This window comes from Glycine soja, chromosome 6 (assembly GCF_004193775.1).
Source record: "Glycine soja cultivar W05 chromosome 6, ASM419377v2, whole genome shotgun sequence".
In the NCBI taxonomy this organism is placed as follows: domain Eukaryota; kingdom Viridiplantae; phylum Streptophyta; class Magnoliopsida; order Fabales; family Fabaceae; genus Glycine; species Glycine soja.
The window spans coordinates 18484987-18557075 of NC_041007.1; the positions used below are offsets into that span (position 1 = coordinate 18484987).

The 72089-nt window shown below is 33.9% G+C and overlaps 3 protein-coding genes and 1 pseudogene across 5 annotated transcripts; 2 read left to right on the forward strand and 2 right to left on the reverse strand.

Annotated features, from left to right (window-relative positions):
* Window positions 1-16219: 16219 nt before the first annotated feature.
* Window positions 16220-50517, forward strand: LOC114416606 (pre-mRNA-splicing factor ATP-dependent RNA helicase DEAH1-like). 3 transcript variants are annotated; one of them, XR_003667509.1, is made up of 28 exons: window positions 16220-16397; window positions 17221-17325; window positions 17438-17565; window positions 17697-17894; window positions 18010-18081; window positions 18572-18658; window positions 19803-19836; window positions 19948-20002; window positions 22619-22678; window positions 23078-23149; window positions 23545-23608; window positions 23959-24038; window positions 24257-24324; window positions 24436-24493; window positions 26160-26217; window positions 26293-26361; window positions 37803-37871; window positions 38098-38187; window positions 38578-38664; window positions 38888-39003; window positions 39087-39153; window positions 39862-40902; window positions 41192-41254; window positions 42021-42080; window positions 42220-42320; window positions 49052-49114; window positions 49202-49274; window positions 49992-50517. XR_003667509.1 is itself a non-coding variant. In XM_028381532.1 (28 exons), the coding sequence occupies exons 2-28, from the start codon at window positions 17226-17228 to the stop codon at window positions 50033-50035; spliced, it is 3141 nt and encodes a 1046-aa protein (XP_028237333.1). In that variant the 5' UTR covers window positions 16221-16397; window positions 17221-17225; the 3' UTR covers window positions 50036-50517. The 3 variants fall into 3 exon arrangements, 2 of the variants coding, with proteins under 2 accessions (XP_028237333.1, XP_028237334.1); XM_028381532.1 differs by having other exon boundaries at window positions 16221-16397; window positions 42021-42144; XM_028381533.1 differs by lacking the exons at window positions 16220-16397; window positions 17221-17325; window positions 17438-17565 and having other exon boundaries at window positions 17738-17943; window positions 42021-42144.
* A 4742-nt stretch (window positions 50518-55259) lies between these two features.
* On the reverse strand, window positions 55260-55815 carry LOC114415931 (annotated as a pseudogene).
* Window positions 55816-55949: 134 nt separating this feature from the next.
* On the forward strand, window positions 55950-56671 carry LOC114415932 (protein MAIN-LIKE 2-like). Its single transcript, XM_028380792.1, has 2 exons — window positions 55950-56180; window positions 56309-56671. The coding sequence occupies exons 1-2, from the start codon at window positions 55950-55952 to the stop codon at window positions 56669-56671; spliced, it is 594 nt and encodes a 197-aa protein (XP_028236593.1).
* A 6986-nt stretch (window positions 56672-63657) lies between these two features.
* Window positions 63658-67916, reverse strand: LOC114416607 (protein Asterix). The gene is made up of 3 exons (XM_028381534.1): window positions 67705-67916; window positions 67517-67617; window positions 63658-64028 (listed from the first exon to the last, which is right to left on the reverse strand). The coding sequence occupies exons 1-3, from the start codon at window positions 67843-67845 to the stop codon at window positions 63965-63967; spliced, it is 306 nt and encodes a 101-aa protein (XP_028237335.1). The 5' UTR covers window positions 67846-67916; the 3' UTR covers window positions 63658-63964.
* Window positions 67917-72089: the final 4173 nt, after the last annotated feature.

Genomic DNA, 72089 nt, shown 5'->3' on the forward strand with positions numbered 1-72089 from the left:
CATTAAATATTTCTTTTTGTATAATACTATATTTAAGTTATCATTTTTATTTTTTTCTAACCAGTAGTTACTTCTTTTGGTCTCAATTATAAGCAAAAAAAGTCTTTTATATTTTGGTCTCAAATATAAGTAAATTTCAGTCACCTATGTTTTATTTAATGAGACTCTCTAAAATACCTTTCATTTAATAAGGCTAAGAACTTTTTTATGTTTGATATTAAGTTCCAATGAAAAATAGTTTAACAAAAATGTTTGTTTTTTAATTAAAAATGACACAATTTAATGAAAGTATTTTTTTTCTTATAATCGAGACTAGAGGGATTATCATTTATGCCACGGTCATATCATTTTAATTGCAAATTTACATTGTATACTAAATTATTATCATTAGATTTTCTCGTACCATTTTTTCTTTCTTTAAAAATAAAATTTCACTTCTTTTGTCACTCATTTTGTGAATAGCATGATATGCAACTATAAATGTTCTAATTGAGCATGTGGTCAATAATGATTCATTATCTCTTTGTTCTTATCTTTTCCTTTTCTTTATTTTAGAGAGAATTATTTCATGTCATTTCTTATCCTTCATATTTCAATCGTTTTTATTCACCTTTCTTTTAATTTATTCTCCTATCATTATCATGTGCAATTGTTCTTCAATCTTCCTCCTCCAAAAGGTGCCATGATTATGTACACTAGGAGAAGACAATTGAAGTTGTTTATAGGCTGAGATTGAATTTTCTTGCACTAATAATCTCTTACCTACCCATTCCCTTCAATTGCTTGGGTTACATCCAGATGAGGTTGGTAAACAAAACTTAGTGTAATGTGTAGTATCAACAGTAATGCAGAGCTTATAAGTTACAAAATGATCTTTTATAAGCTTCTAAAGTTAGTCACATCATAATACCATTTGCTTTGTTGAACGTTATTGTAGGAACCAAATCAACCAATGGTGTTCAAGCAAAAGAAAATGTTAGTTGAGCAGATTATATGCAGCAGGCACATCGCCTCATTTTACCGCCTACTGAAGACAATAAAAGTGTTACAAGGAGGAATGAAAGATGGAAGAAGCCATTACCAAAGCCAAATTAAAAGCAAACTTTGGCATTGGAACCATTATTAGGACCATTAGGGTGAATTTTTGACAGCAGCAACAAAGTTTATGCCAAATCTTATAGTATCAGAGTGGAAGAATCTCTGGCCTTAAGATGGTGTATTGAAGTCATGTAAGAAGGGACCAACACTGCATTACACATATTTTGATGGCATTATCAAAGATTGCATTCTATTGGTGCACTCTTTTTCATCACCTGGTGTTCAATGGGTAAGAAGAAACTGCAACATTATTGTTAATAAGTTGGCTTCTCTAGCTTTCATGCTTCAGGAAAGATACTGAATAGAAGAGGTTTCACCTTAGATTGTTAGCTATCTGCAACATGATGTATGAACCTCTTTTCCTCAATTTGAATAAAGAGCATTATTTTTCTTCTTCTTTAAAAAGTATTGACTACTTATTGAATGACCAAAAAATAAACCTGAAGTTTCTTTGTTTTTCAATTATTTTTCTTATATATCTCTGCAAAGTTAATTTTCTCTTATTCTCATGGATTAGTTCTTATCACAAGATAACAAATTCATTTAGGATTAAGACATTATTTATCTATATTAAGCTCTAAGGAATTATTTGAAGTATGAAATCATGGATGCTCAAATCCTCTAACAATTGCTTTATTGATAGGTTGTGCTTCCGGAGCTTGAAAATTTGTATTAAAAATGCATTTTGGACTAATTCAAGTATATCCTCTTTCACACTTTGTTATTGTCTTGCTTATGAAGTTGAAGTCATGTCTCATGTACCTAATATGACGTTTTAACTGGTTGAAGAAAAACAATGCAGAATGTGCATTTTTCTTTGGTGTGTATTCCTTTGGGGAACAAGGTAAATAACTAAAATATTGCTTTCTTTAATGTTTAAAACATTGTTGGTTTCATTATTTCCCGAATTGAGTTAGGTCAAATTGTTCAATTTATTGGCTGAAAAACACACTGGCCAAGTTAATTTTAGGCTAAGATCAAGCCAGCCCAACTACCTTAGATGTTACTGAAATAATTGATTAGGACATAATTTACTTGTTTAGGCCATTTTTATTTCACTGCTAAGTTCTAATCTGGATAAAGGACATGCATGATTTAGTGGCAAATGCTATTGATCTAGCAGCCAACGAATTAATAGCAATTGCATCATGGGGACATTGTTTAATCTGTATTGCTTTTTATATCTTCCTTTCATGGTAAATTTTTTTATCATTTTTTCTCTTCCTATGATTGTTTGTTTGTGGCTTTCTTTTCTCCTATGAAAATATGGACTTGGAATGATATATTTTTTTATCGTACACCATCAGTGTAATTTCACAAATGCTTTTCATTTTAAAAGTTGTTTAGATCTTTTCTTTAGCATGGTTGTGGTGAAGATTAAGGTAATTATTTTATTTTAAAAGAAGGAAAGTTTTTCTTTTGATTCATCATTTCTGTACAAATCAAAGAGCAATTATGCTATTTCTTGAGCTTTGATACAACTTAGACCTCTGTTTTACTAAAAGATATAAACTTATTGATTGACTGTCTTAGAGTGATAATTTAGAAATCATCTTGGTTTAGATAATAACTTACCATTTTTTCTCTTCTTATGATATAGTTAAACTCCTCTTGATTTGTATAATTTTTTAGTAAGCTTCTTTAAAGGATAATTTGGAAGTTTGTCTATAAGTTGATTATTAAAAAAAAACACTCTCATGGACTTTATATTACAATGAATACCATAAAGGGAAATACATGTGAAGGTTTGGTTTAAATGACAGTATTTGGTTTTATTGTAGGTCGAAGTCAACAGTAGTCCATAACAAGAGGGAGCTCACGGCTATTTGGAATGTTAGACTTGTATTGGGAACTAAGGAGCCCTATTGTAGATTCGTATTTTTTTGTTATTATTTACTTTTATCATATAGATAGTAGATGTCACAAAAACCTCTTAATTTAAAGAGTTTAATCTTTTATGGACTGACATTTTATAATGTTATTCAATTATAACTCATCGTTTAAATTATTTTAAAATAATTATTTTTTTTTAATTTGAAATGTATGAAATGAGTTATTTTATTGAAAAAAAATTATTGTCTTTATTGTCACTTACGTGCTAACTCAAAATTAATGGATATGCTTTATTGCTTGCTTCTAAATAAAGAATTAGGTTATCATTGGCCCTAAGGAGGTTGTGATATTTTACAATTAGATTAGGGTAATTATTTATTATTTTATTATATGGTTTTGGTTCAAATATCATAACCAAGATTTTTTTTTTTTGGTCTCATAACATAATTGATTGTTGCACAACACTTGCACTCTTTTCCTTTGGCTCTGATAATTGGTTGCTTATAGACAGAGTTGAGTTAAGTCAGAGAGGAGAGAAGATGAGTTTCATTTTTACATTACAACTTATGTCATCAAAGAAAAATAGTCAAAAAGATTCTTGACCCCACTTGCTGTCTTTTTAGTAATCTTTGTATTTTGTATATTAACATTTAAAAAAAAATGTTTCTTATGTGTTAAACAACTTGCCTTTTCCTGTCATGTCGTTAAAGGCACCCAACAAAGAGCAATCAAATTACACACTTGCACCCCTAATAATAAAACTCCAGTTAACATCCCAATTTCCATACCCTACTTATTAAGTACGAGATTTTATAATTTATACCCTGGCATAATGTGTCTACCCTCCTCTCTATACAAACTCATGCCCACCATACATTATAAATTTATAATGTAAAAATGAGAATATATATAGATAAAAAGAAGAATAAAATATAAAAAATAAATAAGCAATAGATGTAGTGAGTGTTGTGATGAGAAATTAACACATATGATTGATTTAAAGAAAAAAAAATGGACAATACACATTATTTCTCTTTTATTTTCTTGCTATTTTAAAGAAAGCTAAACATTTGAATTTCATTTGCTTTTTGGTCATTTTTCTCTTCGTATTAAGTAACCAGACCAAGGTTTTCTTCTATTCCTTCCTCCCATTTTTTATTGTACAAAAACATAGAGCAAGAGAGATATAAGAAAAAACAATGGAAATGAAATAAAAGTGATAACTATAATAATGATTATTCAATAGTGGAAAATGATTGTACACTATTTTTTGTGTGTGTATGTATGGAAATGGTGGAAAGAAAAGAGAAATAAAAATATAATGAAAGGAAAACTAAAATGTATATATTTAGTTATGAATGATTATAATAACTCTATTATACATGCTTTAGAAAGAGAAGCTATTTCATTAAGTTATTCTTTAATCTCTCGGTAGTAGTAAGCTCTTGCAAATGGGAACAAATGTGCTGCAAGTTCTCTAGATTTTGAATTGGGGAAATATGTAATTATATTTATATCGAAATATATATGGAAATATGTAAAAAAATATAATATAGCTGGATATATACTCTGCATGTTTGAAACTTATGATGCTATTTTCTTTTAGAGGAATGATGCTATTACTTGATTACATTAAAGTATATGTATTTATTTCAGCCTATGGTGTCAAGTTTCAAATAGTATGATACATTGAGATATGATTTAATTATTTTTCTTTGCTTGACATGTCTCTCTCTATTTTTATATTTCTGTATAACTTAAACAATTAATTATGTTTGTTTCAATGTAATAAAATTTAATTTTATACGGAGGTCTATTTTGTACATGCGTAAAATGTGAAATGACCCGTGCGTATCTTACTAGTATCGATCTTTAATGTAAATTTTTTTCACATTAATGAAGAGAAATTTTAATTCTAATTGGACTTAGCTAATTTTCTAAGAAATTTTGTTTTTAACAGCTTATGTATAAATGGTCTTTCTCATTAATATATCATCAAATAACTTTTACATTTTTTTTGGAATAAACTTTTACGATTTATTCTAACCATTATACTTTTAAGCTTTTAATATATAATAATAAATGATTTTGATTTGTATAAGTTATAATTTCACATTCTATTTTTTTACGTTATATATTAAAATAACATATGTAATACAATCTATATTAAATTTAATACATTAAATCATTATCTTTATTTTGGATAGGTAAATGGTAAATTTTAACAACAAATTTTTATTATTTTATAAATTTTACTACTTAAGTTTTATTTTCATAAATTTTATCACTCAAATTTTTTTCACAAATTTTATCTTCTAACTTTTAATATTTCATAAATTTTATCATCTAAATTTTTTATTTTTGTACATTTCACCATCATATTGATAACAAAATTATGTACAAATTCATTTTTTTTTACATCTTATAATTATAACTAATATGAAAAGTCAAAATATCAATCTTTTGTCAATGGTAGTCAAATGCGTAAAAATTAAAAATTTGAATGATAAAATTTGTAAAATAATAAAAATTGAATGATAAAATTTACTATTAAACCTTTTGACTCTCTTGAAAATGTCCCAAAAATAACCAATGTGATATTCAATCCTTTAAATTACATAAAATTTAATTTTCGTAACTTCTATATCAACTAAAGCCATACTCAATTATTATGTTATCTTCATATGACCTTTATCTTTCAACTCAATTTGGACTTCAAATGAAGGGAAGAGTGCGATATATTACACGGCAAAAAACAACTAATATTTTAAACGAGCAACGAAGATAAATTTACTAATTGGTGCATATTTAATTGTCAAATAATGTTAAGAGTTTTATTAGCATCATCATGTTTGTATGTTGTGTGTTGGTGTATCACCCAAATAAGAGCATCAATATACATTGGTCGTTATCTGAATGAATCATATATATGACATGTGTTTTATATCTCAAAACAATTATGTGAATTTTATTATGAAGAGAAAGTCCATTATAAAGTTTGGGAAAGATCTAACAAACTCAACCTAATGTTAATGAGAATGGTTGTTGCAGACAATATTAAGACAACTCTCCCGAAGACCGATAATGCTAAAAAGTTTATGGGATTAGTGGGAAATTACTCTCAAACAGCTGATAAGTCTCTTGCTGGGACATTAATGAGTACACTGACCACCATGAAGTTTGATGGTTCATGTATTATGTATGAACATGTCATTGAGATGATAAACATTGCAGCAAGACTTAAGACCTTGGGAATGATTGTGAATGTGAATTTTCTTGTTCAGTTATTTTGAACTCGTTACCATCTAAGTATGACCCATTTCAAATGAGCTATAATACCATGAAAGATAAATGGAATATGCATGAATTGCACAGTATGTTAGTTCAGGAAGAAACGAGGCTTAAGAATCAAGGAAGTCACTCAATCTATTATGTAAACCACCAAGAGAATCAAGGAGCTAGAAAGAAATTTGTGAAGAAACATGATAAAGGTAAAACACCGTTAAAGATCAATGAAGACTCTTTGCAAATCCAGAAGAAGGTATCAAAGAGCAATAATTTCCATTTTGTGGGAAATCTAGACACTTCTAGAAGGATTGCCCAAAGTGTAAGTCTTGGTTCCAAAAGAAAAGTGAACTTAATGCTCTTGTATATTTTGAATCAAACTTAACTGAAGCTCCCCATAATACATGGTGGATTGATTTTGGATGTGCAACTCATGTTTCTAATACTATGCAGGGATTCCTTACAATCCAAACCATAAACTCAAATGAGAAGTTTGTCTTCATGGGGAATAGAGTGAAAGCTCCAGTGGAAGCAGTCAGGACTTATTGTTTAAAACTCAACATTATATATCATTTAGATTTATTGGAAACTCTTTATGTACCTAGTTTATCAAGGGATTTAGTTTCATTATCTAAACTTGATGTTACTAGATACTATTTTAGTTTTGTTAATGGATGTTTTGGTTTATTTAAGCATAATCATCTCATTGGTACTGGTGTTCTTTGTGATGATTTATATAAATTGAAATTATATGATTTGTATGCTGAGGTCATTTGAACTTTGCATGATAATGTTGCCACTAAACATAGTTTAGTGAATAAACGATCTTTTTTCTTGTGGCATAAACGTTTAGGTCACATTTCTAGAGAAAGGATGAAAAGATTAATAAAGAATAAAATTCTTCCTGATCTAGATTTTATGGATCTAAACATTTGTGTGGATTGTATTAAGAGAAAACAAATAAAACATACAAAGAAATGAGCTACAAGAAGCACTCAGCTTCTTGAAATTATGCATATTGATATTTGTGAACCTTTTGATGTTAATTCTTTTGGAAAGAAACAATATTTTATCACCTTTATTGATGATTATTCACGTTAGGTTATGTCTACTTACTGCATGACAAATCTCAAGCAGCGGATGCCTTATAAATTTACTTGAATGAAGTAGAAAGACAATTAGACAGAAAGGTGAAAGTTGTTAAGTCTGATAGAGGAGGTGAGTATTACGAAATATACAATGAAACTGGGCAACACCCAGGTCCATTTGTTATACTCCTTCATAAATGTGGCATTTGTGCACAATACACAATGTCTGGTACACCACAACAAAATGGTGTATTGGAAAGATGTAATAGAACTTTAATGGATATGGTTAGGAGTATGTTAAGCAATTCAAAATTACCTGTGTCTTTGTGGATGTATGCCTTGAAAACTGTCATGTATTTGCTGAATAGGATTTCTAGTAAAGCATTTCCAAAAACACATTTTGAACTATGGATGAATAGGCAAAAATAAGGGTTTATGATTCACAAGAAAGAAAAATGAACGCAAGAACAATTAGTGGATATTTCATTGGTTATCCAGAAAAGTCAAAGGGTATATGTTTTATTGCCTTAATCATAGTATGAGAATTATCGAAACTAGAAATGTAAGGTTCATTGAAAATAGTAAAATCAGTGATAGTACAATTCCATGAGATGTGAAAATTAAAGAAGTTAGAGTGTAAGTCCCTTTAGCTTCTGTCTCTAGTAGTAAGGTGATTGCTCCTTTAATTGTTGTTCAAAACAATAATGAAGAAGAGCAACACAATTATGAGTCCATGATACATAATGAACCTACTGTGGAAGAACCACAAAAAATAGCATTAAGGAGGTCTCAAAGAGAAAGGAGATTAGTTATTTCAAATGACTATGTGGTATACTTATATGAAACAGAAACAAACTTAAGCATTAATAATAATGATCCAGTTTCATTTTCACAAGTTGTAAATTGTGATAATTAAGAGAAGTGGTTAAATACCATGAAAGAAGAGATAAATTCCATGAAACATAATTTTGTTTGAGACCTTGTAGAATTGCCAAAGGGTTGTAAATGGGTCTTCAAGACTAAACATGACTCTCATGGCAACCTTGAACGTTACGAGGCTAGACTTATTATTAAGGGATTTACTCAAAAAGATGACATTGATTATAAAGAGACGTTTTCATCGATCTAACGAAAGGATTCTTTCAGGATTATCATGACATTAGTAGTCCATTATGATTTGGAGCTACATCAGATAGGTGTGAAAATTGTTATTGATGATGTTGGGGCGTATATCTAGAAACATGCACTGGATGTACACTAGGTTCAACACATGATTGATGTTGGTGATAACCAGGATAATAATGTGAATTAAGATTTACAAAGTTAGAAATAATAATGAATAATAATATCAACAATTTATTAAAATTCTAAATTAAACTTACAACCTCAATAGATAGTGTCCTCTCACGGGATATATATCATCTAGTTCGACATATATATCATTGCATGTATTCTGAATTTTCATGCAAAAGACCTTGGTCCATTTCACCATGAACAATATAATCATTCCAATGATTCCATTTAGCAATCTAGTGACGATGATGATGAGGCAAAAATATATTTATTCTCCCTCTCATATCTATGTCATGGAGTTGATCTAGGTTTGGTGGGTTATTTAGAATAATTTGTCGCAGTCCAAATTGTCTCATGACCTTGTCTGTTGGATGTCATTCCACAATTGCAAAACATATGAGAGAGACTTTTGCCCAAACAATCATTGATACCTCAACATTATTAATTAATGGCCTTATTTCTGGTGTGTCATAAGGAATCCATAAGAACTGCAAGACATACATTATTATTGTCACATATTTAAGTTCAAATAGGAAACATAAAAAAATACTTAACATGAAAATTAAGAAATAAACCTCATTCATTTGTAGCTTATCAAATATGACGCGTATCAATCTTACTGAATTGGTGGGAATGTTTGTTTCGGTTGTTGAACGAGACCACCTTTGTGCAAGAGAAAATCCAAGTCCTTTTTGTACTTCTTCCACAGATAGGTGATCTATCTTCGGGGCAATACATTTAATGTGGTATCACGCCCATGACTGTGGCAGCAACAAACATCCACCGATTTTCGTTTGTTTAGGCTTCACAACCCGATCTAGAGCTCGAAAAAGGGATGATAATACTGCTGCATCCCAACTGTAATGACTTGGCTCAGTCAAATTTGATAATAAAAGGAGATACATAAATGAACTCTTGCACGTGATGTATTTGACATCAAACAATCGCCTATCAACATCATAATATGAGCTCTGACATGTTGTGCTATGACAACATCATCAACATCAACTGGAAGTTGCTGAAAATTTTGCCGCAACCAGCTTAGATAAATCATTTTACCCTTTATATACTTATCAAGTGGAGTGTCCCCTAATAATGCATGACAAGCTACACCTACATCACCGGTGATAATACCAATTACCGACAATCCATCAATCTTCAGGCCCAACTGTAGGGTCACATATTGTAAAGTTATGGTTGCCTCTCCATGTAGAAAATGAAATGTGTGTGTTTCGCTTCTCCACCGTTCAACCAGCACACTAGCCAAATGCTGGTTAATATCAATTTTTTTTACATTTATAACATGATCAAAACCAGCTAAAGATATTAGGTTTTTGACAAAATTATCTATCTGATCCAAGTGTATAAAAGCCTAAACAGAATTATACCTCTGACGAATCATTCACTCTTGGCCTTCCTACACTTGATTTGAAATATAGTTGTCTTGTAAGCACAACAACGATCCATCAATAGGTTCAAGTTGTGCATGTGTCATTGGTTCGCAACGAAGGAAACAAGAAATGGATAGAAGGATGAAAAAAGTGGGACGTAGACAAACAAAACAAGCTTCGTGAGGAAACTTAGTTTGGATGAAAATAAGACTGGAGAAGAATGAAAATGCAAGTGAATAAAGGCACAATATATTTATATAAGTTGGCTTCATGTGGAATGCATCACACACTTAATGAGTATTGCTTTTTTTTACCAAAGTGTAAGCTTCAAATAACTTAACTTGTATAAAGCCTATATGCATCACGTGGAATGCAGTAAACACAACACGATACTATTCATGGGTTTGATGTTTCAAGAGGCATGCAATATTTGTCTTTAGCCAACTTAATTGGACCTCATACACTTAATGGTTTCAGTTTGCATGATAATGTTGATCGATTGACAAATGCACCAATTTGTACAAGTAGTGAAGTTAAAACAAAAGTCTGAGTGTCGAGTCCACAAGAACTTTGTTTTTACTTAGATAGATGAATATAAAATTCTCAATTAATAATTAAATTGGTTTAAAAGGTTGTGAAAAGAACAGTAAAAAAAATTGACATAAAATTAAATTAAAATAAACAAGAGAGAAAAACAAACATAAAATTAAATTAGTTAATTACGACAGACAAGATGAGAGAAGCCAATATTAGAAATAAAAGTTAATTTAGAAGATGAGAATGTTGGGGGATTAGCTTACCAAAGCTACTTTTGATGTAATGTTAATTATTTTTCTCTATTTAAGATTATTTTAATTATCACTTGCATCTACTCATATACTCTAACCATGATCCCTCAAGTGAAAAAGCTTAATTTGTCGATTTTCTCTCCCAAATCCCTTTAAGAGGAAAAATAGTTAAATTACATTAAGAATAGAGATGTATAACAGGCTAAATAAAATCATTCTATCCCTAGAGATGAATTATTTACATACCCTCTTCCAGTTCTATTAGAGAATAACATTTTCCAATGTTATCCCTAAAACTTACCATGATATAGGTGATCAAACCATAAACAATGAAATTAAGCACATAAAAGGATAATGAAAAAATAATAATATTAAATAGATAAGAAGAGTAATTACATCTATAATAGTTGGTTGCTAAGCTCCCAACAAAAGGGATTTTAGTCTCTCATTGTCATGATAGGCTTTACAATTGCAAGAGGGTAATGAGTAGTGAAGGGGGTAAGTAAGAAAGGGAATGGAGGAAGGAATGACTTCCAACGGATTGATTCTCCTGCTTCTAGCCTTTGCCTTCTATAAGGAATTGTATTCTCTTGAATATTCTCTGCGTAGCTGTGTGTCTTTTCTCATTCTCCTCTTCCTCTTTTTACAGGAGCAGTTTAGTTTGGATTTCACGCAACCTTCGTGCTAAGCGCGGTTGCCGCGCTTAGCGAGTATGACGGTAATCTCGCATTGAGAGTGTGACTCGGGCTGAGCGCTCCTTCACGTATCAGACTTCTCCATACTTCTTGACGCTAAGCGTGTTCTGCACGCTGAGCGCTTGAGAGGCGCTAAGCAAACACCTTCAGATCTTCAATTTGTTTTTTCAAACTTTACTTTGTTTTCTTGCAACAATTATTATTATAAACTCACAAACTTGAACACTTTCTGTACAAAAACTTAAATGATGTTAAAATTCCAATTATTCACACAAAATAGAAAAAATATGAGAGAAAAATTAACAATTCCTATATGATTTAATCTCAAAATATACCTATATATAGTAGTTATCAGATAACAAACTGACATGCATTTGAGTTAATGTTGAACTTAGTACACCCATAAAAACTTTCAACTAGGTAAGATTTGGACTTTTTTCAACACATAGCTTTGGTGTCTTCGACTTATTATTCACCAACAGTAAAACATGCATCAAAACTTTCAACCAACTATTTTTCTGCCATGCTTCACGACTATGATACTCCTTTCATGTAAGCTACCCTTTGCAATATTCAGTAGCCTAATGTTTACTAGCATGATGCATTGAATGATCGTGCATCCATTAATGAGACAACTTTACTATTATACTATTCATGCATGTGCCATGCTTCACGAGACAATTAAGTTGTTTCATTTTTCTACACTTTGATTCAACAATTCACTACATGCAAAAGGTCAAAATGGTGCAATTTTTTTATACTTTGACTCACCTATTCACTGCATGCAAATGGCCAAAATATGCAATATTTTTTTTTGCATTTTTCCTGCACTTTGATTCACCAGCAATTGGCCAAAATGGTGCAATTTTTCTTTCATTTTTCATGCAGTTTGCTTCACGAATTCACAACGAAAATGGTGCAGCTTGGAAGTCAGTCACTTGGCCACAACTTCAAAGTCGTGAAGGATGGCACAACTTCACTATTTCAATGGACGACTTGGATTCGATTTCATGCAAAATGGATGATGGATGGTGGATGGAGGGCTTCAAAGTCGTGAAACATGTCACGACTTCACTATTTGCTTTTCAAATATTGTATTGTAATTTTAAAATATTATACGTTATTATATATGATAATATTATAGTATAATAAGATTTAAGTTATTATTATTTTAGGGTTTAGTCTCTTAATAAGTTCTAAGTTATTATTATTTTAGGGTTTTAGAAATTTAAATAAGTTATTAGATAATAATATTTTAGAGTTTTGGTCTTTTAATAAGTTATAAGTTTTAAGTTATTATTATTTTAGGGTTTAGTCTTTTAATAAATCATAAGTGTTAAGTTAATATTATTTTAGGGTCTTATAGATTTAAATAAGTTATTAGATAATAATATTTTAGAGTTGTTATTATTATTTATACAAAAATGTTATTAGTTAATTATATGCACACTATACATGAAATGAAAAGTCTTAGTGCAAAAATACTATTATTTTCATTGATACAAAAGTATGCTACACTGTTCATATTCATTATAAAAGGGAGGTCTAGTTCACACTGCATTTTAAAAAGTAAGAATGTTGCATATTTTTCATAATACAAAAGGGTCTTTCTTTTTCACATTTTTCTTACAGTCTTTCCGGTATATTGTTTATTTAACGTTATATACACTAAATTAGGGAGTTTTACCCAAAGTGTTTTTTTTTTCAATTTTCCCCAACATGGGGTTTTTTTTATTTAATGTTATATACACTAAATTATTTACATTTTCACTAATAAGTTACTTTTGTATTTTTTGACAGATGACTAGTGAAGAACCCATAATAAGAGATAATGTTAGCGACTTCAGTGACGACGAACAACAACACGACGTTCATGAACATAGAGAACCAAACAATCAAAGTGAGTCATTTTCATATTTTGAAACTATTAGTAGCCAACTTTCAAAAAATCAAGAGTACTCAAATTCTTATTAGAATAGAGGGAGTGCTAGTACAAATGACCTTTATGAAGGTTTGATATTTGAATCAATACAAGTAGCTATGGATGTCATTAAACAATTTCATTTTGTGCATTCATTTAATTTTGATGTGGTAGAGAACAAGAGTGACAAGTATGTTATCATGTGTAATCAATATGGTAACGGATGTTATTGGAGAGCGAGAGTATCATTTAGCAAAATACGCAAAAGGTGAGAGTTGAAGAAAATAAATGGTATTCACACTTGCACAACTTCTGTCATATCACAAGATCTTGTTAGGCTAGACTCATCTGTATTTGCTCCTAATATTTTTCATTTAGTGAAAACAAATCTTGGTATTGAAATCAAAACCTTGATTGCAGACATGCTACAACGGTTTAGTTATACTGTTTCATACAAAAAAGCATGGACAACTAAACAAAAAGCCCTTGAAATGACATTTGAAAGTTGGGAACAATCATACAGTTATCTGCCTGTATGGTTGACAGCTGCTCAACACTTTGTACTAGGTACAATAGTAAGATACAAAACTTCCTCTTTAATGGAGGATGGTGAGGATGAGTCTCCTAGGGTGATTCTTAATTGTGTATTTTGGGCTTTCAATATTGCAAGCCAATTGTGCAAGTAGATGAGACATTCTTAATTGAAATGTATCGTGGTACTTTCTTGATTGCCATTGGACAAGATGGTAGTAGGAACAATTTTCTACTTGTTTTTGCAATTGTTGAGAGCGAGACCAAAGAAGCTTGGATGTGGTTCTTGCATTAGTTAAGGAGATATGTTATACCTCAACCAAATTTATGTATTATATCAGATAGAGGGAACCAATTTGCTAGCAGCTTTGCAATCAAAACAAGTTGGGTGGACTGGACTGGATGTTTCGTTTGTGTATTGCATTCGTCAAATTGCATCAAATTTCAACAAACAATTTAAAAATATTGATTTAAAAAAATAAGTCATCAATATGGGTATGCTTCTAACCATTTCATGCATCAAATTCTTGTTTTATTACATCTTCACTATATTTACTACTCATTATTTTATCTTTTGCCATAAGATATGAGATGAGGAAACCACGATTTGAGGCAAAGTTGCTTGCAATGTTAGTAGTGTTTTTATAAGCAGCAGATTGGTTGGACCAAATTCCCAAGAGTAAATGGACTTAGGCCTACAATGAAGGAAAACAATATGATCATATAACTACCAACCTTGCCGAATGTATGAATTTTGTTTTGAAAGGAGCCCGAGCATTACCTATTACTGCCTTAGTCAATGAAACATTTAATAAAATAAATTAATCATTTGTTACTAATGGCATGAAAATCATGAATATGATAAAGGCAGGACATAGGTACTCTGACGACGTATATGTCATGATGCAAGAAAGTCAACACATTGCTACCTTGCATTATGTTTGCATGTATGTTCGATAAACAAGGGAGTTTGAGGTTCAAGAAATTGCAAATACGCGGCTTGATCGACGAGAAATGGCATGTACTGTCAATTGAATGAATGGTCGTGTGATTGTGGACAATTTCTAGCATTTTGAATTTCTTGCTCGCATGCGATTACAATGTGTGTTTTTTACAATTTAAATTATGATGACTTTGTTGACCCTTTATACAAGTTGAAAAATATTTTCAAAGTTTATCAGCATCACTTTCATTCCCTTGGAAGTGAAGACAGATGACCTCAATATTTAGGTCCATATTTTATGTCTGATCCTTTGAAACGATGACAAACATCGAGAAGGCCAACCACTACTCGTATACATAATAAGATTGACAAATCAATTCAAAATAGGCCTAATAAATGCTCCTTGTGCAGGAGTGAATGACATAATCGTAGTAACTGTCCATATAAACAAGTAGATGACTAATATAGTTTTTAGTTTTTACTTTCTATGTTTCTCTTTAATTTGTATTATTTATTTTATATTAATTTATTATGTTTTTAATTTAATAATTACTTTTATTACTAAATTATTAGATGTTGTTAATAATAAATTCCTTTACACAAAATAAATAATATTATTTCATAAATTATAAGTTAATATCAATAACAAAATATTTTAATATTTGACTTAAAATTTAAGTATTTGAAATAAAACAAATATTAAAAAAATATTAAATATCATTAAGTTATTTTTTTTATTTCATTTAAAAAATTAAAATTCAATAACATTATTAAAAGAATATCTTAATTTTAAATATACAAAATATATTAAATAAAATAATATTAAAAAAATGTAATATATTTTAAATAAAAAACATTAAAAAAATATATAACACATTAAATAAAATCATTTAAATATAAAACATATCAAATAAAAATAATAGTAAGTAAAATTAAAAATACTTATTTAATAATTAAATAAATAAAATTATTTACAATTTTTAAAAAATTGAAAACAATAGAAAATAAAATACAGTAAAATGCAGGAAAAAAAATTACGACTTCAAAACATAAAATCTAAAAAAAAGTTACTTTAAGACTTCAAAATCATAAAATAAAGAAAACTAATAAATTTAAAATCATAAATAAAAAAATTAAGCTATCATAAAATACCACTTCAGTTTCCTTTTCAAAAATAGTTTAAAAACTATCCATATCCAAAAATCTGGAAAAAAAACGGTGAAACTCCTCCATTTGTCCCTGCAAGCAGGTTAAATATTTATATGCCTCATATCAACCGTTAGATATAATCCACGGTCGTGATTACTGAAGCAGAGAACTATAGAGAATTATTTGTTGCTGACAATCCAAACGCTTTCTCTCTCGTTTTTGTTTGCCCTTCGTCTTTCCTGCCTCCGACCTCTCACGCGCGTTTCTCTCTCTAGGGCCCTCTCTCTCGCGTTTCTCTCTCTAGAGCCCTCTCTCTCTCGCGTTTCTCTCTCTAGAGCCCTCTCTCTCGCGCGTCTCCTTCTCTCTCTGTTGGCAATCTTAGGTAAATTTTCATCTCCTTTGATGGCTTCTTTGAGTTATTCTTTTTGATGCAGTCTCTACTTATCTTACCTTCTTTCCTGTCTATTCTATTGCTTCTAAGAGGCCAAACTCTTCTAATAGGGAATATTAGGTGATTTGAGTATTCACTTTTTTTTTTCCTCTTGACTTCAACATTCTCTTTCCGAAGAATTTCTACGTTACTGGGCCACCGGTGTATTTACTCATCTCATTTTATTGTAACCTCTCTTATTCAGTACTCTTTGCACTTGAAACAATGGTAAAACCAAAAAACTCATAAAAAGTGGCATAAACATGTGAAATGAATTTCCAAGGACTAGGAACAGAAGCTTGGGTTGTTGCATTAACATTTGATCCATTTTGTTCTACTAAGGTTAACCTAATTTCAAAAGGGAGTGAGGTGCCAGTGAAAAAAACACCACACCATATACATTTTAATTGCCAGAGCATTGTTCATTGACACACGAGAATCTTTATTTTTAGGATGATAAATAAACTCTCAGCTCATCTAAGTATCAATTCTCCAATATGTAGCATCTAAGCAAGGAAGATACATAATTTTTTTTTTCTCATTGAATTTGCAACTCCCACCAGAATAAGTGTTACATCTTCCAGTGACATTTGTTAACATTAGATGCGAAGATTATATATTACTTGTGTTTGCAACTATGGATCAAGTTCTATCTGGGCTTACAAGAATTTTAAATTTTTAGTTAGCATCATCTTCAGAGCCACTCTTGTCATGTTTCCTAACCATGTACTCTGAAATTAGGCTAATGTATTGTATTTTATATTACTTTATGCAGTGACAATGGGGAGTGACGACAATCTAAAGACATGGGTATCAGATAAGTTGATGTCTCTACTGGGATATTCTCAGCCCACAGTTGTCCAGTACATGATTGGACTATGTAATTCATTTAATATTGTTTTCTCGCTTTAAAAATTCTTCTATAGTCAATTTGGAAATCATGTGTGGGATTCATGTGCCGTATTTTGGTAATCTCTTTTTTGGTTTTGCAGCCAAGCAAGCTACTTCTCCAGCTGATTTGGTGGGCAAACTAGTGGAGTTTGGGATCTCGTCAATGGACACTCATGCATTTGCGGAAGAAATTTACTCAAGAGTTCCTCGTAGATCATCTGGTATAAATGTGAGTTTTTCTATTTTATCTAACGTGCAGTGTTAATATACTGCCATCTTTGTAGCTTTCGTCTAGCAAATCCTTTCCTGTAGAAATATCTAATATCTGCTGTCTATTGATACTCTTGCATTCTATATCAGCAATATCAGAAACAAGAGAGAGAAGCTGCAATGTTGGCGAGGAAGCAGAAGACTTACTCAATTTTGAAGGCTGATGACGATAGTGACGATGACTATGTAGATAAATCTTCAGTAACTACTGCATCATCTAGAAGCTCTGACAAGCATAAAAAACGTTTCAGGAAGAAAACTGAAGTTCAAGATGATCAAGATGATGAGGCAATGTGCTCATAACCTATTAGATTCATTTACATATTTCTTGCTCATGGTAAGCTTCTAGTCAATGGTTCTTCTAACAGCATGTGACTTGTTTTCACCAAATGCAATCCTGCAGGTAATTTTGAGAAAGGAAAAGGAGAGACAAGTTAAGAGAAGAACTTCCCCTGATGAAGATAGTGATTCTGAGGTATTTTTCCCCTTTAAATGTATAAATAAATGTGCTTATACATGACATAGTCTGTAACTGATAATGAAATTTCTGCCATATCCACTTGTTTGATTTATGTATGTTATTGCACTGCCAGCTAGATTGTTGTTTTTCCTAAGGTGTATTTCAGTAATCTTTAATAAACATATTCAACTCTATTAATCATTGAGTTTCTGGCTTTGTTTATTGGGTAATTAGGTCTCTTTCAGATATTTAGATTCATATGTGCCATGGTGGTAATGAGCTATTATTTGCCTGACTTAAATATGATTTATGTTTTCAAAAGAAAACTAGATTTTGTGCAGTCTATTTTTTGTTGATAATGTGAAAGCGGAATTTGTTAAGAAAACTTCCCTTTGTGTATATGATGTTTTATTACATCAGTTTTGTAAAAGCATTTATTATTATTATTATTATTATTATTATCCGTTTCTTGTCTTGATATGATTGCTTGCTTATTTGCAAACAGTCCGAAGAAGAAAGATTGAAAGATCAAAGAGAGAAGGAGGAATTAGAGCAGCATATGCGAGAAAGAGATGCAGCAGGGACACGGAAGGTACTTGTCAATGTTCAAATTAATTTGGTTAGGTGTACTTGGTCATTTTTCTTTAATGATTATTAGTACTATTATTGTTGTTGTTGGTTAATGCCACTGCTTAAGTTAGGGTGTTAAGTAGTATCTGCATGAATGCTTTCTTATGGATAAAAGAAGAAAGTTTATTGGAAAGAATGAGGGAAATTGTGAGGTAGATGGTTAACAATGCGTAATATTTTTATATAAAAATTAAGATTTTCATATTATTATTAACCTCTGGTGTATATTATTATTATTGTTTTATAATAGTATTACTTGTTTTTTATAAATGAAGAAGTTTTATTGGAGAGAAACTAGGAAAAATGCAATTAGGGGCTCCTTGATGACCAAAGGGCCCTCAAGAAACAAGGATATTCAAACTTTCAGTTTTAAACTAGCAACAAATTTGTCCATTCTATTCACATATAAGATTGTTTAGTCCCCCTTAACTGACCATAGCTGTAGCACCAAAGAAAGAGCCTAAACCTGCCCCATAGCATATGCAAGGGCATAGAAACACCTTTGAAGATGTCTGCATTCTACTCCAACCATATGCATGGTAGAACAAAAAAATTGTACTCTGCCACCAAGTTTCTGCTCTAGGCTAGAAGTATATAGACACACCCAGCATTCATCAAGAACTCCAAATTGATTATTCATTAAGAAAGTAGTCACTCTAATGCAAAATAAATAGACACTTAGTGGCTAGATAGGGTAAATCAAACTACTAACCTTGCTTGCCTATCTCATGTGGTTGTATTACCATAATTAGTGTTATGTTGCCCAACCCTGTGAAAAATTGTTAGTGGAATTTATGCCAGTTATCTTGGCTTGGGGATGACTTAGATACTAACTGTATCTTGGCACAGAAGATTTTCTGGACTTTGCTATTATCAGCCTTAAATGCATGTGGATCATACTTATTGCTCATAACATTATGAACTTGTTGTCCAGTTGTCCTTTTAAAGCTTGCTAGATTCTTTAATATCATTGAAGAATATAATGATGTTTATATTAGAAGCACATTTACCTAGTTCCATCCATACATTTGTAATATATATCTTTTTAATGTTTTATATTTTCTGTTGCTTCCTTCTAATTGTTTTAATTGTTTCTTGATTGTCAGTTGACTGAACAAAAATTAACACGAAAGGAGGAAGGTATGTCAGTGGTTTGTTAAACTTATATATATATATATATATAGATCCATGTAATTTCATGCATGTTTATATGCCTTATATTCCTATCTTGGTTAACCTGTCTTCCAACAGAAGAGGCAATTCGAAGATCTAAAGCTGCAGAGCAGGATGATATTCAATCTTTGAGGTTTGTTATTACATTTTTGTGTGTGCGGGGGGTGGGGGAATGTTCTTTTACATGAGAAGTACCTTCAAGATTTGCCATTTGTGGGGTAGTATAAGGTTCAGAATAAAGAGTTTTTTTTTGGGAATATTTAGGTGGTGGACAACTTATAAGCATGTTGACTGATGTTTTAAGAACCTGGTTAGTCACTGAGGCAAAGAAAGCAGTAAACTGAAAATCTAGCAGAAGTACTTTTAATAAAATAAATAATATTACGAAATGTATGAACAACTTAACACTTAACTGCTAAAGTTTAGATCATATATAATACGTCTAGCAATTTTTAATTATTTTAAATTTATTTTATTGATATGTACTATCAGATGATATCTATTATTATTTTAAACTTTATATGTTATTGTAAAAAATAGTTATATTTATGAGTTGTTTTTTTCTATTTAATTATTATATATTCTTGAATGTCATTTACAGTACATGTTTCCTTTTGATATGTGAAGGATGTAGAGTTTCCTCCAAACTTTATATCTTTACTTCAAATGCTTGTATATGTGTATATGTGGTTGTAGTGTATATTTGTTTGTTCAAGGTGATGGCCCCTTAAGTGGGAATCTTATGATATTATGTTTATAATTATTACTTTATTAGGCACATTCATGACTACACAAAAATGCTTTTTTATCACACTAGTCAAGGTTTTTTGAAAATAAAAAAATTAAGTTGTGGAAAATACACTGATGGACAGATGACCAATGTTAGTGATGGTAAACTATCGTAGTGTGAGTATTATTGCTTTTTTTTTTTTTGGTGGCCTCATGGGCAGGCTGCCATTTTGAAAATTTCATATACACCTTAGCTTTGTTGCTTGAACCAGAACCCCTTTCAAGCAGTGTGTAACTTCCTGATTTGATGAAATTGAACTGTTTTTGTGCCAACCTAGGAAGCCTGGAACATGGGACAATACGGGGTCGATATGATAGGGATATGGAGATACGGAAAACTTTTAAAATATCAAGATATTACACGGCCAAAGTATGTTAACAAAATAAACATTCACATTACTAATTATTCATTAACACAAACATATTAATAGTCAATAGATGATCACAATTTACAAAACAAATGCTTGTGATCATAATAAGTAAGCATAGTTACATATGTTTCCCTCACCCATATTAGAATATTTTTTTTCTACTATGAACGAGTCACAAAATATACAATTTCCCTGCCCAAGTAATAATATCACAAAAAAGTTCTTTTTAACAATAAATGTAACAATTAAAAATTACAGTAAATATGAAGCTGTATATCCTGAGCCATGTCTTAGCAGTATCTTAGCTGTGTTTGTTAAGTTTTTTTTTAAATAAAAAAATAATGGATACATGTTGGATACATATCGTGACATATCAGACTCATATCAGTGTTGGATATGCGTCAGACCAATAATTTTGCATTTTTGGAGTATTGGGCTTGATAGGTGCCAACATGTTATGAGGATAACTAATCGTTTGCTTGTTTGCTTGCTATGCTGTTCTGATGAGTTAAGATATTGAAAGTGAGTTCGTATAATTTGGCTGAGTAGTGGTAGTATACAATATGTTTTATTCTATTTTCTAATGGTAGGTGCAAAGTTTTGGACCTAATAAGGTCTTGTCTGTTGACATAAGGGGAAAAAATTCCTTACAAACACCTCTCATAGCACACATATAAGGGGGGAAATATAAAAATGTTATGTGGCCTATGAGCTTGTTTTTTTTTATCAGCCAAAATAATCTATATGAATTAATTGAGTACCAGAGGTACTAAAGGTACAAGTTTCAGATTACAATTCTGCTGTAGTTCAAATCAAGCAATTGGTTGATCATATCCAGAAAGTAAACCACATAATGAGACTAATACAAATATGTGGCCTAGACTCCTATCCCCAACTACAACGAAATCCTTCTCTAAGATTTGAAGACCACTGATTATAGTGAGATGCAAAACCCTTCTCTAAATGTCTCAGCCAAGTCCAAAGACTTGTCCTTAAACTAAACAGAGCTTTTGATTTCCAAAGGGGTTTATTAATTAGCTCTATCAATGAATGTTTAGGATTTGGAAGAATGGTTTGCTTGAAAACATCCCAGAAAAATCAAGAGACCAAATATTAAATTCAAATGTGTTGACTGGAGTAAATGAAGTGTTATAGCAAGTTGCCCTTATCTCTAAACTTTCTTTGTTTGAGATTGGTTTGATTTCTTGGTTGCTCTTTGGCGCTCAACACATGGTTTCTTTAAGGGCATTTTGTGTGGTAAATATGCATAAAGGATTGAAGAGCTATCTTGTATTATTGAATGGAAGATATTTTGAGTAAAATGGATTGGGGAAGACTGAATAAAGTTTCAGGAGAAACAATGGAAAATGACTTTAGTCTAAATTGGCTATTGAAATTTTGGTTTTTGATATTGCCAATGGTGTTGTTTGCCAAGTAGCCAATCACACTTAATGAGATAAGGCTTAGTTATCGTTGTTTGTCTTTTCCCTTGTCTTGTTTAAGGACAAATTGCTATTAATTGCTTTGGTAATGGCTTAAAGTTGAGCACAATATGCAGTGCCACTTACTGTCCTACCATGTCATTGCAGAAAGGTTTCAAGGCAAGAATACTTGAAGAAAAGGGAGGAAAAGAAATTAGAAGAACTGAGGTACAATTAGTTTGTTTTCTTAGGTTCTTTGTTAGATCTGATTTTCTGTCAGTGAAACAAATTATAGTTTGATCCTATTACTATGCTGTTTGGTATGCTATTATACATGCTAGTTCTTTATTTTAGGTTAAATTATTTAGTAGGTTCCTGTACTATTTGGAAATTTTTAAGTAGGTCCCTAAATTAAAAAGGTGGCTTTAATCTGCCAGATTACAATTTGTGGTGGTTTTAAAAATCCTAGGGACCCAATTACTAAAATTTTACAAGATCGAGGACCCAATTACAATTTTTTTTAAGAATGGAGACTTCATTAAAAATATCTAAATAGTTTAGGAACCTACTTATTATAAGACCTTTATTTTATTGTTGAATTTTAATAATTTAGCATGGTCACTGCAGAGATGATATAGAAGATGAGCAATATCTATTTGAAGGTGTGAAGCTTTCAGAAGCAGAATATCGCGAACTGAGGTAATCTATCTGTTTACTGCTTTCTTGAGTTCCCCTTCTTCAATTTGTCTTTTTTTACTATATGAGTCCTTTAATTTTTTTAACTTTAATTTATCTAATAAAGATAGTAGTGACTGAATCATGTGAAGGAAATGCTATGCCCAACTTTGGGCTTCCATCATAATCCTTCCTTTATAGTAATTTTGGCCTATTTTCAAACTGTTGATTTAGTTTTTTGTTTTTTTTATCATGTTCAATCTGTATGTTTTGGAAGTATATTTGTGTATTCTGTATTCGCACATGGGAACCAGAGCCCTTTTACCATTGTGCATTGTGTAGATTCCAATCACAAATATCAAAGATATAGCTTCTGTGTACCTAGGAAAAGTTTTATCTGTTTCGTTTATTGTCCCCAGGTACAAGAAAGAGATATATGAACTTGTGAAAAAGCGGTCAGAGGAGGCTGACAATGCGAATGAGGTATGGTAATCGATAAGTTTGTATTCCATGAGTGTGAGATCCCAGCTGGTTTATTTATTAACTGTTGATTATTGTTGAAATATAGTTTTTTATTCATTTAAATTAAGCTGCTTACCATTTATTTCTGCTTTACTTTCTATTGGTGATTACTAATTTATTGCCAAGACTTAAACTGTATGCTTCTATATTCTATAATACAACACAATCCTACTCATTTTTACTGGAAATTGGTGTAAAGATATTTTATCCAACAGTATTTAATCCTTTTGGGATCTGGGCATATGATAAGTAAAATTGACAAATCTATATGTTTCTTTGCCAAACGCTCATATGTTCTCCTGAAATTGCAGTATAGAATGCCAGAAGCTTATGATCAGGAAGGTGGTGTTAATCAGGAGAAGAGATTTTCTGTGGCTATGCAGCGTTACAGGTATTTCACTAACAACATGATCTCCATTCCAGTTGAAAAAATATAATAAAATGAAAAAAGAAAGTGGAATCACATACACTATTAGTCTATTCTTATAAAACTAGTTATCATGTGTTTCGTCAAGCTTTTATCTTGTGATTGTGCATGAATTTTCAAAAGAACTTTTTAGTTGCTTAATTAAACATCTTATGGCTTCTTTTTTATTTTTTTATTGATAGGGATCTAAATGCTGAGGATAAGATGAATCCATTTGCTGAACAAGAGGCTTGGGAAGAACACCAAATTGGTAAATATATCTGTATTATTATACTTGTATAAAATCTCTCATTTTTAAGAAAGAAGTGCTTATTCTTTAACTGTATTATTATACTTCTGGGTTCTGAATTATATCTTTCAGGAAAGGCAACACTGAAGTTTGGTTCAAAAAATAAAAAACAAGTCTCTGATGATTATCAGTGAGTTAGTTCATCTCGAAACAACTGTTGCTCAACATTATACTGTAATCTGATTTTGTATTACTTGCTTCTATGCGATGAAAGTCTAGCAATTGGATGGCATTGAAGTCTTAAGTTTGTATATTTTTATTAGGCTAAATTGCTCAGAAGGTCCCTCAACTATTCAGGAGTTTTTTTATTAGATCCCTCAACATTTTTTGTTTTCCAATTGGATTGTTGATCTTGTATTTGTTTTTTAATTGGTTTCCTGTGGTGTAGTTCCGTCTGACTACCATTTGTTTTGCTGTGGGATAATTAAGGTTAAATTAGTTTTTGTGTCCTCTAATTTATTTTTTAGATTCAGTTTGGTCCTTTAGTTTTTTTTTGGGTTCAATTTGTCCTCTAATTTTCTAAATCGATTCAATTTGGTCCTTCGATCTAAATTGTAAGAAATCACACTTGTGGCGGTTCAAAACCATCACTAAGTAGTTTTAAACCACCTCAAAATGCAAAATTTCCCAAAAAAAAATGAATCGGTTTTAAAACTTGGAGGATCAAATTGAACAAAAAAAAACTAGAAGACCTAATTAGATAAAAAAATTAGAGAACCAAATTGAACCTAAATTTTTTTTTTGGAAGGCAGAAAATATATATATATATATATATATATATATATATATATATATATATTATTAATGAGAAAGACAGCAGCACCAGAGGTGCTGCTGGTGACATATACATAAGTACAAGACACCTATTATACCACCCTCCAATGATGGACGATGCGCTCTTTCTACTCTGGTCCTGGCTCAAAGTTATGGAAAAAGACTTCGATACACATTTTAACCAGTGGTCTTCCAATTTATCAGATGTATTTGTATAATTAGAAAGGGAGGGTAAAGGTTGACACCTCTTCCAAGAGGTGCAGCATGCATGTGTTTAAGTATGGGGTATAGCTGGGACATAATTTTCTGTACCAGCTATGTTTTAAACTTATACCTGTACCTACAGTACCTCTGGTACTCTTTCATATATATAATTATACAAAATATTCCACAAGGTTGGAAGACCAACATTGACCCCACCACATAGTCTAGATATGTCTAACCCATATTAACCAAAATATTCCACAAGGTTGGAAGACCAGTGATTGAAAGAAGTACTAAACTTTTTATCTCTGGTCTTTAACCATGACCATGCTAGGAAAAATTGAACCTAAATAATAAATTAGAGGACCAAAAAACTAATTTAACCGATAATTAACCACATGGGCCCATTTAAAAATCAAATACAAGATCAAAGACCCAATTAAAAAAATTGTTTACTGACCTAATTAACAATTCCCAAATAGTTGAGGGTCCTATTGAACAATTTTAAATTTTTGAATTAGGTCCCTAAACAATTTTTTTCCTTCTAATTGGGTCTCTCTAGTTAATTATCTGTGAACAAAACAAACATTAGTTAGATAGAACTATATCACGAGGACCCAATTAGAAAACAAATACAAGATCAATAACCCAATTGTAAAAAAAATGTTTAGGGCCTAAATTAAAAATTCCTAAATAATTTAGGGTTCTATTGAGTAATTTAACCTTTTTATTGTTTAGATTTAGTATAGGATGTTATTTATCACCTATATTTCTTTGAGCATACAAATAATTTATTTTAAACTTGCTCACTATTTTAGGTATGTGTTTGAGGACCAGATTGATTTTATCAAGGCATCAGTAATGGAGGGAGATAAGGTATCTGGATTACACAGCTTGACTCATGGTATTCAATGGTGATATTCTTTTGTTTGAGTCAGTCTCTCTTTGCAGTTTGATTATGAAGAGATGGAAGATTCACATGAAAAATCCAAAGCGAAGTCAGCTTTCGAGGCACTTCAGGTAGCATTTCATTATTTTATTGATGGATTTATTAGGTGCTAGCAGATTGACAGGCACTAACTTCCCAATAAAAAAAATTTACATCTATATTTTACTTGTTTAAATATTTAATATTAAGTTATAATAAATGAAATTAAAATATTTAAAACATTTGCTTAATTTTAAGAGAAATGCTAACAGTACAATGTCTAACTCTTTTACATAACACTCTGTATTATAAGGTGAAATTCTTGTGGGATCCATTAATGATGTGGGTCATGCTCCCTATTTAATGAGTTTCTTTTGTCATTTAGTGGAACCTATAGGAATTTAATCAAACAGTGGTGTGTTGGATACTATGTGTTGTTAACATTCCTCATATTTAAAATTAAAAAGGACAATAAAGATGGAGAATAGATCGGTGTAGTAGTTTTCAATCAAATAAGAAGCAATTTTTAGTTACTCAAGTGGGAGAGTGGAACCATCTATAACTAGGATTATATTAGGAAGTAGTGCGGAGGATTTTATCACACAGGGAGGGAATGATTAATGTGACAGATTGCCAGAGAGGCACTGAAGGGGGATTGGGATATCAAGGAAGTGGTTAATTTAATAGATTGCCAGTGGGATAATTAAAGGCATTTGGGAGGAAAAGTTTGACATGTATGGATATAGAATGGAAAAGGGAGACAAAAGGGGGATAAGGAAAATATAGAGAAGAGTGAGGGAGGGTGGAAGGTATTTGTTACCCCGTGTTATGTAATTTCTATTTCAATTCACTGTAATCCATTCATTCCAGATTTCCAGTGTAAAATCCACCACAGGTACTGATATCACACTAATATCAGCATATCATGGTGGAGTCATCATTTTTTTTATGAGCAAAAATACTAATATATTAGATATAAACAGCAGTACAAGAGTTACTATACAAAATACACATTAGCTCCAAGATATGCAGAAATATGGTATCCTAATACAAGTTAATTAACAAGAATTAGGCTACCATACATCTGACTGTAAACTTGGTATATAACTACCCAATACCTATAGCCTACTTGTCGCCTCATTACAAAAACCATCCCTGATATTACTGGACCAGTAATGGAAAGGTAAGTCGAATCCTTTTTCCAGGTTTCTAAATCATGTTCTGCAAAGAAATATAGCATCCTCCATGAGTTTGTTGGCATTGAAATTGTCATTTGAGAAGACAATCCTATTCCTATGGGGCCAAATGCTCCTAGTTAGGGATATCCACCAACTCTGCCAATGCTGCATCCTGGTACCCGACAGCCTGCAAGAGGAATGTTGGAGGAAATGAAATGGTGCCTCGGAGTTTGCGGGAAAGCTCCCACCACATTTATCCAAGACACCGATTCCCATCATAGCGGCATGACCTTATCACATGAAAAGAATAAGTGTGCTGCATCCTCTTCAAAATTCCTGCAAAATGGACACATACTGTCATTTTTTTTTCCCAGCAAAGATAGATATATTATATATATGGGAGTACCAGAGGTACTGAAATACAAATTGTAAAACAGATAGACAATTGGTTCCAAATCAGACTTAAATAGTCTAGATAAGAACCAAAAGCTAATTACATATTAGCATGTAGGCTACTAAAACTATATCTACTGCTCTCTCCTCATTACAAAGCCTTCACTAAGGTTACTCGTTCATTGGTTAAAATGGATTACAAAATTTTTCTCCATACTTCTGAGCCATGTCCACAGTAAGAAAATTGCATCGTCCATCAATCTGTTTCCATTGAAAGTTTCATTGGAGAAAACTATCTTGTTCCTGTGCTGCCAAATAGTTCATGTGAGAGCCGTCCACTAACACTTCCATCTGCTACTTAGAATTCTAGCATCCTGCCCATGAACATGTTGAAGAAAGTGTTGCCTTGGGTTTTGCGGGAAAGCCCCTACAATGTTTACCCAGGACAAAGATTCCCACCATAGAGGGAGGATTTTACTGCATTGGAAAAATAGATGGGCTGCATTTTCGTCGTTGTTTCTGCAGAACGGACATAACATATCATTGATCTGTACATGTCTTCTTCGCAAATTTGTTTTTGTTGGTAGTCGATCTCTGATTAATCTCCAGCCAAAGAAGGATGTTTTGCTTGGGATCTTTAGTTTCCACACCTCCTCAAACACACCTCCTCAAACACTTGTCTTTGTGCTGAATATTGTCCAGTTGGGTTTGCTTTCCACACCCAATCGTCTCTTATATGTGGCTGAACTCGATTGCCATCAATGTCACTTAGGAAATTAGCAGCCATGTCAATCTCACTGTCAAACAATGGTTTCCTCCATAAGAGATTCCACTCCCAACCTGTGTCCGTGTGTGTTCCCATTTGCTGGATAAGCTAATTTTGCTGGTTGGAGATGAGATACAGCCTGTGGTATTTTGCTATTAATGGAATCTCATCAGCAATCCAACTGTCATCCCAAAATCTGATCCTATCTCCGCACCCTACCTTCCACGATATTCCCTTTTGGAAAGCATTTATTTGCTGCGATTGGTGAAAAGCCTGTTTTAGGTCCTGCCACCATGCCGATTCATTACAGCCTCTTGTTGCTGCCTCCATACTCCTCCAACCACCATATTTTGACTCCAATACCTTGGCCCATAATTCCCCTTGGTGCTAAAATAAGTTTCATCTCCATCTGCCAAGCAATGCCATGTTGAAAGTTCTACTGTCTTTGAGGCCTAATCCCCCTTTTTCCTTTGGGAGGCATACTGAATCCCACTTAATCCACGCAATTTTCTTTTGGTCAACTCCACCCCCCCATAAGAATTGGCGTTGAATACTGACCAGCTTGTCTATGACTCTGTTAGGGACCCTAAAAAAAGAAAAGAAATAGATAGGAATAGAAGTTAGGACTGACTGTATAAGGGTCACTCTCCCCCCAAAAGAGATGTGTCTTTGCTTCCATTTGGCTAGCTTTCTCTCACACTTGTGGATGATAGGATCCCACAACTCACAGCGCCTTGGGTTTGCCCCAATTGGTATACCCAAGTAGATGAATGGTATGTGCAACAGGCTACAATTCATGTAATTTACAGCATCCTTCTGTCGCTGATCCGACATTCCAATTGCCCCAAAGCAGCTTTTCGCGAAATTAATTGAGGCCTGATACAAGCTCAAAGGTCCTCAGAATGACTTTAATTGCCTTAACATTACTCATTGATGCCTCACCAAAAAATATTGTGTCATCAGCATTCTGTAAAATGCTGATCTTGACACTGTTTGTGCCCACTGGGAACCCTCTGAATAAATTCTTCTCCACTGCTTGTCTCACCAGTCTATTTAAAGCTTCAGCAACGATATTGAACAAGAGAGGCGCTAGTGGATCCCCCTGTCTGAGTCCTCTTTGTGGAATGAACTCATCTGAGGGGCTTCCATTGATCAATATTGAGATAGAGGCAGATCTTAGGCACCCATCAATCCATTGGATCCACTTGGAGCAGAAACCCATCCTCCTCAACATGTATATCAAGAAATTCCAAGAGACTGAATCATAAGCCTTTTCATAATCTACTTTGAACATGGCTTTTGACTCCTTTTAGCTTCGTCAACCACCTCATTGGCTATAAGCACACTATGCAGCATATGTCTACCTTGTATAAAAGCAGATTGCCTTTCATCTATTATGGATGACAGCACCTTCTTCAATCTGTTAGCTAGTAACTTAGCCACAATCTTATACATACACCCTATTAGCGAAATAGGTCAGAACTCATTGAGGTTTTGTGGATCAGCCACCTTCGGGATTAAGGCTATAAAAGATGCATTGCAGCCCTTAGGAAAAATTCCATTGATGGAGAATTCATCCAAAAACCGGATAACATCAGGTTTGATGACTTGCCGAAATTCCTTGATAAACTTAAAGTTCAATCCATCTGGGCCAGGACATTTGTCGTTCCCACAATCCCCTACAGCCTTTTGTATTTCATCCTCATTGAAATATCAAGCTGAACCGATGAGTGTGATCCTTCTTGTCTGTGAGTCGCAGTCTCTTGGGTCCACCTTTGTCCTGAGTTGCTGGTGTTTCTCGCCACCACCGACACGTACGAGGCTGGAATTGTTGCATACTGTGGTTGTCGTTGCCCACCTACACCATTGTCATGTCTTGCATTGAACCCCTTTGCTTTACCTTCAGCTACATGTTCTATGTTTCTCTCTAATTCTCTCCCATATTTCGAATGTTGACATACAGTTTCAGACCACCAACAACAATATTATCCAGCTGCCATTCTAGTCTGTGCACATCAATGACCCCCTTAAACCTTGCGAAGCCATATCTCCTGCCACTTTTGTTTCTCTGCTTAGAGATGAAAATCTCCCTCACATCCCCCCATTTTTTGAATTGATGCCACGGGTCCTTCTCAGTTGTGTTTTCTGGGAATCACGTGAAGTAGAAGGATGAGATATCGTTCTTATCCCTCCAATTTGCACGAGTATAGCGGTGCTGTTATCTGTCATTGTTTCCGGCGTAGTTACATCAGGGATCCTCTCTCATCCACACTCTGTCACTCTCTCTGGCCCTCCCTCTGTACCTAACTCTCACCCACTCACCGTTTCTCTCTCTACCACTCTCTCTCATCTCTCTACAGTAAATAGTAGTGTTCACAAAAGACTTTTTTGCTTCCAGTATCCATGAAACCTGTTACATACTGATTGATTTTCACATTTCTCCGACGTAAATTGGTCTTTGTAGGCAATGAGTCCTGAATTAGTCTCTAAGCAAAGAAAGAGGCTTTAGTTGGAATTTGGAGTTCCCGTAAATCATTAAAGACTCTTTCCTGATTCTCATTTGTCATTTCCCTAACTAGCTAATTGTACACACTTCCCACTGAATAACTCTTGCTTGGATCTCTTCTCCAGACCCACTTGTCATGTGTGTAAGGATGAACTGTGAGGCCTTCTATATCTTCCATAAATTTGGCAACCATATCTATTTCAGCATCGAAAACTAAGCGCCTCCATTGCAATCTCCATTCCCATCCTGCGTCTGAGATCATCCCCATCTGCTGTATATATTGGTCTTGCTGGTCAAATATAAGGTAGAGTCTAGGATACGTCACCTGCAGCAGTACACCATCTACATTTCACACATCCTCCCAAAATCTCTCCTTGGCTCCATTCTCGACAATCCACTTTACCCCACTTTGAAACCACCTTCCCTCTCAGTAAACTGACAAATGAAGCTGAGATCCCGCCACCATAGGGATTCACTGCTGCATCTTCTTACCTCATCCAGGTTCCTCCAGCCCCAATATTTTGAATCCAACACTTTAGCCCACAACTCTCCCTTACGATGAAATAAATTCCATCTTCATTTTCCGAGAAAGGCACAATTAAATTTCCTCATGTCCTTAATTCTCAAGCCCCCTTTCTCCTTTGGAAGGCATACTTATTCCCACTTGACCCATGCAATCTTCTTCTGCTTTGATTCTCCTCCCCACAAAAACCACCTCTGCAACCTCATCAACCTGTCCAGAACTTTTGTTGGAATCCTGAAAAAAGAAAAGAAATAAATAGGAATGGAATTTAGGACTGGCTTTATGAGAGTCACCCTACCCCCAAAGGATAAGTACTTTTGTTACCATTTTGACAGCTTACTCTCACACCTCTTGATAATAGGATCCCAAATCTCACTACATCTTGGGTTTGCCCCAATTGGAAAACCCAAGTATGGAAAAGGCACAGCCAACAATTTGCCGTTCAAGTAACTAGTAACATCCTTCTTCCATTGTTCTGACATCCCAATCGCCCCAAAGCTACTTTTCGCAAAGTTAATTTTTAACCCTAATACCAGCTTGAAACTCCACAATAGCACCTTGATAGCTCTGACATTTTCTGTTGAAGCTACCCCGAAGAAAATTGTATCATCAGCATACTGTAAAATACTGATTTTCACTTTCTCTCTTCCAATTAAGAAACCTTCAAACATCTTTTTCTCCAATGCTTCTCTCATCAGACCATTTAATCCTTCATCAACAATATAAAGAGAAGTGGGGCTAAATCCCCTTGTCTGAGCCCTATTTGTGGAGTGAACTCAGCCAAGGAATTTCCATTAACCAATATGGAGATAGAAGCAGATTTGAGACAACCCTCAATTCGCACAATCCACTTTGAATAGAACCCCATCCTCTTCAACATGTATAGCATAAATTCCCAAGATACTGAATTATACGCCTTCTCATAATCGACTTTGAACACCAGGCAGGGCTTTTTAAATCTTTTTGTTTCCTCAACCACTTCATTAACAATGAGAACACTGTGCAGCATATGTCTACCCTCTACGAAAGTAGTTTGTTGCTCATCAATAATGCTAGGCAACACCCCTTTCAACCTTCTTGCTAACAACTTAGCCACAATTTTGTACATGTTACCTATTAGTGAAATAGGTCTGTAATCATTGAGATTTTGCGGGTCTTGAACCTTAGGAATCAGGGCAAGGATTGAGGCATTGCTTCCTTTAGGAAAAATTCCATTAACATAAAATTCATCCAAAAAGCGAAGCACATCAGATTTGATTATGCCCCAAAATTCCTTTATAAACTTAAAATTAAGCCCATCAGGTCCAGGACTCTTCTCACTTCCACATTCCCACACTGCATCTTTGACTTCTTTCTCATGAAAGTGCTCCAAGAGCTCATTGTGGTGGCCAATGGCCTGAAATCAGACCGCATCTAATCTGGGTCTCTCCTCCTCAATCTCCTCAAATCTCTTCTTATAGAACAATCTGATTTCCTCTTTCACCCTACTGGGTTCTTCAATCCATTGCCCATCAACAAACAACCCTTTAAACACGTTGTGCCTGCGAGTATAGTTAACTATCAGATGAAAGAAGCGCGAATTGCAGTCCCCTTCCTTGATCCATCTGGGGGACCTTGCATTCAGCCTTAATAGGGATTCATGAGAGTGAGCTGCTACGCACAGTTCCTCCTACAACTGCTTTCTAACCTTTAGCTCTTGATCATTCAATTGTCTCTCATCACCTTCAGTTTCCAGCTTATTTAGTTCCATCTCAATACTTCTGAACTTCTTCTGCATATTGCCAAAATGCTCCGTGTTCCTAGCTTTCAGCCTCAGTTTGGCTCCTTTTATTTTTTCTCTTAATACAAAGCCTCCCCAGACCTTGACATTGTTGGTTGTCTAGCACTCTTGGACAACTTTTCTGAATGTTTTATCTTGGAACCAACAGTCCAAAACCCAGAAAGGTTTCGGTCCCCAATCAATAGTTGAGAATCTCAACAGGATTGGGCAATGATCTGAGAAATTTTTCTCTAGTATGAACTGAGTGCTTCATTGCCATTTACTTACCCATTCATCCGATACAAGAAATCTGTCCAATCTGCCTTTTGCTGTTCCATTTGGTCTATACCAGGTATTCTAAGAATCTAAGATGGTATTAGAACATATCCAAGATTAATTCAAAGGGCCACCCACCATGTTATCCACGCATCAAGCCCAAAAGTGTTGGGCGTGAGGGGGTGTATTGAGAAAAATCCGAGTCCCACATTGGCTAAAGATAAAGCCAAGATAGAGTATATAAGTGAGGGACAACCTCACCCCTTGAGCTAGCTTTTAGAGTTGACTTAGGCCCAAACACTCATTCTAAGATGGTATTGAGAGCCTATCCTTTGTAGTTATCATTCAAGATCTGTGTATCCATGGCTTCCGCACCTTCAAATCCTGTATCTCAGTCATTCCCAAACACCATTGCCAAGAAGCTCTTATACCATATTTGATAAAACTGAGTGAGAAGGTGAGAAAGTGTTTGAGAAGATGAGAAAATTGAGAGAAAAGACTGATATTCTGAAAAGTTAATCTGAGTTGGTTACAATGAGAGGTATATATAGACCTCTAAACCTTTACACTAGCAGTAACAGAATCTAACTAACTAACTAACAGCAAAGGCTAACTAAATTAACTAGCAGACTAATTGAATTAACTAACAAACTAACTAAACTAACTGAACTAACTAATCTGTTATCAGATATCTAATGCTAGAGAAGTGCTGTTAGCAAAGGCTAACAACCCTTACAAGTACACAAAATTACAAAACTGTTTATACAGTTATATAACACATGCTCTAATACCAGGTGAATTTTCCCCCCACACAAGGCACATCTTCCACCTCTAAGTTGGCTATCATTCATTGAATTCTTTCAAACTCCTTTCATCTTGCCCCCTATGACAGGTGCCCACTCTTTCAGATGTCTTCCACCTCTAAGTTTGTTATCCATTCATTGAATTCTTTCAAACTCCTTTCATCTTGCCCCCTATGACAGGTGCCCTCTCTTTCAGATGATCTTCTAATGCTGTTAAAGTCGCCTAAAATGTACCATAAGCCACCTATATTTAAATTTCTCAGTTGTCTAATTTGCTCCCACAAGATTCTCTTCTGATTTAGATCACACGACAAGTAGATGTTGATTATAATTACTTTTGCTCCATCAGCAACCCAAATTCCTTCCAAATAAATGAAATTACAACCAATGTGCTTCCTCTCCAATCTGAAAGTTTTTTGACTCCATAGGCATAAAATTCCACCTGCACTGTTGCATGCTGGCTGCAGTTCCCAGCTAACATCCGTATCACCCCACAAGGCTTAGCATGCAGCCTTATCTACTTGTTCCTTAGTCTCTTGCAGGCACAGTATATCTATTCTTTCTCTCTTTACCATCCTTCTTATTGCTGCCCACTTCACCCCCCTCCCCAATCCCCTTATATTGTAGGATATGATCTTCATGGTACATCCTCCTTATTTCCCATCTTTTGAACCACCTCTGTATCCCTTTCTTCCAGGTTGATCAACTTAGACACCATTGATTCCTCCCTTTTTCTGCAAGTTACTCCCATAGTTTTTGCCATATCCCAGTTCAGTACTACCTTCCTTTACCTGTTCACAGGTTGAAGAACTTGGAGCTGCTATTACCTCCTCTGTTACATGCTGTTCACTATTCTGTTCTTCCCATCCAGCCACTTCCTTCAGCCCACTACCCTTCATCTCTGGTGATGATATATCACAGATATGTGAGGCATTGGTATTTTTTTGTGTTGAATGTCCAGCTTTGAGATCAACTGTTTTGTTGAGGCCCATTTGCTTTTTACGCCTTTATTTCTTGAATATACTTGCCAAGTGTGAGCTGGCCCATTTGATTTAACTTCCAGGTTGTCCTTTTCCCCTTCATTTGTTCCATCATGGGTGTGTGTAGCAAGGCCCAATAAAAGGCTTTCAACTTCCTCAAGAGCTTGTGAGCCCCTCCACTTTAATTCAAAATTTGTTGACCTGGGTGGTCCCCTTTTCTGATTTTTATCTTCCAAGGCCAATTCCTCTTTCCCCTTTTCTGCCTTATTCCCTCATGTCTCTTCCTTGTGACCTCTGGTTGCTGTCTGTTTCGTATCCTTGCCTCCAGACTGTAGTTGTTGGATAGGTTTGCTTATACCACTATCAACGTTCCCTGCTGTCTCGCTCTGTCCACAGCTTTCGTCCCTATGCCTGGATTGTTGTGGTCGTTGTCAGCACCCATAGGGTATTACCCTTGGATCCAAGCGTGGGGCATTGTCCGTCGGACAATTGCTTATCACGCGCAGCTCCTCCCAGTTTTCCTCCATTTTCATTGTTGATATTCATCAGAAACTTGCTTTCCGATGACTCATAGGTTGCCGATAATGGCAGCCCCGTTTCGCTCTCATCAGAGCTAATTTCCTCTGATGACCCCATCATGCTCCTCTTACGCCATTTATTGGTGTCTGGACTGTGGCATGTCTCCTCTGCCATATGAACCGTATACTCCTCCTCATTAATCAAAACTGTTACAACGTGATGAATGGTAGGGTGTTGTGGTGTTTTAATTAACACCCAAGCCCTATCTGTCGCTAAAGTTCGTCAACCTCGTCATCCACCTCCACTCCTTCCCCTACCACCCACACAATCTTCTTGATGTTCTCCTTGTCCCCTGCGTGTAATGGGATTCCCCAACACTAAATCCACACCAGCCTATATTCGGTCCGCATGCTCGAGTTCCATTTCTCCAGAGTAGAATAAGGTCATTCCATTCACAGCTCCCTCCTTGCACATTTCTTCAGCTCTTGTATTAGTGAGTCCTGTCAGTAATACCATATCATCACCTAGGTATTTTGGCATGATGCCTTCTCCTCCAACCCACATGATTTCATCTTCCATTTTATCGAATAGCACCAGGTTCCTTAATCTTCCAACCCATGCATTACTATACCATTTAGTTTCCTCTATGGGTATATTCAGCTGCAGTGTCAAATGAGAGATTGATCTCGTTAGAATCGCGTGCCTTGGAAACCATCTCTTCTTCGTGTTGTTGTTTCCTTTCGCCACCACTGTCGCATACGAGACTGGTGGTTGCATTCGTTGTGGGTGTTGTTTCAGTAGTCCTTTGTTCCTGAACGTGTGTTCTGTTTCCTTTTTGCCCTGTCGCTGCTCATCCTCTGCTATCTTGTCCATGACTAACCCCACCTTGTGCTTCATATTTATGATAGATTCGCCATTTATCATTCACCCCCTTCCATGCTTTGGGCAATTGGCATGCAGTTTCAAACCAATGATCATGTTGTCCAGCTGACGTTCAAGCATCCCCATGTCAACCACTCCTTTGAATCTAACAAAGCCATACTTCCGACCACTTCTGTTTTTTTTCTTCGCAATGAAGACCTCTCTGGCGTCCCCCCATTTCTTAAATTCAAACCACAGATCCTTCTCACCCATCTCCTCTGGAAATCTTGTGAAATAGAAGGAGCAAACGTCTGGTGCATCCCTCCAATTTGTCCTTCCTCTTTCCCGTCGTTGTGCTGCCAGTGTCACTGCTGATTGTTGGCCATACCTATTCTCGGTGTAGGTACGTCGGGATCCCTCTCTCACCCACACTTTGTTTCTCTCTCTCACCCACTCTCTGTTTCTCTCTCATCTCTCGAAAAATGTTTTAGCTAATTACAAACTTATGGTGGAGTCATCATAATAGGGTGTTTTGATTCAGTTTCTATCATATTGTTATTTTATTGGTAAATTAAAGTGGGCAGTCCCCTTTACTAAGTAGTCTAGATGAAAACAAAGGTTTGGCCATTCTTAAATTCAGTGCCACTCAACCATATTCTTCTAGTCTTAACTAATGATTGAGGCTACAAAAAATACAAGCGAAAAGGGTAGGAAGTTATTATTCAGAGTATTAGATAGCAACTGGAAAAGATAACTTGAGGCTGTTATTATATTGGTTAATGGAATAATTATATTAATCATATTATTGATATTTTAATTCTTTGAGAAAGAAACTAAGCTTTGAGGTTGACTATTAGTCATCCATTTAAAACTTGAGGGTTAAGAAATAAAAATCTCAATCTTCTGGCAAGATTAATTTATAAAAGGCGACCAGAGTTATTCACTTTCTCTGTTGTCTTTTTTTTATAGGAGGAGAGGAAAAAGTTACCTATGTTCCCTTATCGGGATGAATTGCTCGAAGCTGTTCATAATCACCAGGCATGGTCCCCTCCTCTTACCCCTCTATTCCTTTCTTTCCTTTTCCCATATTTTTTTATTCTATTTTTTTTTATATTTTGGTGTTGACAATGAATGAATTTCTTCTCTGTAGTCAGTGAACTGTTCTATATTTGTATTCATTTGATTTCATTACCTTTTTATTAGTATTTTCTTGCATACAGTTGTATATTCATTCAAATTAACTTTGAATAATCTCTTTATATAGGTACTTGTAATTGTTGGAGAAACTGGTTCCGGAAAGACAACACAGATCCCCCAATATCTTCATGAAGCTGGCTACACAAAGCGTGGAATGGTACGATTTGATTTCTTTTTATGTGATTACAATAGATGAATTTCATCTGAAATCCTTACTTAATGACCCCATTATATTGACTTTTATTTTACAACATGCAAATATTGACGAGGCAGTGCTACTTTGTCGATGTTTCATTTTTCTCTATTCCTGTGCTGTATGTCTTGTCGACTATTATTTAGAAAATGTGGAACAAGTAGCTATTTGTTTGTTTTTCCATGTATGTTACTGTATTTCCTAAAAAACATTTCAAGAACAGTGGCCGTGGTTTAAGAATTAATTTTGATTGGGTCGTTCAACTGTGAATGCTTGAAGCTTTTCACATCTTGTAAGTTTATTATGCTCTCTGAAGGAAACAAGCAAGCATAAGGTGGTTATATTTTTGTGCAGATTGCATGTACTCAGCCACGACGTGTTGCGGCTATGAGTGTTGCTGCTCGAGTTTCTCAAGAAATGGGTGTTAAATTAGGACATGAGGTAGGCTGCCTCCATTATTAAATATATTAACACAGATTCTTTGTTGATTATTATTATAACTTTTATTTGCTATTAAGATTTCCTATTTCTTAGAAAATGGATATGTTTATGTACATAAGTGGTAAATTTTAACTTCTCTTTAATATGTAATTTGATTACATACGTATCTCTCTTTCACATGTCTTAGTCTTTCAAATGTGTAATTCAAATTTTTTAATTGCAGGTTGGTTACTCCATCCGTTTTGAAGATTGTACATCAGAGAAGACTATTCTGAAATACATGACTGATGGAATGTTACTGAGGGAATTTCTTGGTGAGCCGGATTTGGCAAGTTATAGGTGGGCTTATATTGGATTCATATTTGGGGTTTGGTTGGAGGCATTATGATTGTTCTCTTATTTTATGTTTGCAAATGTTGCAGTGTTGTGATGGTGGATGAGGCTCATGAAAGAACACTCTCAACTGATATTCTGTTTGGATTAGTGAAGGTGGACAGAAAATTCTTGTCATGAGCTAAATTTGCATGCCTTATTTATAATTCTAGCAGATTGAGAGTTGAGACAATTAAATTCTATTCCTTGAACAATTAGCAGTTTGATTGTGATATTCAAGACACTTTGGGCATATATTTGATTGAGTCTAGTGCAAGTGTTTTTCTATACATGTAAGAAATCTGACATGGTGTTGATTGCATGGATTTCTTTTGTTCTATATTGTTGTGCAATTATTTTATTTGGTTACTGGTCAATCTGTAACTCATCAATGCATGGTCTTTGCTCATATTTGAATTTATTTGATGAGCATGTTCAGGTTAAATGAGTAAATACTCTTATTTGTAGTTGTTCATTATAATATCCTCCTGTGTACTTACTCACACACACTGTTTTTGGAGTAAATAATCATTTTCCCTGGAAGTATATAGTTTTGTCACATTAGTTCCTGAACTACAAAAATTTCAAATAAGTCCCATAAATTTCTAGTTGTTTATGTCCTTAAACTTAACCACATACTATCATTTTTGTCCCTATGTTAATATCATCACTTAAGTTGCACAATTTTTTTGCATTTTGGATTAATGTGTTTGATGAATTAAACTTCCAGGGACTTAATTGAATTTCCTTAGTTTTAAGGTAAAATGTGACAGTGGAATATATATTCAGGGATTAAAACGGTTGCTTACTCTGTTTTTGTTACAGGATATTGCTCGTTTCCGGCCTGATCTCAAGCTGCTGATATCAAGTGCTACACTTGATGCAGAGAAATTCAGTGATTACTTCGATTCTGCGCCAATATTCAGAATTCCAGGGAGACGATATCCTGTTGAAATAAGCTATACCAAAGCTCCAGAAGCTGACTACTTAGATGCAGCTATTGTCACATCACTTCAAATCCATGTCACTCAACCTCCTGGAGATATATTGGTATTCCTTACTGGTCAAGAAGAAATTGAAACGGCAGAAGAAATCTTGAAGCATCGAACTAGAGGCTTGGGGACTAAAATTTCTGAGTTAATAATATGCCCTATATATGCCAACCTTCCAACTGAACTACAAGCTAAAATATTTGAACCCACTCCCGAAGGGGCACGAAAGGTTGTCCTTGCTACTAATATTGCAGAAACGTCATTGACAATTGATGGGATCAAGTATGTTATTGATCCAGGATTCTGTAAGATGAAAAGTTATAATCCAAGAACAGGAATGGAGTCTTTGCTAGTAACTCCCATCTCAAAAGCTTCAGCAAATCAAAGAGCTGGTCGTTCTGGAAGAACGGGTCCTGGAAAGTGCTTCCGACTGTATACTGCATACAATTATCACAATGATTTGGATGATAACACTGTACCAGAAATACAGCGGACTAACCTTGCAAATGTAGTTTTGACTTTAAAAAGTCTTGGTATTCATGACTTATTGAACTTTGATTTTATGGATCCTCCACCTGCTGAGGCCTTATTGAAAGCTTTGGAGCTTCTATTTGCATTAAGTGCGTTAAATAAGCTTGGTGAATTAACTAAGGTGGGTAGACGGATGGCAGAGTTCCCACTTGATCCAATGTTGTCAAAAATGATAGTGGCTTCAGAAAATTACAAGTGTTCAGATGATATCATTTCTATTGCTGCTATGCTTTCGGTTGGAAACTCAATATTTTACCGTCCAAAAGATAAACAAGTACATGCAGACAATGCAAGGCTGAATTTTCACACTGGAAATGTGGGAGACCATATGGCGCTGCTAAAGGTTCTGTCTCTTCTGACTTCTTTTTTTTTCTGTATTTTGTTGGTTATCATCTTATCTATATCCATATTTCCTTTGTGTGAAATGTTAGACTCTATTGTTGATCTAATTATAGATTGAGTTGATCTAATTATAGATTGAATATTTATTTTGTGCTTGTTGTGTATTTACTTTTTCACCTGGGTAGGACATGGCCAGATTATCATTGGATTGCATATTTGTTTATAATTGATAATTGGTGTTTCTTCAGTCTAGATTTTTACTGAACCTTATTATTATTATTATTATTCAGGTCTACAATTCATGGAAGGAGACCAATTATTCAACGCAATGGTGTTATGAGAATTATATACAGGTATGGGTCTTTGTCTAACAAACTACAAACCCAGTATTTGGTGCGTCCATATTTAGTGAAAAGTGCTGGAAGAAAGTAGTACACACGTCTGTACATGGTTAAGTACAATAAGTAGTGATAATTTAGAAATGTTACTCTAGTTAACTATTTCTAAATTTAATTTTGTTTAATTGTTAGTTCATTTAGATAACATATGAGTTTAAATATAATAATCTTGGAAAATTTTGGACAATCTGAAGACTGTAAAATTTATTATTACCATAAAAAAAAAACTACCTCCATCTTCTCCTTATTGACTGCGGAGATGTTTGATGCTTTTGTGGTAAATTTTTGTCGTGTTAGGTTGATAGCTACTTTAGTGGGTTTTCTTTTGCAAAGAGATTAGCTAGTTTTGTGAAGTTGTACTTAGTACTTACTAGTCCTTTTCTTTTTATTGATTTATTTTTTCTTTTTTGGGTTTCTGGAAGGATATCTTACCATTTCTTTTATTACTTTTTAATTTATTCTACTGATAGTATTTGTTTCATAAAAGACCAGTTTAGAACTTGTATGTGAGCTTATGACAATGCTGTCCATGTTTAGTTCCCCTGTCACTTTCAATCACAAATGAACTATTTCAACAATGATCTGTCAGTGAAATGATAATGATTTATGGTTGTGACAATTTGATACTTTGGTCTTCTTTCCTCTGTTAAAATGCTTTTATGCATCCGGGCATTGATTTCTGCTGTAATATTCTAAATTTGTTTGTTATTTTGATGTTCAGGTAAGGAGTATGAAACGGGCTAGGGATATTCGTGATCAACTGGCAGGTCTTTTAGAGAGGGTTGAGATTGAACTAACTTCAAATGCTAATGATTTAGATGCCATCAAGAAATCCATTACATCTGGTAAACTTATAAGACTAATAATTTCTTGCAATGCAGATTTTTTTAGTGTACTGAATCTAATTTTAACTGTTGCAGGGTTTTTCCCACACTCTGCACGGCTGCAAAAGAATGGATCATATCGAACTGTTAAACATTCACAGACTGTTCACATACATCCTAGTTCGGGGCTGGCTCAGGTACTTGTCTTTTATGTTGCTGATAACATCTGTTGCTTTAATGGACTGCTCCCTTCCCTATTTCTAGTTAACATCAAAAGAGTTGTGTTGTATTATTTTAATAAACAATTCAAATAAATTGAACCAAATTTTGTTGTAAACGTGACCTTGCCCACTCCTTAGAGTAACAAGTTCGAGTAACAAGTGATCTTTGCTTTGCCTTTGTCCTCATATAATAATGCTTTACCTGGTGCATTTTTTTATGTAATGAATAATGCATACAACATCCTATGACTATCACAAGTGGAATTCAGAAACTAACCCACTGCACTTACAACAAAGGTGATGCCTACTAGGAGTCGATACCTTCTCAGGTCTTTCAATGGCTCCTTGACCTGGAAGAAGGTTAGCATTAGGGTCATAGGGAGCATCCAGAGAACAGACGAGCATATTGGTCTTGTCTTGGTCCATTGGATACTTATTTTGAGTAATGGCAACACCGAAATGGGACTAGGCAACCTCAATTCCCAATAAATATTTGAGAGGGTCCAGATCTTTGTTTGAAATTGACGGTATAGATGGTTTTTTAGGTGCTGGATGCCAACCTCATCATCGCTAGTGATGACAATATTGTCAACATAGGCAACAAATGTAATGGCCTTCAGGAGAATGAATGAAGAAATAGAGTGATCGGCCATGCCAATTGTAGCAAGGCAGAACTGTAATGTCATACCAGGCCTAAGGGGGATGTTTCAAACCATGAAGAGAATAGCACAACTGACAAATGAGGTGACAAGAGAAATAGGAGGGAGATAAATGCTCATAATTTAAAATACAAGCATAGAGAGGATTAGGATTGTGAGAGGACCAAATACCTCAGTTGAAGCTAGATTTTAAGTGAGTAGTAACTGCTTACTCACAAGCTTAAGCTTTATTGCTTTAAACATACATATATATACACATTACAAGGATTTAGTGAGAAGACAGCTTGATGGGAGGGACAACAATTCACAAAACTACAAATCTTGAAGAATTTGCTTAATCCACATAAGTTCACATGTGACCATAGCCATAGATCGGTACTCAGCCTCTGCACTGGATCGAGCAACAACAATTTGTTTCTTGCTTTTTCAAGAGATAAGATTCCCTCCAATGAAAACACAATATCCTGATGTAGATCTTCTATCAAGAGGACAACCAGCCTAATTTGCATCACAATATTCAGATACTTGTGTACTACCCTTGTCTTCATATAGCAATCCTTGACCAGGAGCTCTCTTTACATATCTAAGAATACGCATAACGACATTCCAATGATTGACATGAGGACTCTGCATAAACTGACTAACCACTCCAACAGCAAATGAGATATCAGGTCTTGTAATGGTGAGATAAATAAGTTTTCCCACAAGTCTCCTATATCTCTCAAGGTCAGGATAAACTTCACTTTGATCTGCCATGAGCTTTAGATTTGGATCCATAGGACTATCAACAGGTCTACAATTCTGCATGTCTGTCTCCTCCAAAATATCAAGTGCATACCTCCTCTGTGAGATCACAACACCATCTCCTGATTGAGCCACTTCAATACCAAGGAAGTACTTCAAATATCCCAAATTTTTGGTTTGGAAATGGCTGAACAAGTGCTCTTTTAGCTGAACAATCTTAGTAGTATCATTCCCTGTAATCACTATATAATCAACATAGACAATTAGATACACACATTTCCCAGGGGATGTATGGCAGTAAAAAATAGAATGATCAGCTTCACTACGTTTTAGCCCAAAAAGTTGAACAATACTACTGAATTTACCAAACCAAGCTCGAGGAGATTGTTTCAACCCATAGAGAGATCGATGAAGCTTACACACAAGGCCATACTCCCCTTGAGCAACAAACCCAGGAGGTTGCTCCATATAAATCTCCTCCTCAAGATCACCATGGAGGAAGACATTCTTTATATCAAGCTGATGGAGGGGCCAGTGACGCATGGCAGCCATAGCAAGAAACAGACGAACGATAGTAATTTTGGCTACAGGAGAAAAGGTATCACCATAGTCAAGATCATATATCTGAGTATAGCCTTTGGCCACTATTCGAGCTTTAAGCCGATCAACCTCACCATTAGGGCCAACTTTGACTGCATATACCCATCTACAACCCACAGTCTTCTTGCCAAGAGGAAGAGTAACAAGTTCCCAAGTATCATTATTCTCAAGAGTCTTCATTTCATCAATCATAGCTTGTTTCCATCCAGGGTGATTAAGTGCCTCATGAACATTAGAAGGAACAGTAAGAGAAGATAACGAGAAAACAAAGGAAGAGTATGAAGGAGACAGACGATGATAACTCAAGAAGTTATAAATAAGATGAGGGTTACGAGTAGACCGAGTACCTTTCCTGATGGCAATGGGCCAATCTGAATCAGAGTGATGAGAGGAAGTGGAAGAAGAAGGATCCATAGTTTGAGGATTGGTTGGAGAAGGCTGAGAATCACGAGGAGAAAGCTCAGTCACTATAGAACCACCTTGTCTTGTCCTTTGTTGATAGGTAATAAGAGGTGGAGAAGCAACTTCAGTTGGATTTGGTGGAGAAGATGGGTCTTCACTAACATTTTGGTCAGAGTTATCTAGTGGACTAGGAGAAGGAATTGGGAGGACTTGCTGGAGAGAAGAAGAGTGATCCATGGAAGGTGAGAAGAAGGGTGTGTCTTCGAAGAAGGTTACATCTGCAGACATATAATATCGTCTTGTGGTTGGAGAGTAGCATTTGTAACCCTTTTGAAGACGAGAATAACCCAAAAAGACACACTTGATGGCCTTAGCTGAGAGTTTATCTAAACCAAGAGAGAGATCATGAACAAAACACGTACACCCAAACACTTTAGGAGAGACATGAAACAATGGATTATGAGGAAAAATAATTGAGTGAGGAGTTTGGTTTTCAAGAGAAGATGAAAGCATCCTGTTTATTAAGAAGCAAGCAATAAGCACTACAACTCCCCAATGGTGTATAGGAACATTGGAATTTAGCATTAGGGAACGAGCAGTTTCAAGAAGATGACGATTCTTCCTTTCTGCTATACCATTTTGTTGTGGTGTATGAGGACATGTGGATTGATGCAGGATACCTTTTGAAGACAAATAGGAGGACAAATCATGAGAGAAATATTCTTTAGCATTGTCACTCCTAAAAATCTTGACAGTTTTTCCAAATTGATTCTCAATCTCTTTAAAGAAGGACATAGATATAGACAAAAGTTCATCTGTCTTTCATTAAATAAACCCAAGTACATCTAGAAAAATCATCAATAAAGGTTACAAAATATCGAAAACCAAAAGAGGTAACACGACTTGGCCCCCAAATATCAGAATGAATGGTAGAAAAAGTCGAGTTACATCTTTGAACAGCTTGAGGAAAGGATGATCTAACATGTTTTCCTAGTTGACAAGACTCACATTCTAAGACTTGAAGATTCTTAAGACTAGGGACCATCATTTTTAACTTTGGCAGACTTGGGTGACTTAGACGATCATGCAAAAGTTTGGGTTTCGAAGTTGCAAAACAGGACATAGGAAAGTTAGGTTCTAAGTAGTAGAGGCCTCGTGATTCACGTCCTTCTCCAATCAGTCGACCCGTGCTATGTTCCTGAATCACAAAAGAATTAGTAGTAAAGGTTACTGAGCAATTCATTGAACGAGTTAACTGACTTAATGAAATCAGATTATAGGGACATTGAGGAATAAACAATACAGAATTTAATTTTAATGAAGGAGATAATGAAATTTGACCACTCCCTTGAGACGCAACTTTGGAACCATTAGCCACAGTGACAAGGTGAGGAATTTTGGGAAAGGAAATGGATGAAAAAGAAGACTTATTACCAGAGATATGATCAGAGGCACCTGAATCAAGTATCCAAGGACTAGAACCTTCAACTGATTGAGAAATATATGTTGTCGAAAAACATGGTACAGAGGAAGATGAAGCTTGGCTGCCGGATTTCTCAAATTTTAACTTTAAATACTCTTGGTACTCCTCATCAGAAAACCTAGACTCTGATTTTTCTGACTTGGCTACCTGGGCTACTTTGTCAGGAAAGCCATGCAAGGAGTAGCAGTTTTGTTGAGTGTGGCCCATCCTCTTGCAATATGTGCATTGAGGACGTCCACCTCTTCCACTGCGGCCTCCCCCTCTCCCACGAGGTGCAACCATGGCTGATGTTTTCACCGCATCAACTAGATTTTCATCCTTCAGCACATGAGGCACGCGAAGTAGTCTAGTGATGAGAGAGTCCATCGACGAAACTTGGTCTCCAGCAAGCACTTGATCATGCACATGATCAAAGTCTGAATGTAGGCTTCTCAAGATAAGCACCATGTAGAACTTATCCAGCTTCCTATTCACTTCCTCCAACGAATTACCCCCAAGAAACCTCTTCAGTTCTTCCACAACAGCCCATACTTTACCTATATGTTCAATCATGTCATGGCTTGTTTGCTTGAGGGTTGTAACCTTCATGGTTGCATCAAACAAGCTCTGAATATCATTGGCAAAGATTTCTCGGGCTTTATTCCTAAAGGAACAACATGTTTTGAATGATCTAAGGATCTCCAAAACATCTGGCTCAACTGATTGCCATAAAACAGCACAGAGCTAATAATCCAGCTTTTCCCACTCAGGTTTTCTGTCATTTGGAACAGTGTCAACACCTTTCTCCAAATGGTCATGGTGTCCTTGACCGAGAAATCACAGCTCAACTGAAGCAGACCAAGACAAATAGTTCTTCTAGTTGAGTCTGGCAGTTGTGATGGTCAGGGTTCCAGAAAAAGAGAAAGCAGGGCCAGCAGAAGCCATTTCAGATCAATGATAAAGACCCTAACGGAAAAAAAGGTAGAGGAAAGCACGAGTTGGCACACGGACTTGCCGAAATCAAGAAACAACACTTGAAACGTACTCAGGGGAGGACAATGAAGCTGCCAGGACAAATCGGGCAAGCTTCCGGCGAAGGTACGACGGCGCGTGGACTTCATGCGCCGGAAAGCGTGCGGGACTGTAACAGCGCGTGGCGGCTTTGATGGTAGAGCGACTTGCAGGGGTGGATCGCGCTTTTCACGGCGATCCTAACCCTGGTCTCGCCAGAGAGAATGGCGGCTGGCGACAGCGGACGGAACCCGCTTTGATGCCAAGTTGAAGCTAGATTTTAAGTGAGTAGTGACTGTTTACTCACAAGCTTAAGCTTTATTGCTTTAAACATACATATATATACACATTACAAGGCTTTAGTGAGAAGACAGCTTGATGGGACATCACAAAAGCTGTCTTCTGAAATAAGCTAAACAGCAAATACAAGCAAGCGTGCATACATAATTTAACAACCTCTACATAGCGAGATGGGAAGCCCAAGTGCAGGCGATGTACTTGGACAATTGATTGGGGCAAGAGATGAATCTAAAGGATTGGATGAAGGAGGAGACACGGGTTTGGGTCAAGCTTGTTGCTGGTATGTGGTCAAAGGAGGTGAAGTGCGAACAACGAATTAATGATTGAAGCTGGTGCAACAAAGGGAATAGAGGAAACAATCCGGGATGGGAGTTCTGTGGGCAGAGTAGCATTGTTCTCAGCTGAAGGAGAAGGGGCTGGTTTCGAATGAGAGAAGAAAGGGCTGGTTTCAAACCTTTTTTAGGCGCGAGTAGCCAAAAAAAAACACATCTGAAAGAGTGATAATCATTTAGGTAATTGATTACTGGTCATAGATAATCAAATACTTGAGGTAACCTAACATTAATTGATGAATAATCTATTACTTAGAGATTACTACAGTTATATAGCCCAAACGGAATCTATTACAAAGTTTTCAATTTTCAAGAAAATTTTCCAACATAATTTTCATATCAAAGTCAAACATAATAATGTTAGGAAGTTCTACATCACCTGTCTCAGTTCTCGGGGTGCAGTTTATATATCTATTAGGTAACTTCACTTAATGTCAATTGATTTTATGATGAAATTTAACATGGTATCAGAGCCTATAGCCCATCTTGGTTCTCGCCTATTCTATTAGGCTCTCTTGTTCTTGTAGGCATTCTGGGAAACATCTGTGGTGGGGTCTGTTAGGAAGTCCCACATTGCTTGCCTCAATTCTCTGGTTGCAGCTTATATAATATGTTGTGCAATTTCACTTAATGTCAATTGGTTTTAAGATGGAATCTAACAAATCATGCCAAAACCATCATTAATTTAATAGATATAATTAAAATCACTTAAGACTTGATAAACCCTAGGACCCTCAATGTTTATTGATATAAAGGTAATAAAAATTACATCCAAATGAAAATTCTAACCTAGGAGTTGAATCATCAAAATATAAGAATTTTCAAATGTGGATGCGCTCTATGGAGAGTCTTCATCATCTATAGGAACAGCTTGAATAGCGTGATATTTAGTGCTATGGAGTTGAATATCTTCTTCACTAACTGTAATATTGATGTAACCTGGTCCTGTTATGATCATAAAGGAACTATTTTTTTTTCTTAGTATGATCTGTGGCTGAGCTTGAGCCTTAAATTTTTAAAGAAATCCTAACAATTCAATCTGGTGTGTGCGTGTTTTTATTCCAATTTGAGGCAATTTGAAAAGAGAATCAAACAACTTTATGTTGCATTAATGTGCATTGGACTGCTATTGGTCTTGTAAAGAAAATCTCATCGTTTCTCTCATTTCATTGTTTTCTCTTTGTTTACCTTTCATAGGTTCTTCCCAGATGGGTTGTATACCATGAACTAGTACTCACAACCAAGGAATATATGAGACAGGTATTCCTAACTGTTAACCAATTCAAATGTTTCACGACTTCTTTCAATGGATGTTTCAGTAGCTGAAATCACATACACAAATTGCAGGTGACGGAGTTGAAGCCAGAGTGGTTGGTGGAGATAGCCCCCCACTATTACCAGCTTAAGGATGTTGAAGACTGTATGATCTTTCTTTCTCTCTCTTCATCTTTATATTGCCATTATATTTTTGCAAGGAGTCAACAACATTTCCCTTTGAGATTTACAGATAATTGACCTTTTAATCAAGTTTTGTAATTACTATAGATCATAAAGAATCAGGTTGTAGATTGCATGCAAACAAGGTTCTTGTCATTAGTTTGTGAAGTATAATCCCTCATTTTTTAATATGGCCCATTCTAGTTTATAGGATGACATGCTGTTAATTTATTTTTCGGCCGTTTAGTGAAACTATTGTAGTATCTCCCTTTTCATTTAACACTTTATAATATATTAGAGATTAATAGGAGAATATTACAAGAGAATATAATGTTGCTCTTTTGATTTAACTTATCTTGTGTAACTTAATGGATAGTTAATTAGATAATTTGTTACATATCCCTTCTTTTATAATTAGACTGCTTGCAAAGATATACTACTGACTGTCGGTAAGAATTACTGTTATACCATGAGTTAATTCATTGAACATTTAAATAAATTCAAATTTAACCTATAAGTGCCAAAAAAGGTAATTGTAATAGTGAGCTAGGGGAGATATTTTGGACAATCAGCGTATAGCATAGTAATCAATTTTGAATTTGATGATTGTTATAACAAAAATAATTTGTTGATTTATGCCATATGCCATAAACTTTTATTCTCGTTAGCTATTGAGTTGTTGAATCAAATCTTGTGGCAGCATATTCGAAGAAAATGCCTCGTGGAGCAGGACTTCCATCGTAGGACAGATTGTTGGCATCTTTACATATGCTTTGGGAGGAGAAAGTACTTTTATCAAGTCATTTTGGGGGGATAAAAAAGTGTCATTCTTAAACATGGGAGACGTATTGTAAATATTTTTTCGCCGTAATTTATACTCATGCATATTATATCTTGTTGAAATTAGCTTAGCCTGTAGTAACCCTCACTTGCTATAGTAGCTCTCCCTTGGTGAGTGGTGATATCATTTACATACAAATTTTGTCATCTAAGTTTCAGTTTCATTTTTTTTGTAACAAGTGCCATCTATAATTCAATTTTGTTAGTATTGCTAGTTTAATATTGTATACATTTCTTAAAGGGCACTGTTTTAACCCAGAAATATTCAGAGCGGCATGTATTTACTTCTGATGATTGTACAGATTTCATTTGATCTGGCAAATGCCTTTTCAATATTGTTCCCTATCAGTTTGATTTTATTTATAACGCGTGACTTGTTCTGCCAATGTTGTACTTCAGATTTTATTTTTCCTCAATGTTAATGCTCCACTTTATAATGTAGTTTTAAAATCTGATTTAGCTACATAGATTCATCCTTGACAAGAGGCAGAATGTCTTGCGCACTGAAACATCCGTCATTTAGCTTAGTTCGTTTGGTCTATCAACAACTGAAGCATTTTTATTTTTGCTTGATTACTTATTTAGTCCCTTAATTTAAATTTATTTTTTAGTTCCTGAAATTTAAAAATATTTTTTCTTATTTTCTGAATTTTGAGAAATTATTTTTTTACTTCTAACATAATAAATTGATACTTTGTGATGATTTTTAATATTTTGTAATGGGCTTTTTAGTACTTGCATTTTTAAAATGTAAATTTAAGCGATTAAAAAAATTAATTTGAGTTAAAAATTGTCATTAAATATTAATTTATTATGTCAGAGATTAAAAAGAATAATTTGTCAAAATTCAGAAAAAAAAAATAATTTTAAATTTTAGAAATTAAAAATAACACACTTCAAATCTAGAGACTAATTGTTGAAAACTAATTTTGATATGAAAGACTAATTTTTATACTTATTTTAAAAGTTATTGAAATTAATTTGAAAAAAAATGGATTGATTTTCTATATTAAATCATAATAGTGATTTATTTTGAATTGATAATTAATATATAGTGGTGCATGTTTTTAGGTGTTATAAATTAATTTTTATATTTTAGCTGCTTGAATTTATATTTTAAAACTATCCTAAAGTGTAAAAAAAATATTATAAAATGTTAAAAATTATCGTAAAGTGTTAGACTAAAAAAACAATGTCAAAATTCAAGAACTAAAAAATATTTTTAAACTTGAGGAATTAAAAAAAAAAAACATATCTTTCAAATTGAGTAACTAAAACAATATTTAAGTTTCTTTTATTATGAACAACTGAAACATTTTTTTTTTATGGACAACTTAAGCATATTGTAAAGCCCTATTATTTTTGGCAAATGATCTAGAATTCCTTGTTTACGTAGGAATTAGGATATATCACTTCTCGAAAGCAATGTTTTAAGAAATGAATCCATGATTGAGTTGATCAAGATATAAGGTTGATGGGTGATCATTGATCGAACTAATAAACTAGTAATTGAACTACAAAAACTTATAAAATAACAAAATTTAAGAAAATGTATTATGTGTCATAAGTTTATAATAATTTATTATGATAGTCTAATTTAGGTGGTAAGTTGATCCACTAAACAATTTTAAGATGGGTCAAACTAGTAGTTCTTGGTTCAATCGGTACAATTTGTCGACCATAATGGATTTGAACTCTAGATTATCAGTTTTTAAAATGCTGAGTTTGAGTTCATTTCTAAATTATTTTCTGCAACTTTCTTTTTTTCGATATTTTTTTTGGAAACTTTCACGCATTATTTGATTAATTTAATGGAATTTTTATTATTATCTAATAGTAATATAATTGAAAATTAAATTTTATAATAATTATTTTATAAATTGAAGTGGTTTTTTTAAAGAATTTAAAAGTTATTTTAAAAAAAATTATATAATTGAATCTCCCAAAGTGTCAACAACATGAGAACTTGTAGCAACATGTGAACTTACAACAATGTTAAGAATCTTTATGACGAAAAAAATGAGCATTAGAAACCTATTAGAAGACAACTGGAGCCTATTAAAGGACCATCAAACGAATAGAAGAAGTATGAGCAAACAGAGCAATAAACCTTCCCATCTTGCAATTGTTAATCCATTTTGTTATATTTTCAAGAATATATTTTTTATATCTGCAATAGCTTTTTGTAACTTTTTTGCATTTAAATTTTTTGTACCAACAGCTTTGGAGCATCATCCTACAGTCTTTTCAAGCAATACAACTTTTGTTAATAAATACTAGAAAATCTCCCCTAAAAAATTAGAATACTCAATTGAAATTTAAGCGCATGATCAATTTACTTCAAATGTTTGCTCATTTTTTTAATTAATATCAATATTAATAGAGGTCTAAAAAGAATATTTTAGCCTAATTTAAAAATTACAACCCACCACTAGGGCACGCTGACACTGCAGGTTGCTTCTTTCCTTTGTTGCCACTACACATCAGAGTCCCTTCATTTGTCATCCATGCCGATGGTATGTCATATCCTTTACTCTTAGGATGTGTTTGGTAGAAAAAAGAGAAATAGAGTGGAAAAAATAAATAAAGAAGAGATATAGACAAGAAATAAAAAAAAAAAAAAGTAATGAGAAGAGACATTAGTAAAAATAGGTGAGAAATAATACAATGTATTTCATTTTTTAACTTATTTTTCTCTTCCCATATCAAACAAAAAACAAAATCCATCTTTCTCCTCCCTCCAATTTCGTTACAACCAAACAAAGGATTAAGAGCTTCAACTGTGATTTTTTTTTTTATTGGGCTATGCTTATTTTTTTTCATGTGTTCATTTCCTGAAATTTGAAATGTTTTTGAACCGACTTGATGACAGCATTATTTGAACCTTGTAATATATTTGGAATTGTAGGGTCAAATTTGTGTGTCATTAGCTTTAGTTTGTGGCAAGACTTTTTAGGAATTTGCTACGGTGGGAAAGTTCTACATATCGTCCACTGTCGGTAGGATATTCTAGTACCTGTTTTCATACTTACACTTAAAAAAAATCACATCTAAACTCATATTCGCATCCATAATAACTTTAATACTTATATCCTTCTTTAATAACTTTAATACTTGCATCCATCTTTATTAAGCACTAAATCTTCATACATGTATGCATTACTCGTACTTTAATTAATATGAAAATTAATAAATAATATAAATTAAAATTTGATAGTAATTAAATTAAAATCTCATTCAAATATCTTTTATAAAAGCATAATCATAAAATTAAAATGATAAAATATGTTTTTAGTATCTTCAAAAAATTTTAAGTTCGATTTTATTTCTTCTAAATTTTTTTATTTTTCATCCCTATAATTTTAAAATCTCTATTTTTTGTCTTTCTAAATTTGAAACTTCTGGAACATGACTTTCAATGATTTTTTTTCTTGCAAAAGGCCCTCTTCATTAAAACTATAGGTTGAAGAAAAAAAAAAGTTGCAGCCACAATCAACGTTCTGCACAGACTTAATTCCAGTGGCACGCTTTTATTTTTCATACAAGATCAAAAAGTAAAGTGAATGAAAGAGAAAGAGCATTTAAGAGTATAACATGTTAGTTCAAAAATTAAATTCTAGTGAATATATATTCAACAATGTTGATGTTAGGTGCACCAGCATTATTGTTGGTGCACCCAACATATTATGCTGGTGCACCCAACATATTATATTAAGGGACAAAAATATTCCTGGGTATTTTTTTTTTAAAACAAATGTGCAGTGCCCCCCATTTCTCTTCTTCTCTCGCGCGACTGTACACCCAGCGCCTCCCAATTTCTCTTCTCTCACGCGACTCTTCTTCTTCACCTCTTCTTGGGCCGCTTTGCTTCTTCTTGCGCCTCTGTCTTCTTCTTCATCCCCTGCGCCCCCGTTTGTCCTTGCGTTGTGCTTTGGAGCTTTGCTTTGACGACATTGAGGACGTGCTTTACTCCATCGTCGACCGTCAAGGTAAGCCTCTTCTCCCCATGGTTTCCCTTTCTGCTTCTTTTTTTGTTTGTAATGTGTTTAAGTTGATACACATAGGGATTTAGTTTATCTGCATTAGAGGTAAGTGATAGGGCTATGCATACAGATCAAGTAGGAGGTAGATGATCCGTAATAGTATGTAGCCTTACGGATGAAATAAACAAAATACGGATCAAGTTGATTCGTAAGAGTCATACGAATCAAGTTGATCCGTAAGAGTCATACGGATCAACTTGATCCGTATGAGCCTGACAGACCAAGTTGATCTGTAACACTCGTATGGATGTATGAGTCTTACGGATCAACTTGATCCGTATGACTCTATTTTAATTTAAAAAATGCAAAATAGGTTATAATTTATGAAAAATGGTTTTTATTAGGGTTTAGGGTTAGTTTTGAGGCTTTTAGGGTGAAGTAGAGTACGATTGAATAATGAAATAAGTTTCAAATTATGCTTTAATTCTTTGATGAAGTTGATATTGATTTGAAATTTGATTATGCTACAAAGTTTTGGTTTGTATTGTATAATGTTTGAATTGTTTGAACATGTTGATATTGGTTAGAAATGTGGTTAGTTTGTATTACTTTTCACTTTAGTGGAATACCTTAAGCCAAATGACTTAAGATAAGCGAATACCTTAAGTCAAACCATGGGTTAAGCCAATACCTTAAGCGCATAACTTGATTTTTGGTTATAGGAGGAACTCAATCTTTTTACCTTTTTAATTACTTATCCTATAAGTAGTTATGGAGAATTTCATTGACATACCTAAAGTAAATGTGAACCACATACTTTAGATAAGTATTTAGCCTATTAATTAAATTGTGATGAATATGCGTATTTATCCTATTATGTTTAGGATGCCAACTTCCTAAGAAAATGGTATATGGTGTTCATCCTAGCGTTGATGAGTATGACAAGTTAATACAGTCTCTCTGGTTGGAGGCTTTGGATTGCAAAATGGCAGAAAAGGTACATGAGGAAATGAAAGGGAGTGGTTTGTGTGTGAAGGGCATTACGGGGGGTTTGATTAGAGTTGTCAAGGAGACGAAGAAGGAGGTTGTGGAGGCTGAGAGCATTACTGCAGTGGCATAAACATTGTTTGTTGAGCAACCAATGTTTACACCATTGCAGCAATGCTCTCAGCCTCGACAAACTCCTTCTCCATCTCCTTGACAGCTATAATCAAACCCCTCGTCATGCCCTTCACACGCAAACCACTCCCTTTCATTTCCTCCTGTAGCTTTTCTGCCATTTCCCAATCCAAAGCCTTCAAGCAAAGAGACTGTATTAACTTGTCATACTCATCAATGCTTGGAGGACACCATAATCTTCCATCTCCCCACCATTTGAATAAGCGCTAGCAAGAACAGTGTAAGTGTACACATCTAGTCTGAAGCCCGTACTTTCCCCCAACCTCATCATCGCCACAGCTTTTCCCATTTCCCCAGCCTTCGAATTCGCCGTAACAAGACAATTGTAAAGTAATAAGTGTCTGCATGAGGCACATAATGAAAAGCCTCAAAATTATCAAACACCTACAAGGCAACCTTCCCTTTCCGCAACCTGGAGAAGGAACTAATGAACTAATTTAGAATCCTGACATTGAGGAGTCCACCGTCCTTCTTCTCTCCAATGTCCTTAATGAACTCCCACAACGAGTACACACTATACATGTTAATGAGCACCTCAAAATGAAATTACTTTTTGAAAGGTATAAGTTTTTGAATTGTGTTTTGTTTGAAAAAGGTAATATTATGATGAATTTGTGTGGTTTAGTGATGGAATTTATGGTAAAAGTTTGCAGATCATGGTTAGAACTAGAGGCTTAGGTCGTGCCTTAGGTAGGGTTATAGGTAGAGCCCTGGGGAGAGAGGATGATCATCATTCGGATAATGCCCATGTTGTTGAGGATGAGCCTGTGGTAGTTGCAGACATACATGCAGCTGGTGCAGACGCTGGTTATGATGTTGAGGGATTTCCAGGTAGGCCACGTGACCCATCAGTGCTTACCGAGTATGCTAACCATGTTGCAGTTAGCGTATAGAATGAAGAGGTATTTATAATTTTTAAGTTAACTTATTTGTTAAGTATCTGTTATAATTGAAATTTGTGTTCCTTTAAATTATTATGTTAATAAAGTGTCTATTCCTTTATACTTCAATTCAGGACCGTCCTGAATTGAAGTTATCCTCCCATGGGAGGAAAGTGCAGAAATTTGGTAGGCCTGCTCCTGAAATTGAGGGCCTAGGTACTGCCACAGGACTAAGTCCTTTGATCACATGTTCAATAGACACTAGCGATCGGGGACTTATATCTGCGTTCGTGGAGAGGTGGCACAGAGAAACTAGCAGTTTCCATCTTCGTGTGGGGGAGGTTAGCATCACCCTGGATGATGTGGCGACTTTGCTTTATCTTCCCATTGTTGGCGCCTTCCATACCTTTGAGCCTCTGCACGTCGACGAGGTCGTGTTGATGTTGGTGAAGTTACTAGAGGTCTCCGGAGAGGAAGCCAGGGCCGAGACAGCATAGTGTCATGGACTATACATACGCCTATCTTAGCTATGAGATATATATCAGAGCAGATGTCAGACCAAACATTGAACTATTGCAGCTCGTGCCTATGTTCTACATCTTTTGTATATTTTAAGTTATTTTGGTTTATAATTATAATTTTAATTTAACATTAATTCGTCTAAAACTAAAGATTAGTTGTATAATTAATTCAAAGGACTGAAATATACTTTCAAATTTCACTACATAATTAAATATCATAATTATGATATTACCAATTAAATATCATAATTAAATATATTTGTCATTCTCTCTTTAGATTAAACCGTGAGATCGAAAAATCCTAACTAATATTATAAGTGAGTTGAAAAAGAAGAATATGAAAAAAAATGTAATAAGTTGATAGATGGGGAGTTTTTTTTATATTTTATTTACTCTCTTTGTTTTTTTATCTTTCTATACTTTTTTATTTACCAAGAAATTTATTTTCTGCTCCCACTGTTATCATTTTAATTTAACCAATTTCTTGATTTAGGTAAACCATGAACATGAAATAATAATCATACGGTTTCATTCCGTAATGGACACGAATTCAAACATTACATTAACTTCGACATAGTGGAAAGAAATAAAATTTGCATGAAATACTACAACTAAGTAATGCTAATTTTGCGACAAGGACATGTCGTCTTCCATTTCCATTACATGTTTACTAAAAATAGCTAAAATTTTTATTGGTACAAATTATTTCAAGTAGTTAGACTGCACTAAGACCTTTAGCATGTCATTGTTAGTTTTCAGTTTAATAATTTCGAATTTGATAATTTTATTTGAATACTCATGGTGGCTTGGTTGTCGAACAAATAATCGTCTTACCATTTGTATTTCATGAATATCATAAGGGGGAATCCCATGAAGCACAACTTGCTTGATCAAATCCTTCAGTTCATCCATGGTACATCCAGAAGGAATGTCAAAAATTTTGAGATTTTTTCCTGTGAACGAGTAACCAACAAACTCATGTTGGCGTGGCATGTTCGACCTCCCGTTGTAATATAGCAGGTCATCATGAGTAGGGGTCATAGTCACTTCAAGTAAGTTTAATATACCATCTGTTGTTCTACCAATGGTGCATAATAACTCAATCCAACCAACACATGAATATTGATGATTACACATTAACATTGTGTTAACATCATCATCATTTTTCAGTTGCATACATTGAAAGCGAAATTGGTTATTTGTATCTGTGAATGGTTGTCGGTAGTAAATTTCATCTAAATATTGTTTATCAGTTAGCTGAAGGGTATTGTGTATTCTAGTTTTTAACGTTTGAAAATCACAAGTGTTAGGTACTCGAATGGATACTGGAGTGGAAGTTTGAAAATAAACACCACTGTCGTTGTGAACAATGGATCCATTTGGAAAAATAAAACCTAATATCGAGTTCACAATTGTCTGACTGCTTATTTCTCCCAAGAATGCCATACTTTGTTCTATGAATTGGGCTAGGAGAGAATGTGTGATTTGTTACAGTGTTTGGGCGTGTCATATATTAGATGAGTTTCAATATCATTGCTTTCATTTTTTTTAAAAAATAGAGACGCATGCAGATGGTTTCTGTTTGTGTTGCCAACTACAGCAATGTCGTGACATGCTTTATCTTACATCAGAATGTGCTGACAAGTCTTACAATGTCCTCACGCTTTATGTTAATACGCATGCATTTTACGTGTTGTCAACTCGGACAATGATTTATCATACATGTGTACTTTATTTTAGTTGTACCAATTAATTTTTTTCTTAACGCAAGAATTAAGTAATTATTTTTTTCTTAACACAACTTTAAATATTTCTTCACTACTCATAGCATTTTAACTTCAATTTTAGTATTCTTAAAAACTCATTAAATTTTTTCCTTCAAAAAAAAAAGGAAAAAACTCTCGTTAAATTTCTCTAAAAAAAGAACTCGCATTAAATTCAATATTTTTTAATAAGAGTAAATAGACATTTTGGTCCTTAACTTTTGACCCCTTTTGCAAATTTGTCCCTATCTTTACATTTTAAAAGATAGGGACTAATTTGCAAAAGGGGTCAAAAGCCAGGGACCAAAATGACTATTTACTGTTTTTAATAATTAAGAAAACAAGTTAAATCTTAATATATAATTAAGGGACTAATTCTCAAATTTTAAGTAATAATTCATTATAAAATAAGTCAAAATTAATTAAACAAACATAACATGGTACATAACTTGGTGGGAACTGTGTGTTAAAGATTATTGTGTTCAAACTTAATTCAACAAATATACAAAGACAGATAACTCTAATGTGAGATTAAAATTCATAATGATCAGCTATTAAAAGGTACATGTTCAGTCATCATTTATGTCAACACAGTCTCTTTTGAACATCATGAAGCTTCTATAATGTTGTATTCTACTAATATATGGAGTTGGTCACTGTTTTGCCTGAGAATGACAATTGCTAGACCATAACAATGCTACAGGCGGTAAAGGACAACGATTAAATAAACCTGTTGTACATGCAAAAACAATATTAATTCAACCGTCCACAACTGATTGCATAAATATTAAAAAAAAACACTTTATATCTAGAATTTACCTTAACAAAATGATTGACATAGACGTGGCCGATACAAATTATGCGAAGCACTGAAAAATCTGTTGGTGGTTGACTTCTAAGAAGAAAGAACGTCATGCTTTGTTGTTGAGACAACGATACAAGGATTACATTATACCTTGATGCAATGACATATCTCATGTCGGTTATATCCATCCACTTATCCATATTCACCTTAATGAAACAAATATAGACGTCAAAGTTAATTTTAAAGTTAACTCTTAAAAAGCAAAACATAAATTACATACATTGGTTAACCCATCAACAAGTAGTGACATTCTTAATTTCTCAAATTTGTCCGTGCCACAGAAGAACTTGATATAGTCATCTGAGAATTTGTCAAGTTCTTTAAGCAGATGGTTGCGGACCAATGACCAAGAGTCTTCACACATACCTAATAAATCAGCAACCGACCGATATCCACAGTTTCTGTCAGCATTGACATCCACAATGTTGTCAATGAAGTCGTGCATAAATGGCTGAAATTGATCCAACATAGGCATGATCCTTCTTGGATTGGGCTGGTCAGAAGATGATACACTACGCCTGACTGACGAATTGCTATTTTGCACAGAATGAAAAACATCTACATACTCCCAATAAGATGGATCACGCTTTGTTAACCTTGGGTTTTTGTTCATCAATTTCTTCGGTGCACCTTTTGTGTTAACCTTTGCTGGAGGAGGACACAGAATTTTGATCAGGGTATGCAATTTCCCGAAGTTTACTCAAACATCAAGTTCTTCAAATCTTTTAGATATGGTTTTCATCTCTTCCTTGATGCTCACTTCGGGCTCAAATAACCCTTGGTCTGAAAAACTAAGTCTCCTCCAAAACATATGGATTGAATCTAGTGGGATGCAACCAACAACATATTTAGATAGCTCATATGCACAAGGATGACTGTGCGTGATTCTCATGACACAACCACAAGTTGAAGGATTCTTGCCAGCATAAGGTACACACTCAAATCCAGCAGCAATCTGATTTAAAGCATACCTTAAAACCATTCCAATAAGTCTCTTGTATAAGGTTTTTTTAAAGACATGTCCAACCACATGTGTACTTGTTTCAAATATTGCTTTAATTTCCATGTGCTGCAGCGTCATCATGTTGTTCATGACATCCCAAACATTGCATAAGTCTCCAAGACTATTCTGTAACACTCTTTTTAAAGCCCGGTGAGCATATTCAACCCTACATTTCAAATACACAAGTAACAATAAACATATACAACAATAAAATTCCATCAATTCATCAATGTTAATAGAAATAATTGAACATTTTCATACATGTTTGTTGTTGTATTTCCTAAGTGCATCACCTTATTCGTCCAGACAGTAACAAATTTTTCCTTGTGTGGGATTATTCATGTTTCGTTGACATAGTCAACAAACATTCGCCAAGGTGAACAAACCATTTCAAACTTCTTCAGGCATTCATCGAATTACTGTTTCAAAGGACAATCAACCAGAGTTCCCCAGGCATCCATGACATACTCCCAAGTATTTTTTTGACCAATTAATAATTTACATTTGACCTTGACATTCTTGTTTATGGGAAAGTTGCACAACAAATTTGTACACTCAGGAAATACAGTTTTCACTGCATTCATCAATGCTAGGTCTTTGTCAATCACAATAACTCCATGGAGGGCATCATCACGTCTTAAAAATATACCTCAAAATTGTTCTAAAGCTCATACCACATTATTAAGACATTCACCCTCCAGATATGCAAAACCAGCAAAGAATGTCATCCCTGTTGGTGTCACCCCAACAAAATCAAGTAGTGGGAGTCTGTACCTGTTTATTTTGTAGGTACTGTTTATCAAAAACACCAAATTACATGCATTGACTAACTTCACTGCATTAGGGTGACACCAAAAGATATCACGTACCATGTCTTTATCCTTTAATCTATGCCAATGAATATATTGATCCCGTTCAAGAAGCTTCATTAGATGTTGCATTTCAGTATCACTTCTTCTAATGGAAGAACAATATGCACTTCTTGCATTGTATATTTGTTTGATGGTTGTACAACTATTGACATTGTGCTCCTTCAAAGTTAGCATAATGTTTCTTGGTTTTACCATTGACTTGGTCATATCAGCAATAAGTGTCTTTTCAGCTTTAGTCAATCGCTCAGCGTATGGATGTCCAACTAATGACTTGGCTAATTCATGATTATGAATCCCACACATGAACTTCATCATCCAACCTTGCCCTCCAACCACTGGTTTGTCATGAAGCTTGAAGGGACACCCACATTTTCTAGTCCCAATATCTCTTCTAACAAATTCTTTCTTCCTACACTTATACTCACCACTCCTTTCACAGCCAATTAACACAAACGAAGTCTTTTCTCTACTACCAATGTTTGTGTCAGACCTTATAATGACCGCCACAAATCTATTTTCATGAGCAACGGATCGAGCCCACTGCAAAACATCATTTCGGCTGTCAAACACCTACAATGCAACCCAGACAATTTTAGTTTTCTACAACACATTCATTTTATTAAATCACTCATAATAATGAACATTATTACCTGAGAAGTATTGAACGCATCCGAACAATCAACATGTGGTTCATTCACACCACATTCTTGTTCATTTTGATCATCCATATCAACTTCTTCAGACATTATACTGTCATACATTCATTGATCTTCGTCCATCTTAACAATAAATCATAAATTTTAACATAGACATACAACATCTAACCGCACTATACATATCATACAAAACTCTACATAATCTTTTACTAGCAGTCACAATAACTAATGATTAGTAAAATGCAAAAATCCAATATCATTCTACATACGATTTTAATCAATTACACGTATAAACAATTAAATTATTTTTAAAATGACAATACAAACAAAGTAATAATTAAAAAAATTATAAACTTAAATAAATGTTACAAATTCAAAATCCGTATAAGTCTTACATATCAACTTGATTCGTAAGGCTTATACGGATCAACTTGATCTGTATGCTTAATATAAACATACGGATTTGTATGTTTAATATAAACATATGGGTCAACTTGATCTGTATCAGCCTTACAGATAAAGTTGACCCGTATGATTTAGGGACCATCACACTCACGCACACCCAGCATAAATGCGTATCTTGTATGTCGTCGACAACGAACCAACCACCGCAACAATGAACACCGGCCCCTTCACCTTCACCGAAGCTCACCTATCGCAAGAAAAAATCACACAGAAGAAAAAAAAAGCTTCACAACAAAAAGCACTACACACCCACCTTTTTAACGAAGAAGATAGACGAGGGGCATTTCTGACATTTTTAAAAAATGCTGGGTGTACCTGACATCAGCCTTGTTAATATGATGGATGAGTGCAGTCCGGTGGATTTCAAACTAAAGCCATTATTTTTGTTGTCCAAACCATTAACAGAAATAGAAAACTGAGGTACAAAAATTGTGCCTCAAAACTTTCCCGTCCTATTCATACTCAATCGTACTCAAATGGACATCTAAATCCCAAATTTTCTCCTTGTGCGTACTGCACATGTCGTGCTTGAAATTCAGCCAAATAAATGAATACAAAATCAATGAAATGGACAGAAAACACTAATCATCCAAAAAAACAAAATGCAGATATTGAAATAAAAATCAACACAGGTTTGAAGTCGTTAAGTCAACATGCATTAGGAAAACTAGTTGTCCTTGCAGAGATTTGAAGAGGCTGTAGTCCTTATCAGAGGTGGTGTTACCGCCACTGAAGATGCTTTGGATGTGTGGTGAACAAACTCCTCAAGGTTAGATCTGTGATGAACAAAATCATTTGAGGTTAGGGATCGAGGAATTACTAAGCCAAATTGTGCGGACTCGGTATTGAAGAACAAGTGTGACTTCAGGAACGTTGGGCACTGAGGATCTAACAATGGCCGCACCGGAGAGGACAGCATACTCTGACTCCAGAGAAGATGGTTCAGACATGCAAACCGTCAACAAGGAATTGAGGGAGGACATTGGAATTCGGCATCCACAAATCAGAAAGAAATATTTTCATAAAAAAATACTTTCTTTTGTTCTTAAAATTTATGTTTAACAGAAAAGTTAACCCTGTTTGTTATAAAGGGGACTAAAAGTAATGCAAAAAAAAAAAATGGAGTCGGGAGTACCGACAGTAATAAGCTAAAACATTAAGGAATCAGTGAAATTAACTATTAATAAAAAGGTTTATAGGCCCATACCTTTTTGTATATATTTTTCTCTCTATTTTGATTCATTGTTTTTAAGATTTACGTTAAAATAGCTACACAAATAATCTTATATTTTTTTAATGTTTATTGATTTAATAAATTAAAAGAATACATGCTTTAACTTTTAAAATGAAACACATACTCTTATTAAAAGACTATAATTTCAAATAAATTAACAATAAAAATATTACAGTAGCATAAAGAGGAAATATAGCTCTCCTCATATTTCAGACCATCTCCATCTCTAATATATAAATATCAATAAACTATAAAATTATCCAAATACGCAGGTATCCAGTCTTCGCAAGCATCTTTAACACGAAGAACAGTGAAACATTTCAATGACACTCTAAAACTTCCTTTCACGCTTGTTGGTTAATTCCCGAAAAGACCCCACAAAAAGGTTTTTTCTGCCTCAATCTTGAGATCTCAACTTTGTTTGCCGGGTCTAGGAGGTCCAAAGTAGTTTGTTATCAATCCCATTAAAGAAAACCTGGGATTCAAATTAACATTAAGTCAACAGTTTTAACAGTGAAAAACAAAACGATATGAAATCTATATACATCGAAATTAAGTACAAACTATTTTATATCGTGTTCACATTATGGAAGAAGAAATGAAGAAAAATAAAATACTTACATGAAATTTATATACATCGAAATTAAGTACAAGCTATTTTATATCGTATTCACATTATGGAAGAAGAAATGAAGAAAAATAAAATACTTACAAGTAACCATATATATATCAGTGGTACGTGCAAGTGCGCCCAGATATGCAACTGTTAATATACTTTGTAGAAATACTACTTTAGTGAGCTACACTTTGGAATATTTTAAGAAATCCAAGTTGTATACTTCTAAAAAAGAAGTGGAAGATAATAACAAACCTATATATATAGTCTATGGTTATGGTAATATCCAAGATTAACATTATTTCTGCAAAAAGTAAGAATTGGTTTTAGCATTCTTACAGGCTGAAAATCTCCATCATAAATGTATCCAAACCTTAGACTATTCTATGTGTGCAGCGAAACAGTAGAACAGAGCAAAAATGTTTTTTTGCAATGTATTTTTAATGCTCAGACAAGTTACCAAACATCAGTATCAATGTTAACTCAGTAAACTACAATTTAGCCTTTTTCAATAATGGCATATAAACTTATTTCGTACATTAGACATTACTATCCTAGATGACCTGACTTGAACAGGGTTATTTAGGTTTGTACCTATGTCCTTTGAGTTTTAAGAAGACGGGAACCTAAGCCTGATTGATGAACCACAACTATGTGGACTCTTCCGAGTTCACTTTGGCCATATAGGATCGTTATCAGTTGTTGAGGTGGTAACCTGGATTTCAATCGAATGCTCCAGAAGAAAACAAAAAGACATTAAATATCCTACACGTTTCCTAAGCTCTATGGTTAAAAATTTCAAGGATTGTTTAACTATTCACCGGGAAAGTGGACATTATGACATTCTAAATATGTACAGGTTTTCAAAACAAATTTCAGGGCATTATTGATTTCTTGGAAAGTAAAATTCCTATGTTTTCATTGATTTTTATCCCCATGACAAGGGATGGGCATGCTGTTTTCACACAACATGGGTATGCAAGTAATTTGTTGCCCAGCTATTGGCTTTCACTCCCACTTCTTTCTACCACACATTCATTCTCCCATTATTTGAATTTTGAAAAACAATTCCAAAAGTATTAAATGCTAACAGTAGGTAGGAATAGGTACTTGTTTAACCAGAAATAACATTACTTGTCATATACCTTGACATTTTCCTCCTAAACCATTAAATAACATGCCATATACCTTGAAGCATGCTTCAGAAAGTTGCATGGTACAAAGAAAAATAAATTTAAACACGTAGTTACTAGAACCACATACAATCTCAGTTACTTTTTAACAGTCCACACATAAGAATATGGCGCTATTTGATAGGAATACCTACACTCGTAAGTTAAAAAAATGACTAAGGCTTTGATGCACTTAAATGTATGACCAGCAATCCTATAAACATTTTATGCAAAAGAAACACCTGTGAGAAGTAGCTGTCCTATCTACCCTGACAGAACAAGATTAGACAATTACCTAATTGATGCATCGGGCAAAGCATGTGCTCCATTAAAATAAAAAATTCTGCAGTAAAAGGAATCTACCCAGAGTATTGATTGGAATTAAAAAAGGTTGGGAGTGCCCAGGAGAATTGAAAGCAAAAATCAGAAGTTTATCTTCTCTATGTAATGGCAACTGCTAGTTCACCATAAGGAATATTGCATTCTATCCCTCTAGCAATCACTTTCTGTTCACTATTTTCTCATGTTTCTACGTTTAAGTATTTGGGATCAATATTACAAAATGATGAGAAAATTAGTGAAGATATCACAGATACAAATCGAATGGTTAAAATGGACCACTCAGGTTATCTGCGATGGAAAGTATCTACAAGCTCATAAGAAAGTTTTGTCATATAACAATACAGCTAGTTGTACTCTATGGTAATCAACATTGGGTTTTAAAGGAACAACAGAAAAGAAAAAAAGAGAGTAACATAAATGAAAATGTTAAAATGGATATGTAGTTGTGTCCCCTTCCAAGAAAGGACAAGATACAAAATGCTTATATATTAGGAAATATTGGTGTGACACTTGTCAAGGAGAAGATGATGGAAAATCCGTTAAGGAGGTTTAGAGTTGAGGCATGTACAAAGAAGGCCATTGATGGCACTAGTGAGAAGTGTATATAACAATAACTGCATAGTTTTCAGCTACGTGAAAATGGGTAGAGGGAGATAAAAAATGGCATTGAAGGAAATTATCAAATAGGATCTCATTGTGAATAATATCCATGAGAATTTGATTCATATAACCGATGACGTAGTGTGATTCATATAATCGACCTCACCTAGTGGAATAAGGCTATTGTTGTTTGTTGAGGGCTTGGGGCTATTTAATAACTCTTCTAATCCTTTTGTGAATACCATAGACTATGTTTGGAAGGCTGGCAATAGGGGGAGTGATAGAGAATGAAATGGCAAAACTTACAATCGGTGATCCAATCCAACCAATCCATTATGTTTTATTTTTATAATTAAATAGATTGGTTGGATGTATACATGAATGCATTGGATGGTTACTAGATAAATGGATCAAAATGCCAGTTGCCACCCCCACCTTTGAAAAACACCAGCACATAATTCAAGCATAAGTTCAGATAGATATCAAAGGCCCGATTAAGGTCATCCATTAGCTCAGCCCAACATCTAGAATTCTACATCAAACATTCAATCCAATACCTAGTCAAAGGCTAATCTTGATCAAGTATCAATCCTAATCCTATCAAGATTTCCCTCATCAACAAGACATGACCAAGCCTATAAGAAAACTACATTTCGCAAATCCATATGTAGGGCATTGCCCCCAGGAATGATCAAGCAATTGTTGACTTGAGTGTTAGACTATTTCATCTGTTTGGCAGGTTCTTGTCCTCAAGAGTAATAAAGACTGGATCGTAGACAAAGGAAAAATTCTATTTGATCCTACTCTTGACACTTCTGGAACAAAAGAAGCATCCATTAATAAGATTAAAAAAATAAAAACAAAAAAGAAGGAAAAAAGATCCTTATTGTCGATTTTAACTTACTATTCATCAAGCCATAAAAGTAAACCTACAAATCTGACTTCTTTGGTTTTGCCTATATTTTTTTTCTGATTCCGTCCCCTTAAGAACACAAATTCCTATTCTTTCCAGTCCTAAGTATGTATGTATTTCAGAAACTTAAAAAATAACACTTCTAGAAAAGTGGAAAATGCACTAGCTCCCAAACCTAATAGCAATTTTCAACTTTTTTTAAGGTTTGTATTATTTTAATCTAACGGCTCACACAATCAGATCCGCCGATCCGCAAACAAAACAACTCACAAAGAAAAAATCAAACACGAATGCGAATGAAGAATTGCGAAGAAACTCACATCATAGCCATCATAACTTGTTTGAGATCGTTCTCGACATTCCGCATGTTCGCGACGGATTGCGCGCAGAATATGAGCGCCAGCCAAGAGCTCAGTTTGTACTGATTTCACAAATAACAGAAGAAGAAAAACATGTGTTAATGGGTCGAAACGGAGAATGCGTTGCGAGATCGATGGAGAATACAAACCCTGAACATGACGCCGGCGACGCCAAATATGACGGCGATGAAGCCGGCGTAGTCGATCGGAAGGTCCTGCGGCGAAATCTGCGGCGCCACGTAGGGTCTCGCCGCCGAGGGCTGACGAGGATCGTTAGGGTTTGATGACATCTCCGATTTCTCTCTCGCGCGCCACAGACAGGTGTTGACAGAGGTTATCTGATTTTCTCAGCAAATTTTCTTTTGCTTATAGAATTATTTAATATTTATAGTGCGAAATTTGCGAATTATTTTATCAAGATTGTTATTATTTTTTTAGAGTAAAAAGTCATTTTTATCCCTTGACGTATAATTTATTGATAAATGTATCTTGAAATATGAAAATACAAAATTTAGTCCTTGAAAATATGAAAAGTGTGACAAATATATCTGACAGTTAACTTTTGTCGGTCACCGTTAATAAAATAGTCTACGTGGTAAAGAGGGACAAATTTATCACTAAAATAATTGTCAACGTGATTATGCTGACTAAATTTGATGAAAATGTCAACAAAATATCATTTTGAACATAAATGTCAATAATTTTTTGTTGGACAAAAAATGTCAATCTTTTTTTAGTGGAGAAAAATGTCAGTAATTTATTTTAGACCTAAATGTCAATAAGTTCATGGGACCAAAATGTCAATAAGTTATCATTGTTGGATGAAAATGTCAATATTTTTTTATTGGACCTAAATATCAATATGTTTCTATTAGACTAATTTGTTAGACCCGAAATTTCATTTTATTTAAGGGTAAAATATAATTTTATGATAAATTTTCGTCTTTTTTTATCGTTACAAACATATTACAATAATCACTTAAAAAATATATTGACAAACATAATTTAAAACAAACATAATAATAATGATAATATTAATTATTAACCATAATTTGTCTGTTATAATAGAAATTATTCAAAATAAACAATGTACCATATTATCAAAATAAACATTAAAACCGTGTACCAATCATTACAAATTTTTCCAAATTATAATAATTAGTCATAGTCTACTATACGTAAAAGATAAATATATATCATATTTCACTTCTTTGAATCTTGATTATTTTATTAATGATGACGGAAGTTAACGTCCGGATATGTTTATCACACTTTTTATACTTCCAATGACTAAATTTTATATTTTTATCTTTCAGGGACGTATTTGTCAGCGAAGGGAGAAGATCAAAAGTCAAGAACATATTATATGAAAAATATGTCCCTATGTTGGCAATTAGAAATGACGATGTTGTCCATCATTTCAGTGACAAATTCATTTTTCTATGCCTATTTTTATTAATGGTGACTTGGGGAAGTTAACATCTAGATATATTTGTCACATTTTTTATATTTTCACGTATTAAATTTTGTATTTTTATTTTTTAGGTATGTATTTGTCAGCGAATTACATGTTTAAGGACAAAAGTGACTATTTATCTTATTTTTTATCAAATTTTTTTCATTGTCGATAAAAAAAACATAATGCAGAAAGACACTCTCAAGTCTCAATACTAGTGGACCGGTCCCAATGACATATTGAAACTATAAAAGAGAGTCGCCAAGAGAATTATTACAAAGGTCTAAATTGCACGAGTAATAAATTAAAAGTTCATTTCATATCTTTATTCACTTGTGTTAGGCATTGGTAAGAAAAATGAAATTTAAATATATAAAAAGTTTGAGATTACTTTAAATAATTATAAATATTTTAATTATTTAATGACTAAAATTATTTTTTATCGATGTAGGACACAAGTAATTAAGGATAAAAATCAACTTTTAGTTTATTACTTACCGTTCGAACTTATATAATAATCCGTTAGGTGGGCCTCTAAAATATTCATAATATTTTGATAAAAAAAAATCTAAAATTTTTACAAAATACATCATTTCATGATATATAAAATTCAAAATTTATAAATTATAACTATCTTCTGCACATATTAGTTTACTCCTCTTTTATCTTTTATAAAATTTTACTTTCATTTTAATTAATAAAAAAAACAAAATTACTTGTGGGGGCAATTTCCCCTTAGGACTATTTAGTGTATTACCATTAGTAGTATTGAGAGCGTATTTCCGTATTACATTTTATCAAAAATAATTACTTTTCAAATAATTATGTAATTTCAAGTAATTTTTAATTTAAAATTAATAACATATGTATTAACGGTATAAATAAATTTTATATTGTAATTTAATTATAAATTGTTATGAATGATAAATTTATTAGTTATTATAATAAAAATATTAAAAATTATATTTATCATAAATTATAAATTCTAATTAGTTGATAATGTAAAATCTTACATGAATAAAACATAAAATTAAATCTTCTTATTGTTGTATAATTTTATGAATAAAATTTATTATAAGATGACTTGGCTTGACTCTTGATAGAGTTTTCTTTTGTTTATCCTTTTAATTGATTACAAGAGAGATACTGAAAACTAAATCTCAACAATGATCAATTTATTTACAAATCTTTTACTGATAAATGGAACTTATAACAGCCACAGTATTTTGTATCAACCATAATTTTTGTCACAAATTAGAAGCAGTTTTCAAACAATTTATAGTTGATTCATTATTTTAGGCGTTTGAATTGCGTGCTTTCTGCACTACCCCACCATCATTATTAATAATTGATTTGAATAATTAATAGTTTACGAATTATGACCATATTTTTCATCATTTTAAACAAGATAGAGTGAGTAGATGGATTGGCGAAAAATATTGTCACTTAAAATGAATTTCAAATAGGAGTAAGTAGATGGAAATTCATAAATTGTATATTGTAGATGTGAAGGGAGATATAAATTGTATATTGAGATGAAATGTCAATTTTCAAGAGTCGTATCTTAAATTTTAAATTGATAAGAGTTATAAGGTTTGGTGATTGAGGGAGAAGGGAGAAAAAAAAAGTGGTGAATTTGATTTTCTCTCTTTATTAAAAAAAAAGTAACAAACTAATAACAAACATTGTCAATAAAAAATATTTTAAATTGATTTTTTTAAGGGAAAAAAAATATTATTAATAAAGGTCAAAGAGTACAAGATGTACCCTAAAATATTTTAAATTGATGATTATATTTTTTTTCTTCGAAGAAATATACCATTTTCATTGTCAAGTATTTCATTTTCAATCTTAAGTCATTTTTAGGAATACAAAATTATATTTTATTATTTTACTTTACCTTTTACCATGAATTTATATGTTAAATACTAAATTAATAAACAAAGTTTTATTTAAAGAAAAAAAATCAAATCATTAATAAGTTAATGAGACAAACTCTAGTTTTGAAATTTTTAGCTAAACTAAGTTTAAGTTTTATATTTCGCCTACCTAAATAAATAAAATCAAGTTTAATAACTTATTTTTCTCTTAAGCCAAAGTTGAACTTCATATATTTGATTCTACTCTATATAGTGTATACCTATACATAAGGCCTTAATGGATGAGTAAAACAATCAAATAGTCAACTTAAAACATAAAGAATGCTACACATATTACTCAAGCTAATCAAAATAAGGCTCAGATCTACTAGTAGAAGCTATGGCTTGCCAACAAGTTTTGAAATAATTGACAAATTTTGGACCTAAGCAAGTTATAAGCCAACATTTTTTTAATTCTAATATATAAAGTCAACTATAGTGAGTAGTAAATATAAAGTTTGCTTGTGAACTATAGAAACAAGATATAGGCTAAGTTCAATATCTACTTCTATCTTGCTATGCTAGTTTCTTTTAAAAAGTTCGATCTTTCATTCACAAAGAAAGGGCTGAAAGCCTTACATCCGAGGAGATAATAACTAGCAACTGGTGAGGGATCTTCTCGACCCAATATCTTTCTTTACACTCAAAAGCAAAATGAGCCAAAAAAATCAGCAGTTCTATTAGTTGTTCTATGAGCAAAAATCAACGAGTAGGAGGATCTAGAATTTAGAATCCTCACACAATCATTGGCAACACTCTCTAGATATTTGTTTCCAGAAAATTCCTGCTTCTTCCTAGCTTGAACCAATCTTTGGCAGTCTGATTTAAATTGAACCAACCCAAAGGAATGATTTGTTGTTGTTTCCGCAGCCAACCTGAAAGCTATGGCTTCCGCAATGTGCGGTTTGTGACAGTTAGGGAGAAGAGTAGAACCTGCTGCCAACACTTCACCACAATAATCCCTAAAGACCACTCCCAACCCAGTACCTTTCTTTAACTTCGGGGAAGCATAATTTTTATAAAAAAAATTAGGGCTCCAAGTAAAATTTTCTGAGTATCGAACTTAGAAAGTTTATTGACGTCAAATGGAGTTGAAGAAGATGATATTGATGTTATGTTCCATTACTAATCGAAAATGATGCAATTTACTAAAGTTCGA

Coding starts and splice junctions, on each gene's coding strand:
- LOC114416606 (XM_028381532.1), top strand. CDS start 17,226: ATGGGGAGTGACGACAATCTAAAGACATGGGTATCAGATAAGTTGATG. Junction 24,494..26,159: donor CAAGTCTCTGATGATTATCA/GTGAGTTAGTTC, acceptor TCACTATTTTAG/GTATGTGTTTGAGGACCAGA. Junction 39,154..39,861: donor TTCTGTTTGGATTAGTGAAG/GTGGACAGAAAA, acceptor TTTTTGTTACAG/GATATTGCTCGTTTCCGGCC.
- LOC114416607 (XM_028381534.1), bottom strand. CDS start 67,845: ATGTCATCAAACCCTAACGATCCTCGTCAGCCCTCGGCGGCGAGACCC. Junction 67,618..67,704: donor TCGCCGGCGTCATGTTCAGG/GTTTGTATTCTC, acceptor TTGTGAAATCAG/TACAAACTGAGCTCTTGGCT. Junction 64,029..67,516: donor CAAGTTATGATGGCTATGAT/GTGAGTTTCTTC, acceptor TTTGAATCCCAG/GTTTTCTTTAATGGGATTGA.
- LOC114415932 (XM_028380792.1), top strand. CDS start 55,950: ATGGTTAGAACTAGAGGCTTAGGTCGTGCCTTAGGTAGGGTTATAGGT. Junction 56,181..56,308: donor CTAACCATGTTGCAGTTAGC/GTATAGAATGAA, acceptor ACTTCAATTCAG/GACCGTCCTGAATTGAAGTT.